At 47.7% G+C, this 69,416-nt stretch overlaps 2 protein-coding genes and 1 long non-coding RNA gene across 5 annotated transcripts; 1 reads left to right on the top strand and 2 right to left on the bottom strand.

Moving 5' to 3' along the window:
• Positions 1 to 19,148: 19,148 nt before the first annotated feature.
• PLPBP (pyridoxal phosphate binding protein) lies at positions 19,149 to 30,434 on the bottom strand. Its single transcript, XM_032618565.1, has 8 exons — positions 30,265 to 30,434; positions 28,187 to 28,294; positions 28,073 to 28,108; positions 27,498 to 27,573; positions 24,198 to 24,332; positions 22,400 to 22,542; positions 21,396 to 21,494; positions 19,149 to 20,537 (listed from the first exon to the last, which is right to left on the bottom strand). The coding sequence occupies exons 1-8, from the start codon at positions 30,361 to 30,363 to the stop codon at positions 20,403 to 20,405; spliced, it is 831 nt and encodes a 276-aa protein (XP_032474456.1). The 5' UTR covers positions 30,364 to 30,434; the 3' UTR covers positions 19,149 to 20,402.
• On the top strand, positions 29,746 to 30,965 carry LOC116746843. Its single transcript, XR_004347891.1, has 2 exons — positions 29,746 to 30,069; positions 30,371 to 30,965. It is a non-coding gene; the product is annotated as an uncharacterized LOC116746843 (long non-coding RNA).
• A 4,346-nt stretch (positions 30,966 to 35,311) lies between these two features.
• On the bottom strand, positions 35,312 to 53,049 carry ERLIN2 (ER lipid raft associated 2). 3 transcript variants are annotated; one of them, XR_004347874.1, is made up of 13 exons: positions 52,937 to 53,049; positions 51,585 to 51,706; positions 50,218 to 50,299; positions 49,096 to 49,142; positions 47,310 to 47,371; positions 47,003 to 47,128; positions 43,384 to 43,457; positions 43,157 to 43,215; positions 42,535 to 42,626; positions 41,706 to 41,795; positions 39,931 to 40,010; positions 39,128 to 39,520; positions 35,312 to 38,563 (listed from the first exon to the last, which is right to left on the bottom strand). XR_004347874.1 is itself a non-coding variant. In XM_032618497.1 (12 exons), exons 2-12 carry the CDS (start codon positions 51,689 to 51,691, stop codon positions 39,320 to 39,322), a joined length of 1,020 nt encoding a protein of 339 aa, XP_032474388.1. In that variant the 5' UTR covers positions 51,692 to 51,706; positions 52,937 to 53,049; the 3' UTR covers positions 35,312 to 39,319. The 3 variants fall into 3 exon arrangements, 2 of the variants coding, with proteins under 2 accessions (XP_032474388.1, XP_032474389.1); XM_032618497.1 differs by having other exon boundaries at positions 35,312 to 39,520; XM_032618498.1 differs by having other exon boundaries at positions 35,312 to 39,520; positions 47,310 to 47,430; positions 52,937 to 53,024.
• Positions 53,050 to 69,416: the final 16,367 nt, after the last annotated feature.

Raw genomic sequence — 69,416 nt, 5'->3', positions numbered from 1 at the left:
CAGCACTGACAAAGGACACAGCCCCTAACATCCTGGGGTATCTAATCTCGGGGGTCAAAATGAGGCCCTGCCTGCCTGCAAGTTGTGGCCTGAGAATAAGTGAGTGATGGGGGGCACTCGGATGGGGATGAAAACTGCCTTGGGTCTTAGATGGGCTGCAATGCAAGTTGGGAACCAGGCTGGGGACAGAGGGAACAGTGAAGTGTGGCCCAGTGTATCTGCTTCCCCAGTTTGCCCATGAAGGCGGCCTTTTCTGCCGCTTAATGCCACAGCACGTTTGCTGTGGAGACGCAGGCTGCCCGGGTTGAGGGATCCCTGGGCAGGGCTCTTGTTCCCCATCCTTCACTGGGCCACCAAAGTCGTCCCTCCGGTGACTGCCACCTTCTTTCTGTGCCTTTGGCCCTGCTGGGGTGTGTGGCACGTTTTCCAGCACCGTGGCCTTTCAACCGGGTCCCCACCCCCCCTTTTCTGGGAATGCTTCTTTCCCTTGCGTGGGCGGCAGACACTGAGCCCAGACGCTGGCTTCTCCTGGCTCCACAAGTCTCTCCCAGTTGCAGGCTCTGGTTCCTTCAATTTTCAAAGATAAATAAATAGTGATTGCAAATGGAAGAAGGGGACCGGCCTCCCCCAGCAGCAGCCCTCCTCAGGGCGGGCACAGGGGCTGGGCCTGCATTCCTAGGAAGGGTCCTCACAGAGCTGCGGCCCACAGGCCAGTCTGCCACCCAACCATCCTGTTCACAGGCCAGGGAAGTTCTCAAAGACAAGAGAAGAGGAGGCCTCTGGCCTGGGTCACACAGCTTCCCCGTCATTTCTTTTTTGCTAAACGAAGCCACTCTAAGTACGGAAAGGAATTCCACTGAAACACCGGCTCTCTGAGGCTGAATCAAGGCCAAATGACATTTAATGAGGCGATGCTTCCCCACAGGTGCGAATGAGGTGCATGGTGGAGACATGTACAAAACACTGTCCTGTCCTGCTGGTCGTCACTTTTGGTATCTATACCCGTCCAGGAAGGTGAGTGGAGCAGGGGTTACTTCCGCATTTTACAAACATGGGTGAGGGAACCAAATCGCTGAGAGATAAAGAGACAGGGCTGGGAACTTTTCCTCCGACTCCTTTTAAAATGCTCTTTTGTCTGAGCCACTCAAAACTTTTCGCATAAAAATCCTTCCTGGTTATCTGTCCTCAGAGGTGCAGGGTGGAATGAATAAGTGGCTACACGTTTTGAAGTTTGTTTGCAATAGAAGGATGACTCAGGCTTAATTCCCACCCTCACGACATCTGGTTAGGAAGCTTGACCCTGGCCCTGATCGCCTGTGATAAACTCTTCGTTGAATTATGGATAAGGTACCACGATATAGGGATGGGCTGAATTAATCCTGCCTGAAGCAAGGGAGGGGGGCTTCCCAAAAGCTTTAGTCCAATCTCGCACAGAAGTGTAACGGACCTGACTCTACTAGACCATAATTGTCCCCTTAAGGGCCTGGGGGGACTCACATCCGTTATGCTGTCTCTAAAGGAGTTGGCCTTTGCTGGGTGTTAGCTGCCAACGTCTGTCTCACCTCCAACTTCAAAGCTGATCCATTCCCCTTTGTCAAGGAGTGGCTGCGGCCTCTTACCCCACGATTGACCAGACCCTCCACTGGGGACAGCTGAGAGTAGAAAATGGGGCCATGGTTGGTGTCCCCTCCCTCTGATCCCAGAGCAGGGCAGAGTTAGCACAGGACAGCCTGCACAACAGGACAGCTAGCGTCTACTGAGCGCTTGTTGCCTGCTGGGCACTTGTGACTATGTTTTATAAGAATTAGCTCATTTTGTACTCACAACAGGGTGAGGATGGCTGTTTTAACAGACAAGAGGGGAAGAGGCACCTTAAGAGTAATTTGCCCAAGGATATACAGCTCAGAAGTGATGGAACCAGGATTTGAACCAGGAACTCCGGATTCCAGAGTCCGGTTTTAACTGCTGTGCTCTATAATTTCTAGGGGAGGAAAGGACTCTCAATAATCACCCCAAGAAATTCCCTCACTTCCCCTTAAGATTTTCTCATTTTGATTCCCTGGCCCTCTCTGAGCTGAACCTTTACAGACGTCCACCCCCAAACCATAGCTGGTGGTAGAAACAGGACCCCCAGCCCTAATTCTTCTAGCAGAGTCAAGGAAGGCAAAAGCTTTCCAAGGAGCTCCATTCCTCGGCTATAGAAGAAAATAGTCTCTCTCGAAAGACTATGAGAGACTATAAACACTTACAGAATCAGAGCCGGCAGTAGCTAACACCGCCCAGCTCCAGGCCCTGGTCTCTTCTCCTGGCTGTCAGGGTGCCCCCCATCCCGGGGATGTTCAAATTTAATTATCAGGTTTCCAGGCTCCCTCTGTGCCTTCTCGTCTTCCAGAGGCAGGATCCTAACACAGACCCAGGGTAACAGTGGATGAGCTCATGGCCCATAATTGGATCGATCATGCAGACGTGACAGCCCTCCAGAGCTCTTTTACATTAGAAGGACACGGAGGCACAGAACCTGTGAACCCCACCCCTTTCTCCCACCTCCCCCCACCCCCATGGGTCCTCTGAGCTCTGTCCTCTCCTCCCTGTGGGGACTATGCTAAGCTGCCTGTCCTTTTGGAACAGTCACACTGGGCGTTCAGGGCAGAGAAATGCCCATGCCTCAACCGGAAGGAATGAATAGGAATTGTGGGAAGCTACCGAGAAAAATATTTGGGCCTGCGAGGGCTTCCCTTTGGAGATCAGACTCCACCCCATACAGGGTACCTGTGTATACTTTAGACGCTCTCATAGGAGGGCGTCATAATCTCTGTCTCCATGAAAATATGACTTCGCCTTTAAGTGACATCTGCTCACATTCGCCCAGATGATGGATAACCTCCTGCACTAGGAGTGCCGTGCCTAAGAGCATGAGACTCTGAAGTTTCAAATCCTGGGCTCTCCATTTTATGGATCACGTAACTCTGGGCAACTCACTTAATTTACCCAGGTCTCAGTTTTCTCATCTGTGAAATGGGGATAAAAAAAGAATATTTACTTCAGAGGACTGTGATGATGATGTCAGTTATATGTCAACGGTGCCTGTGTGGTATACTATAAAAATATATTTGGTCTTTGTTCCTGACCCCCAGCTCCTAAAACCCTTTGCAATTCCTGAATGACAGGAGTATCTTCTGTTCTTCATCTGGAGCCTCTCTGGGACACACCGGAGTTTCTGCTCATGAGGGTGGTACTCTTAGCCTCAGGATGGGGGCTGGTCACCAGAAAGACCTAGTGATTCCAGGGTTGGCAGTCTCAGCCCCACCCACTGGCCTCTGGGAACAGGATGGGGGAACTGGAGATTCAACTTTATAAAAACTCTTGAACACTGAGATTCAGAGAGCTTCTGGGGTGCTGAACAGTCACAGTGCTGGAACGGTGGCACGCCCAGGATGGGCACGGACGCTCCACGCTCCTTCTCCCCATAGCCTGTCCTATGCATCACTTCCATTTGGCTGTTCCGTAGTTGTATCCTTTATAATGAACCAGCAAATGTGAATAAAGTGTTTTCCTGAGTTCTGTGAACCGTTCTAGCAAATTATCGAACTTGAAGAGGGGGTCATGGAAATCTCATTTAAAGCCAGGACAGTGACCCCGGACTCGTAAATGGCATCTGAAGTAGAGGCAGTCTTGTGAGACTGAGCCCTTAGCTTGCGTGGTCTGTGCCGGGCAGTCGGTGTCAAAATCAAATTAAATTATAGGACACCCAGGAGGTGCTGGAGAATTGGAGAGTTGATTGGAGTCAGAAAACACTCCGGCCTGACACAGTCACACACTCAGTAAACGTTAGTAGGGCCTGCTGCTGTTTTGTTATTGATCCCTGCTTAGTTTTGTCCTGTGTTATAGTTCACTGTTTACATGAGTCTTCCACTAGGATGGAAGATCCTAGAAGAGGCTATTATTTTCCTTATTTCTATGATTCCCAGCCAGTTTTAGTGCCCAACAAATAGAAGAGACATTTAATTAATTTGTTCAGCAAAGTGTTCCTGAGATCTTACTTATTTAAACAACATTTATTGGGCATCTACTATGTGCCCAATACTGTTTCGGGCACTGAAGATATAGCAGTCAGTGCGTAGAAGGTAAAGTTTGTGGTCTCATAGAGCTAACGTTATAGCAGAGGGAACCAGATAATATGTAAATAAATCAATAAATATGTATAATCTAGTGGGTGGGGATAAGACCAATGAAGCAAAATTAAACAGGGTAAGGGAACAAAGAATGACGGGAGGATGGAAGCAACCTAAGTGTCCATCAGCGGATGAATGGATAAAGAAGCTGTTGTGTACACACACAGACACACACAGACACACACAGACACACAGACACACACACACACACACACACACAATGGAATACTACTCAGCCATAAAAAAGAATAAAGTTTTGCCATTTGCAACAGCATAGATGGGCTTGGAGGGTAGTACACTAAGTGAAATTAGTCAGAGAAAGACAAATACTGTGTGATATCACTTATATGTGGAACCTACAAAATTAAACAAACTAGTGAATATAACAAAAAAGACGCAGACTCACAGATATAAAGAACAAACTAGTGGTTACCAGTGGGGAGAGGGAAGGGGGGAGGGACAATACAGGGGTAGGGGAGTAAGAGGTACAATTTTGTATAAAATAACCTACAAGGATATATTGTACAACATAGGGAATATAGCCACTATTTTATAATAACTCTAAATAGAGTATAATCTTTAAAAATCGTGACTCACTATATTGTACACCTGTAACTTATATAATATTGTACATCAATTATACTTCAATAAAAAACAAAAGAATGATGGGGAAGACCTCTCTGAGCATAGGCTCTTGGAGAAGAATTCTGAAGGAATGAGGGAACAGGCCCATGGATTTTGGGGGACAGAGCACTCCATGCCGAGGCCATGGCAAGTGGCAGCACCATGGGAGAGCGCCATCTGTGATCAGTCAAGGAAGAGTTAGGGACCAGCGTGGCTGCAGCACAGGGAGCGAGAGGGAGAGAAAGAGGGCGGTGTCCTCACAGTACCCCTGACCTCGTGTCCAGATCATGTTGGGTATTGAAGACCACAGGAAGGATGTGGATTTTATTCTGAATGAGAAGAGAAGCCTAGAGGGTTTGAAAAGAGAAGTGGTCCGATCTGAATTGGACTTCTACATCTCCTCTCTGCCTCCTGGGCGGATGATTCTGGCGGGAGGAGCACGGCGATTGGGAGACCATGTCCGAGGCCAGTGCGACAGTGCAGTGGACGAGGAGGTGAAAGAGGAGGTGGGGGGAGGCTGGGTCCTGGATGTGGGTGGAAAGCGAGTCCAGCGGGATCCCTGACACAGAGAGCGGGGTGAGAAAAATTTGTCCAGAATGACCCCTAGGTGTCTGGCTTAGGCTGTGGGAATGGAATCCCCACTTAGGAAGCTGGAGAAGACTCAGGAAGGATCAGATCTGGGGAGCGAATCAAGAGTTTGGCCCATCACTGTGCTCGGAGCTGGGGGTCCAGCTTGCTGCGTCATGGAGTTGACAGTCCAGCAGGAGAGGCCGGGATGGAACAAAGTAGGACACAGATGAGTCTATAATGACACACCGTGATGAGAGCCGTGAAGGGAAGGGGGCCGTTAGGGGGAATAATGGGGGTGGAAGGCCCTTAGTGTCCACTGGCGATCAGGACAGGCCTCTGAGGAGGTAATGGCTAAGCTGCCCAGAGGATAATCAGGCCTCGGCCAGGCCAGGAGGGAGGCTGGGAGACGACAGGCCTCTGTCACTGGAGGGAGTCGGGGGGAGGCTGGGAGGGGTGAGGGCGCGCCTTCTGCCGCTGCCTCTCCCTGGCCAGCCCCTGAAGCCCCGCGGGGAGCTGCCTGGCTGCTCAGAGCTCAGGACGGTTGCGTCTCTCTTGCTCCGGGTCTCCCAGGTGGATCAGGACCTAGGAGGCCTCTCATCAGGGCACGGAGGGAGGGGCTTTTCTGCTGGGCTGGGGCGGCCGTGCGCATCATGGCCTGGCTTCCCATCTGGCTCTGGGGCTCCTTGGGGTCTGTGATCTGTTCTCCTAGGACCTCCCCCCGTGACCCAGGGGCTGCTCCATCCTTTTTTCTTTTTTTGTCCCTGCCATCAGGAAACTTATATTCTTTTAAAAACAGAAGTTATACATATGCATGGCTTAAAGAAATAACAAGTATTATAAGGTTTTCTATGAAAACAGAAGGCAGCCCGCTACCTTTTCCCCCATTTCCGCTTTCTCAGAGGCAACTATTTTCAACTCTTTTAGCTGACTGTATTTTAGATTTATCTCCATTATCTCTAAGTAATCTTTTTTTTTTTGCTTTGAATTTTATTTATTTTTTTTATATAGCAGGTTCTTACTAGTTATCTATTATATACATATCAGTGTATACATGTTAATCCCAATCTCCCAATTCATCCCAGCACCACCAACCCCCTCTCCACTTTCCCCCCTTGATGTCCATGTGTTTGTTCTCTACATCTGTGTCTCTACTTCTGCCCTGCAAACCGATTCATCTGTACCATTTTTCTAGGCACCACATATATGCGTTAATATACGATGTTTCTTTTTCTGTTTCTGACTTAGTTCAGTCTGTATGACAGTCTCTAGATCCATCCATGTCTCTACAAATGCCCCAATTTCATTCCTTTTTATGGCTAAGTAATATTCCTTTGTATATATGTACCACATCTTCTTTATCCGTTCATCTGTCAGTGGACACTTAGGTTGCTTCCATGTCCTGGCTATTGTAAATAGAGCTTCAATGAACATTGTAGTACATGACTCTATTTGAGTTATGGTTTTCTCAGGGTATGTGCCCAGTAGTGGGGTTGCTGGGTCGTATGGTAGTTCTATTTTTAGTTTTTTAAGGAACCTCCATACTGTTCTCCATAGTGGCTGTATCAATTTACATTCCCACCAACAGTGCAAGAGGGTTCCCTTTTCTCCACACCCTCTCCAGCATTTGTTGTTTGTAGATTTTCTGATGATGTCCATTCTAACTGGTGTGAGGTGATACCTCATTGTAGCTTTGATTTGCATTTCTCTAATAATTAGTGATGTTGAGCAGCTTTTCATGTGCTTCTTGGCCATCTGTATGTCTTCTTTGGAGAAATGCCTATTTAGGTCTTCTGCCCGTTTTTGGATTGGGTTGTTTTTTTAAATATTGAGCTGCATGAGCTGTTTATATATTTTGGAGATTAATGTTTTGTCTGTTGATTCGTTTGCAAATATTTTCTCCCATTCTGAGGGTTGCCTTTTCGTCTTGTTTGTAGTTTCCTTTGCTTTGCAAAAGCTTCTAAGTTTCATTAGGTCCCATTTTTTAATTTTTGTTTTTATTTCCATTACTCTACGAGGTGGATCAAAAAAGATCTTGCTGTGATTTATGTCAAAGAGTGTTCTTCCTATATTTTCCTCTAAGAGTTTTATAGTGTCCAATCTTACATTTAGGTCTCTAATCCATTTTGAGTTTATTTTTGTGTATGGTGTTAGGGAATGTTTTTTTAAAATTTAATTTTATTAACTTTTTTATACAGCATGTTCTTATTAGTCATCAATTTTATACACATCAGTGTATACATGTCAATCCCAATCGCCCAATTTAGGGAGTGTTCTAATTTCATTCTTTTACATGTAGCTGTCCAGTTTTCCCAGCACCACTTATTGAAGAGGCTGTCTTTTCTCCATTGTACATCCTTGCCTCCTTTGTCATAGTTTAGTTGACCATAGGTGAATGGGTTTATCTCTGGGGTTTCTATCCTGTTCCACTGATCTATATTTCTGTTTTTGTGCCAGTATCATATTGTCTTGATTACTGTAACTTTGTAGTATAGTCCGAAGTTAGTGGGTCTGATTCTTCCAGCTCCGTTTTTTTCCCTTCAAGACTGCTTTGGCTATTCGGGGTCTTTTGTGTCTCCATACAAATTTTAAGATTTTTTGTTCTAGTTCTGTAAAAGATGCCACTGGTAATTTGATAGGGATTGCACTGAATCTGTAGATTGCTTTGGGTAGTATAGTTATTTTCACAGTATTGATTCTTCCAATCAAAGAACATGGTATATCTCTCCATCTGTTTGTGTCATCTTTGATTTCTTTCATCAGTGTCTTATAGTTTTCTGAGTACAGGTCTTTTGTCTCCCTAGGTAGGTTTATTCCTAGGTATTTTATTCTTTTTGTTGCAATGGTGAATGGGATTGTTTCCTTAATTTCTCTTTCTGATTTTTGGTGTTAGTGTATAGGAATGCAAGAGATTTTTGTTCATTAATTTTGTATCCTGCAACTTTACCAAATTCATTGATTAGCTCTAGTAGTTTTCTGGCGGCATCTTTAGGATTTTCTATGTATAGTATAATGTTATCTGCAAACAGTGACAGTTTTACTTCTTCTTTTCCAATTTGTATTTCTTTTATTTCTTTTTCTTCTCTGATTGCCGTGGCTAGGACTTCCAAAACTATGTTGAATAAGAGTGGCAAGAGTGGACACCCTTGTCTTGTTCCTGATCTTAGAGGAAATGCTTTCAGTTTTTCACCATTGAGAATGATGTTTGCTGTGGATTTGTCGTATATGGCCTTTATTAAGTTGAGGTAGGTTCCCTCTATGCCCACTTTCTGGAGAGTTTTTATCATAAATGGGTGTTGAATTTTGTCAAAAGCTTTTTCTGTATCTATTGAGATGATCATATGGTTTTTATTCTTCAGTTTGTTTATACGGTGTATCACATTGATTGATTTGTGTATATTGAAGAATCCTTGCATCCCTGGGATAAATCTCACTTGATCACGGTGTATGATCCTTTTAATGTGTTGTTGGATTCTGTTTGCTAGTATTTTGTTGAGGATTTTTGCATCTATATTCATCAGTGATATTGGTCTGTCATCTTTTTTTGTAGTATCTTTCTCTGGTTTTGGTATCAGGGTGATGGTGGTCTCACAGAATGAGTTTGTGAGTGTTCCTTCCTCTGCAATTTTTTGGAAGAGTTTGGGAAGGATGGGTGTTAGCTCTTCTCTGAATGTTTGATAGAATTCACCTGTGAAGCCATCTGGTCCTGGACTTTTGTTTGTTGGAAGATTTTTTTTTAAATTAATTATTTATTTATTTTTGGGTGCATTGGGTCTTCGCTGCAGCAGGGTCTGCTGTGGTGGGCAGGGTCTACTCTTCATTGCAGTGCACGGGCTTCTCATTGCGGTGGCTTCCCTTGTTTTGGAGCACGGGCTCTAGGCATGCAGGCTTCAGTAGTTGCAGCACACGGGCTCAGTAGTTGTGGCTCAAGGGCTCTAGAGCACAGGCTCAGTAGTTGTGGCACACAGGCTTAGTTGCTCCGCGGCATGTGGGATTTTCCAGGACCAGGGCTTGAACCTGTGTCCCCTGCATTGGCAGGCGGATATTTAACCACTGCGCCACCAGGAAGCCCTGGAAGATTTTTAATTAGTTTCAATTTCATTACTTGTGATTGGTCAGTTCGTATTTTCTGTTTCTTCCTGGTTCAGTCTTGGAAGGTTATGCCTTTTTTAGCATTTGTCCATTTCTTCCAGGTTGTCCATTTTATTGGCATAGAGTTGCTTGTAGTAGTCTCTTAGGATGCTTTGTATTTTTGCAGTGTCTGTTGTCACTTCTCCTTTCTCATTTCTAATTTTATTGATTTGAGTCCTCTCCCTCTTTTTCTTGATGAGCCTGGCTAAAGTTTTATCAATTTTGTTTATCTTCTCAGAGAAGCAGCTTTTAGTTTTATTGATCTTTGCTATTGTTTTCTTTGTTTCTATTTCATTTATTTTTGCTCTGATCTTTATGATTTCTTTCCTTCTACTAACTTTGGGTTTTGTTTCTTCTTCTTTCTCTAGTTCCTTTAGGTGTAAGGTTAGATTGTTTACTTGAGATTTTTCTTGTTTCTTGAGGTAGGCTTGTATTGATATAAACTTCCCTCTTAGAACTGCTTCTGCTGCATCCCATAGGTTTTGGATCGTCGTGTTTTTGTTATCTATTTGTCTCTAGGTATTTTTTGATTTCCTCTTTGATTTCTTCAGTTATCTCTTGGTTATTTAGTAATGTATTGTCTAGCCTCCATGTGTTTGTATTTTTTACATTTTTTTCCCTGTAATTGATTTCTTATCTCATAGCGTCATGGTTGGAAAAGATGCTTGATATGATTTCAATTTTCTTAAACTTACTGAGGCTTGATTTGTGACCCAAGATATGATCTATCCTGGAGAATGTTCCATGTGCACTTGAGAAGAAAGTGTAATCTGTTGTTTTTGGATGGAATGTCCTATAAATATCAATTAAATCTATCTGGTCTATTGTGTCATTTAAAGCTTGTGTTTCTTATTAATTTTCTGTTTGGATGATCTGTTCATTGGTGTAAGTGAGGTGTTAAAGTCCTCCACTATTATTGTGTTACTGTGGATTTCCTCTTTTATAGCTGTTAGCAGTTGCCTTATGTACTCAGGTGCTCCTGTGTTGGGTGCATATGTATTTATAACTGTTTTATCTTCTTCTCGGATTGATCCCTTGATCATTATGTAGTGTCCTTCCTTGTCTCTTGTAGCATTCTTTAGTTTAAAGTCTATTTTACCTGATATGAGTATTGCTACTCCAGCTTTCTTTTGATTTCCATTTGCATGGGATATCTTTTTCCATCCCCTCATTTTCAGTCTGCATGTGTCCGTAGGTCTGAAGTGGGTCTCTTGTAGACAGCATATATAAGGATCTTGTTTTTGTATCCGTTCAGCGAGCCTGTGTCTTTTGGTTGGAGCATTTAATCCATTCACGTTTAAGGTAATTATCGATATGTATGTTCCTATTACCACTTTCTTAATTGTTATGGGTTTGTTTTTGTATGTTCTTTTCTTCTCTTGTGTTTCCCACTTAGAGAAGTTCCTTTAGCATTTGTTGTAGAGCTGGTTTGGTGGTGCTGAATTCTCTTAGCTTTTGCTTGTCTGTAAAGCTTTTGATTTGTCCGTCAAATCTGAATGAGCCCGTAATCTTGGTTGTAGGTTCTTCCCTTTCATCACTTTAAGTATATCATGCCACTCCCTTCTGGCTTGTAGAGTTTCTGCTGAGAAATCAGCTGTTAACCTTATGGGAGTTCTCTTTTATGTTATTTGTTGTTTTTCTCTTGTGGCTTTCAATAATTTTTCTTTGTCTTTAATTGTTGTCAGTTTGATTACTATGTCTCAGTGTGTTTCTCCTTGGGTTTATCCTGCCTGGGGCTCTGCACTTCCTGGATTTGGGTGGCTATTTCCTTTCCCATGTTAGGGAAGTTTTCAACTATAATCTCTTCAAATATTTTCTCGGGTCCTTTCTCTCTCTCTTCTCCTTCTGGGACCCCTATAATGCAAATGTTGTTGCGTTTAATGTTGTCCCAGAGGTCTCTTATGCTGTCTTCATTTCTTTTCATTCTTTTTTCTTTATTCTGTTCTGCAGCAGTAAATTCCACCATTCTGTCTTCCAGGTCACTTATCCGTTCTTCTGCCTCAGTTATTCTGCTATTGATTCCTTCTAGTGTATTTTTCATTTCAGTTACTGTATTGCTCACCTGTTTGTTTGTTCTTTAATTCTTCTAGGTGTTTGTTCTTTAATTCTTCTAGGTGTTTGTTCTTTAATTCTTCTAGGTGTTTGTTCTTTAATTCTTCTAGGTGTTTGTTCTTTAATTCTTCTAGGTGTTTGTTAAACATTTCTTGCATCTTCTCAATCTTTGCCTCCATTCTTTTTCTGAGGTCGTGGATCATCTTCACCATCATTATTCTGAATGCTTTTTCTGGAAAGTTTCCTATCTCCACTTCATTTAGTTGTTTTTCTGGGGTTTTATCTTGTTCCTTCATCTGGTACATAGTCCTCTGCCTTTTCATTTTGTCTCTCTTTCTGTGAATGTGGTTGTCCTTTCATGGGCTGCAGAATTGTAGTTATTCTTGCTTCTGCTCTGCTCCATCCATAGCCTTTTGTTTCCAGAGGCAGCCGAGAGGATGGGGCCCAGTTGCAGGCCAGAACCCCTCTCCCTGAGCCCCACTGGGGTCAGAGTATTCAGGCCCTGGAGGAAGGAGAAGCAGCTCTGGCCAAAAGAAGAGTTTGTGTGTGTGTGTGTGTGTGTGTGTGTGTGTGTGTGTGTGTGTGTGGCAGGAGGGCTCGCTGGTCTTCTTCCTTTCTGTGCTGTAACAGGGGTGCTCACTGGAGCAGCCTGGCTGGGCCCCAGCTCTCCGGACGCCCCTCTCACTGCACCTGCCGCACCTGCCCCCGTTTGCTGTGGTGGATGAGTTGCATGGATGTCAGTCTCTGGTCTCCCTGTCTCAGCACCGAGGCTCACACATCTGTGCCCATCACACCCCAGGGAGGCCTGAAGCAGCACTGAAGAAAACAGAAGAGGAGCCAAAAGCTGCTGGAGGAGGTCGCGGGCATTATTCTGGGTGGCTGGAGAGGTGGAGGACGACCCAGACTAGCCTGGAGTGTTTGGGGTCACCCTGGGGCACTAGGCCAGGTGGAGGCTCTCCCTCTGCAAAGCATGAGGCATGGAGCCTGACGTCAAGGCAAACCTCACGCATCTGTCTAGAGCTGAGCCTGCTTCCAGCCCTCACCACTATTTACAAAAATTATTTTTATCAAAGGGATACACACATATGGTGAAAAAATGAAATAGCACGGAAGAGCTTATAATGAAAAGCAAGGGCCTCTTTCCAGTCCTGCTGCCAGAGGCAGCTGTTACCCAGTCCTGCTTTTAGTTCTCTGCTCTTTGTAGGAGCAGCTGGGGCAGGAGGCCTCGGACCTGGGAGAGCATCCTTGTGTGACCGTGGGTTTGCAAATCCAGCTTTCAGGAGCTTCCCCACCCAGTGTCTGTCCTTAGATTCCCACGTCTGATGCTCTGGGCCACTGTTGCCCTCTCCCCAAACTACTGCTCCCTTCCCATGGGTCACTCCCCACCGCTTGCAGCACATGGGAAGCCCCTCCAGTCACAGGGGAGCCTCAGAGAAACGTTACTCACACACAGCCTGGCAGAGTGGATTTCCAGTTTGCTGGAAAAGTCAGTCTTTGCGTGGAACCCCAATTTCCTGCGGCAGCTGTCCTCTTGGCGCCTGGCTGGCCCGTGGTGGGGCAGGGGCTGGGGGTTCTGGAGCTGGTCCTTTGCCGTTTGTCTTGTCACCTCCCTCTGCTTCTTTCCCCCTCTCTGTGCTTTTCTTTCTCCTTTCCTCTCCTGTCCTCTTGTACATCAAATCTCTCTTTCTCTCTGGAAGGCCAAGGTCAGGCTTCTTTGCGGGAGGTGGGCTTTATTCCCTAAGACCTGTCAGGCTGCCTTGGGGCCCTGCAAGGCCCATGGGAGGGGTGGAGGGGAGAAATGCAGTAGCAGGACCCTCGCTCTGGGCCTCCTGTCCAGGGGCTGCACTCAGAGAGCAAGGGTGTGTGGCTAGAGCCCTGACGCCCGGAGCGTGTGAGCCAGTGTCTAGTTTGGGTTTCACTCTGGGCTGATTTTGCTGTTTTTGTGCCCCAGTCTCCAGCTGGGCCTTTCCTTTCAAGCTAGGGGGACTGGAAGGGAGGCTTGGGTTTCCGTGCTCGGCCAGCCTGTGAAGGGGAAGCTGCCCTTTCCACTGCCCCCATCCAGCCTCCTATGTCAGCAGGACTTGGTGAGAGACCCACGAGGGAAGTGTGCCGGGCACTCCGAGCTTTAATTGCCTGTCGGAGGGTCCCCTTCCTCCTCGGCCTCAGAGGCTCGTGTTTCATTTCTGAAGGAAGGAGGCAGTTCTCCCGACCGTCCTTATCTGCTCCGTCCATCAGCGCTCTGCCCCGATGCTGCTCCGTGGAGATTGCAACAGACTGCAAAACCCAGCCGGCTGGGTCCAGTGCTGGTCCCTGATGCTTCCTGAGCGCCTACGATGTGCCAGGTTCGGTCACAAGGACACCGTGAGGCCCTATTTACAGATGAGGGAAACAAGGCACCAAGGGGGTTAGTCTTTGGCCCATGGGAATTTGGCTGGCGAGGACCAGATTTGGGATTCAGACACAGACAGACGGGTGTCAGTCTTGGAGCAAGCCTCGTGGCCATGCGTGTGCGTGCGCGTGCGTGTGCGTGCGTGTGCGTGCGCCCACAGCTCCCCGGCCCCAGTGTGGTTCCTCTGCACGTCTTCCCGCAGCTCCTCTCCCTGGGAGTATGTTCCCACACTCACTGCATAAAATCCTTTTGATGCCCGGGTTCCTTGCAGCGGACACAGTGAGAGCCCTGTTCCTGCTTGCCCACCCCTGCCAGAGGGAGGCTCTGGGCCTCAGTTCAGAGCGCCAAACGGCACAGTGGCTGCCAAAGCGGGCCTGGACCTCACAGGTGAGCGGAGCACGCCGGGGACGGCGCCCACCTCGGCTGGGCCATGTGCTCAGTGATGGAGACAGGCCCTCGACCCGTCACACAGGCACACACAGATGCTGTGAGGTCCGGCGAGGGGAAGAACGTGGCTCTCCTGTGGACCTTCTGGTCGCAAATCTGAAACGGGAAGCGGGCCATACCCGGGCAGAAGCCTCTTCCCACCAGAGGGGCTGCCCTCCACCATCCGCACGGGCCCCAAAGTCCTGGCACCCGCAGCAGCAGGCTCCTGCCTGTGGATGGCTACAGCAGTAACGCAAAGACACTCGAGAGTCCTCAGTCTCGGGGTCCTTCCCATCACCAGTGGTTCGTGGGGGAAAGGTGGGTGGGGGGATCCGAGGGAGAGATAGATGTAGGATGCAGGGAGGAGAAAAGGGAGAGAGCGAACTGGCTGGGCTCACCCAGAGGCCCCCCAATGGAGGAACACCCTCTCTTTCTGCGAGGGAGGAGGTGCCCCCTTTGGAAGCCAGCGGGAGGCAGGAAGCCAGCGCCGGAGGGTCGATCAATGTGGCTGGAGCTCCAGACACCAAACGGCTGCTGTCTGGGCACAAAGGTGTCTGTGGAGAGCCCTGGGGGATCGGCAGCAGCCCCGAGGGCCTGTGGCCCAGCTGGCCATTCCCTCCCCAGAGCCTGCCAGCCCAGCTGAGGAGTGCCGTTGGCAGGGCCCCCTCTGCAGATCTGGCTGTATCTTCCCCACACATTGAAACCATCAGGCCTGGCCCTCCGAGCAGCCTGCCTAGCCCCGTCAGCTAGAGACACTGAGCTTTCATCCAAACCAGACCTTCCCTCTTCCAGGTCCCCACTTGGGGGAAGGGGGGCAGAGAGCACAGCCCTGGAGCCAATTTCAGAACTTTTTAAACCTTTGTCCCCTATTTTGCTCTCTATTCTGAAATGTCCACGAGGCCACCTTCCACTCTGGGTCCCCCTCACTCCACCCTCGTCCTCTAAAGGGCATTTTTGTTGCTACTGCAGAAATAGGGAGTTTGGGGGACCCCGAAGTACGGAGCTGCTTCATCAAAGCAGCAAGGGCTCTTCTGTACCTCCAGTTCTGGAGAAGTCAAATCAAAGGCAAAGCCTGAATGCCTCTTGCTCGCGGCCAATAAAAACCTTGCTTCAGTGCCGGCTTCCTCTGCTGAAATCAGATATCCCAGCAATAAACAAGTCCGAAAGGCAGGGGAAAGCTCTTATTTTTTTCTTCTTATTAGTTTTTCTTCCTTATATATATATATAAAAAAAGCCCTCTCCTATAACAGGATGCCTGCCCCAGAAACTTGAGTGCAGAACTGTGCTCTCTCCCGCTCTGCACCCCGACTCCAGAATCCTAACCCCAGGCTCCTGCAGGCAAGGGCGGGGCTTTGAACACTTGAAGGCTTTGCTCAAAGGCAGGTCAAAGGGGGTTGGGGGGACAGGCCTTGCAGCCTGGGTAGCTGGCCGCCAGCTTATAGTGAGAGCTGGGTTCTCGGCCTTTGGCTGCTGGTGGCAGTCAGAAACGAGAAGTGGAGTTAGGACAAATTGGGCCCACTTTTTCCTAAGGTAATCCTTCTGAAGTCCCCTCAATGCAACGCAGGCTGTGCAAAGCCCAGCACCGTGGGGTTTTGTGTTGAGTGCACAGTTGAGAAATCCAGGCAAGGGGGGGTCATGTGGCATCAGAGGGGCTGGGAGGGCAGAGGACTTGGGGTTTTGCTTCCCCACCAGCTCTCTCCTGGGCACTCCCTCCCATGCCTGTCTGTCCCAGGGCGAGTGGTCCTCCACATATGGCCTGCTGAGGAGCGCCCTCTCCTAAGAGCTGACATCTCTCCCCCTACCCCCACCCCCAAATAGGTTTTTAAGTGACTTTGCTGTCAGAGATGCTATTCTGTTTGTTTTTCCTTCTGACACTATCTCTCTGGAGAGTTTCTGGTCAAGAGAATTATGTCGAGGCTGCAGATGGCAAGAGAATTGCGCCTAATGGGGAACAGACAGACAAGACACCTTTCATGTCCAGCCAAGTTTTTTCTTCCCCCCTCCTCCTTCTCTCTCTCTCTCCCAACTTCTCATCTTCCCTTTTTGGCTTCAAAGTTGGCCCTAGTTTGAGTTAGTTTCTTCGGTACAGCTGGTGAATAAGGTCACACATTGATTTTATTTTGGAGATTGGCAGCTGGGTCAAGCTTAGCTCTGAAGCTGGGGAGCGGCGTGCCTCTGCTGGTGCAGGGGTAGGGGAGCCCCAGCAGGAGCGCAGTAAGCCAGCTCACGGAAAGAACCTTCGAGAAGGCCGTCGGCACTCCAAGGATGCCTTCTGCTCCTTTGTGGTCTCAAATCAGGAGCTGGAGCTTGTGTTCATTTTAAATACGAGTGTTGCTGAAAACACCCCTCACCTCTGTCCCCACTGCGTGCCATGTCAGCTCACTGTGCTGCAGTTGATAGAAAAAAAGTGTTAGTTCTGAGGTCCCCTGGGACCTTGAGGTGCTTCTAGGAGAAACTCTACCTTGTGAATAGCTGCTCAGCCACACGCAGCCCGAGTATCTACAAACTGGGTGCAAGTTGGGTGCTGCTGGGTGTGGTGGGAGCAACGCGGGTGGGAAAGAAGGACCCTCTCTTTACCTCAAACAAGCTTCTTGAGGGGGGAGCAGATTAGTAAAACATCTCGTGGACGGCTGGATTCTTTCGCTCTTAGTCACGAGGCTGATGTAATAGCATTCAACTGATTTCATGGTAAAGACAGCCGCACTTCCCGGAGCAAATCAGTTCAACTGCACCACTGCACATCCATCCTCATAGAAGCCCTCCAGGGACTGGGGGCGAGGCCTTCCTCCTCCAGTGCTTTGGTGGGAAGCCCAGGGCCATTTCTTGTCTGAAGAACTAGGATGTCTTGGATTTTCAGAATGTCCCATTTGACCTCCTTCCTCCCGGCCCAGCCTTGGGGAACAGAATTCACTGCCCATCTAGCTCTGGGGGCAGGAGGACACAGTCCGCCACACCCTGAGCCCTGCAGCCTGCGGCACAGTTTGAATCTGTTTGGGGGGGAAAAAGGGTAAAAGAAGGGGAAGGCTGATTTCACTCAGGCTGTGTTTAATTCTCTCCTTCCTTCTCATCCCCTCTACTTGTGGTTTCAAAGTTTGCTCTGCATCAAGATGGGTCAGTTCTCAACAATGACTGCAGGCTGGAAAACATACATTTCTATCATGGTAAGAAGGTTCTTTTTTTTTTTTTAAAGAAGGTTCTCTTAAATGAAGCTTACAGGGAGTTCCCTGGCGATCCAGTGGTGGCCCGGGTTCGATCCCTGGTCAGGGAACTAAGATCCCGCAAGCTGTGTGGCACTGCCGAAAAAAAAAAAGCAAAAAAAAAAAAAAAAAAACTAAAACCAAAACCAAAACCAAAAACCAAAAAAACCCTAAACTAAATGAAGCTTATAAATCTAAGAATATGCCGCTTACTAACTATTAAAGCCTGAGACAACAGAAGAGACCAATGTGGTATGGTGTGGTGACCAAGCTCTGGAACAGGAATTAAAGGTCTTGAGTTTATTTCTTGTCCTGCCACCAACCCACTCTGACCTCAGGCAAGGAGCACACTGAACCTTCTCTGGGCCTCCGAGCCGTCTGCGAAGGGACACCGCCCAACAGCCTAAATCACCCTACCCGCTGCCGTGAGGGCAAAACGAGCGGATGTAGGGGATGGTGCTTTACGTGCCATGAATGATTAAAAAAGGGGGGAGAGGAGTACAGTTTGACTATTAAGAGGTTGCTTTGTTAAGAGGTGCAATGAATCTGGGAGGAAGTTCCAGAGGACAGAGCCTTGATGGATTACTGGGAGCCTCTGAGTGGCACCAAGCAGAGCAGGGCCCAGGAGGTTGACAGTATCGTCACAGAGACAGGCTGCCTGGGAGGGTCCGACCCAGGACAGCGTGCTGTTGTCACTCGGGAAACCCGCTGTGGATACTGTCACGGCTTTGATGCAAATCTGTAAGTACTCATGCCCGGCCCGTGTAACACAACTTTGCCGTTTTCTTTCCGCAAGAGGTCCTGGCCTGTGGTGGGCACACCGGACAGACATACTTTGGTTTCCTTTCCTGATCTGGGTTTGAGTCCGTCTCTCCGGGCTCCCCTGCTTCGTTGTTCTTGATTTCCAGGCACAAGCCAGAGGGCTCTCTTGCTCAGACCCGTTTCTCACCCAAAGGTTCCACAGTCACCCTCAGGACCCTCAGCCGAGTTTGAAAAGAAATGCTGTATCTGGAAGAACCTTGTGACTCTGCAAGAGTCAGTCATATCACTTGGGAGAATCGTGTCCTCCCTGCCTTCTGTTTCTGCCTTAAAAGAAGGGGTGACGGGTGGCAGCGTCTGACTGGAGAACCAGGAGGGCAGCCTGGAGGAGGTGGCGGATGCTGTGAGCAGTGGGCGGGGCGCACTCTTGGGCTCCCGGGCCCCCTACCCTGTACCCACTCCCAGGCAAATTTGAAAAAAAAAAAATAAGGGATGAGACTTCGGATGACAGCCTCTTCTAGAGTAGTCTGGGGACAGTGGCGCACCAAAGCTTGCCCCTCAGGTTAGCCAATGTCGCCACCTAGAGGCAGTTTTAAGATTTTCTTACAGCAAGAGGCAACCTCTTTATTTTGCAGTTCCTGAAATGCCAACATTTCACTTTCTTGCTCTTAGAAGTTCAGAATCCCTCTTTCATCCGCAGTCTGGCTTTGGCTGTATCTGTGACCCACAGGAAGCCCTTCTCCAAAGCTGTACGATGCCAGTGACGGGCACACTGGCTTCCTATTGGGTCCAATGCCCCCCTCCTGTTATACTCACTCACTACACCAGATGTAGAAAATAAATCTTTTAATCGCTTTGTAATTGGCATAGATGGCATAATTCAAACTCACATTTTTATTTAATAGACTGAAATATCACACTATAGCTTTGACTGAAACAGTACAGGAATCATAATGGTTTAAGTTTTACAAAATTTCATTTCGGCAGGAGCTTAATGGAAGTTGTTTCATAAAATTAAAGACTGGGGCTTGAATAAGCAAGAAAAACCCACCTAGAAAACAAACAACGACCCAGACTACAGTTGTCTGTTGTGACTATCCGAGAATTGTGCTTTCTGGGTTTTGAAGAGCTAGCTACTCCATTAACGTTAAGACTTGCAAAATTCTGCCTTATAAACATGGTTGGGAGGGGAGGCTATAAATATGCCTAAAAAGTGCTCCCAGGAACAGGAACCTCAAAGCCAGGCTTTGTTGAAACTGTGAGCCTGAACTGGCTTTGAGGGAATCTTTCATATCTGGGGAGCTATGAGATAAGAAATCATCGTAACGGGGACTGTGGTGGCGGAAAAATCGTATCATTTGGTGGTCATCACCATAGGCCCCAGGGCAAAAGCTCAAAATCCTGTCTCTGGAGGAGGATGTTAGAAAGGCCCAAGGACTGCTTATGTTAGTTGCCCTGTAATTTTCAGGGTCAGCCCCACACGGTGGCTGAGGACACAGCTCTCGTCAGCCACAATGTGGGTCTGGAGGACTAACTCAAGGCAGGTCCTGAAGTTACCTGTACTGCCATTCCAGAGTGGAGACCAACGATTACTGGCTGGGGTGGAGACTGGGGGCAGAAACCACACTGCTCCAGAGCAGCAGAGATGGCTACTCAGTGGGGTTTGTACGAAGTTGGTAACAGGGAACTTTCTATTGAAGTGGACGACAAGTGAGAATCCCTCTGACTTTGGTGATTATAGGCATCGACAGTCAGCAAGTTTTAACCTGGGAAAGGCATTCATGGGTTGGTTGGTGCCCCTGGGCAATGTTCGAGCCTGAACTCAACTCCTGACTAGTGCCCAGGTACCTGTTCTGCAGAAAAGTCTGGATTCCTCAAATCCAATCCAAAGTCACTGCTTGAAGTGAGCTTCCTGCGTCAGACACTAAGTCAGATGGTTTCCATCGACGCACATAATGGTCGGCGTGCTCTTTCCAGGTCCCGAGGAGGGTGTGGTCGTGCTGTGATGTGGGGCACGTGGAAGCGAAAGCCCAGGGTAGTGCGTAGTCAGTCTTCCTGGACCCGGCCCTTGGGCTGGGCCGCTGCTCAATGTGCCCGGGCCACCTCCGCCGCCGGGGCCTTCAGCTCTGCTGCAGCCTTGTCTGGGGCAGCTTTCTTGGAGTAATCTCGCTCTCCAAAAATGGTGCTTCCTATTCGGACATTCGTAGATCCCACTTCAATCTGTGGGAAAGGAGTACCGAGGGCTGAGTTTAAAGTAATGAAACACAGCAGACGCTGAAGCTGAGCCTCACCTGAGGGGCTTCTCGGAAGGACAACGATGACGCAGCTGCAGAGGACTATGGGGCAGTGGTCCACCAGGAGAGGGTGTTTAAGAAGTAAGTAAGGGGACTTCCCTGGTGGTCCAGCGGTTAGGACTCCGTGCTTCCACGGCAGGGGCCGGGTTCGATTCCTGCTCAGGGGACTGAGATGTTGCCAGCTAGGTGGCACGGCTTAGATCCTCCTGAGCGCAGGATCTAATTCCATTTTACTTATAAACACAAAGTATTTTTGCATTGCTTTAGTATATTCTATTTTCCACACGAGCTCCTACTGTATACCTGGAGGAAAGTTTATAGTGTGATTTTTGGAACACGTTATCAAGTTATCCACTGCCCCAGAAGATCACGTATGTGAGTTGTTAATACAGCACCCCTATCAGAACGTACTTAGAGCTGCTGCCATCATGGTGAATCTACACGTACGATGAGCCATCAGACTACTTCGTCATGACTTACTGTCATGTAACCACGCCCAAGCATGAACACAGTGAAATGCCTTTTTAAGAAGCTGTAGTTTAATTTCTTCTTATTTTCCTTTAGATTCCACTTAGGGAATTAATTTAAAAAATTATGTGTGGGGCTATAATTTCTATACACTTCATTTCAAAAAAGAAGCGGCTGGGGGTGCTAGTATAGGTGAGAGCCAGCACTCCTGGGCACCTAACGCTACAACGAGGCTTTTCTGTAGCAAAAACACATTCTTGCTGGGGGCCTTTGGACCCGAACTTGAGGCACGGAGGGCGCCGGGGAGGACACTCACCGCATGCTGGAAGTCCATGGACATGCCCATGCTCAGCTCCACCTGGTCAGCAGGAATGCTCAGCTTCCTGCACAGCTCCTCCCGGAGGGACAGTAACACCTGACAGAGAGACGAGTGTGACATCCATTTATCCCTGCCTTCTCCGAGGATGCCTGAAAGCCGCTGAATCTCAACATCTCTGACAGAGATTCTTTATTCCTCATGGTTTCAAGGCCTGTTAAAATTGCTGGAAGTGGACTTCCCTGGTGGCGCAGAGGTTAAGCAACCGCCTGCCAATGCAGGGGACACGGGTTCGATCCCTGCTCCGGGATCCCATGTGCCGTGGAGCAACTAAGCCTGTGCGCCACAACTATGGAGCCTGCTCTCCAGAGCCCGTGAGCCACAACTACTGAGCCCTTGTGCCACAACTACTGAGCCTGTGCTCTAGAGCCCACGAGCCACAACTGCTGAGCCCACGTGCCACAACTACTGAAGCCTGTGCGCCTAGAGCCCGTGCTCTGCAACAAGAGAAGCCATGGCAATGAGAAGCCCGCGCACCGCAACGAAGAGTAGCCCCTGCTCGCCACAACTAGGGAAAGCCCGCACGCAGCAATGAAGGCCCAATGCAGCCAAAAATAAATAAATAAAATAAAATATTTTAAAAAGATAGAAAAAAAATGTTTGAAAAAAATTGCCAGAAGTTACTGAAAGGTTTTTTTTTTTTTTTTTTTGGCAAATTCTCCTCCTTTTCAAGAAAGCTGTCAGTCGTTGGGGAGGAAGTCAGAGCTCATTTTCTCTAAAGACCATGTCAGGCAGGTTCACACTGAGCCGAGAAGGGTCTTTGGAGGTTTGGGGACCTGTTCTGTGTCCCGTATGAGGAGAGTTCCAGAAGACGGTAATAATATAACATGACAGGCAACGTCCGGGATGTCTGTGGAGTCGACGGCAGCAGCCAGCCCTGCTCCAGCACCTCACCAGATGCTTGCTTGGCAGGTGAGCAGCGCCCCACCCCGGGCCCCGAGTACCTGGAAGTCTGGGTTTGGTCCTCGACTAAGATCGTGCCCTAAGCTCCCGATGGTCATCAGCCCCACGAACTCCAGGCTGGGGCACTTGGCGCTTATGTGTTCCACCACGGCCACCATCTCTGCAGGGGGCAGGCCGTGTTTGCCTTCACAAAAAGAAACAGAAGACACATAGAACATACCAAGATGTTCCAGGAAGCCAGAGGAGAGCCCCCTTCTCATCCCTTCCTTATGGTGGAGGAGGTGGCTCTCAGACAAGAGGACTTCTTGGAAGAACTTGTCCTCAAGACCAAAGGAGTGACTTTACATTGAGGTCTCCGTGTGTGTTACTCCCCTTCTGACCTGGTTCTGAGTTTCTCAAGGGAAGAGCTCTAAACTGGATTCTCTTTATTCTATCTCAGCATCTGAGAACAGCTAGAGTAGAAGGAAAAGAAAGAACACTGCTTTTCTTGAGACACCAAGAAGATTCACATCGCCAAAATGCCAGATTAACCCGAGAATTATTTTTCCAAATCTGGTATTTCTACCGTTTTATTAATTTATTAGAATTGTAAAAAAATTAAAAATGAAGTATATATTACATAGTTTTGACTATAACTTGCAAAATGTAACTGAACTTGCTAATTAACAACCAGAGGAGGAATCCGCAGCAAATGATTATGTTATACAGTTATGAGGATGGATACTGTCCTTCTCTAACTTAACAGATGGAGACGCTAACAATCCACCAATCTTTAATTAGGGCAAATGACAGCCACTGATCAAGAAATGATGTAACAGACTTGATCTGGAGTCAATTTCAGATTTACCTATATTGATAATGTATTGTAGAATCTAGGTACATGTACATATAACGATAATTGTTAAAATTTACTGAACGCTTCTGTGCCAGGCACATGTGCCAAGTCCTTAGAGCTTGTCATTAAACGCAGTGACTGGATGAAGTAAGTACTCTTACTTTCCCCATTCTGAAGAGGGGGAGACTGAGGCACCGGGAAACCAAGTACCTTTCCCGAGGTCACACAACCAGGAAATGTGGAACTGGGATGTGGATCCAGGTAGCCTGACTCTAGGCCCCATGCTTGTTCCTTCAGCCTAAGCTCTGTAGGCAAATGACTGGTCTGTAAACACTTATTCTTAACAAAGAGCTAACAGGTAAGACGCTCAGGGCTCTATAGCAACAGCTTTACCTCCATTTCCACGTTCAAGCCTCACAACACCCTTGGGAGTACTGCCCTGCTTGCACTGCCAGATAAGGCAGTGAAGTGCAGAGAGGTTAGGTACATTACTTGAGGTTACAACGCTGCAAGTGGTGGAGCTCAGACTCCAGGTCTGTCTGATTTCAGAGCCCAGGTTCTTTTTACTATTTTACATTGCTAACCCAAGCCCCATAAACATGTTTACTGATTGGTACTCACAGTGATATTTCTTCCATTTTCTCCGAATGTAACATTAAATAGTTTTGTTAGGTCCTGAGAAGTATTATACATGTAAAACTGCAATCTCTTTCAGGAGGGATGGTGACCTCTGAGAATTTTCAGGATCAAAGTCACAATGCCCTTCTCGATTCCCCTTGCCCACCTCCTCAAAAATTAGGAAATAACAAACCATGATGTATTAAAGAATTACACGTGGACAGGTTTGGATGTCACTGTGCCGAGACCCTACATACAACAGTTTCCTTAAAGGCCTGTGACTTCTTTCTGTAACCTTAGGCATCAGATGCTTAGGCCTGCCATTCTTCCTGAGGTACCACCATCCTAAGGGGAGAAAAGTCTGCAGTCCAGGTCTGGTCACTTACTCTCCTCTCCACTGGTGTTAATCTGGACCATAACCTTTAACCTTTCGGGAGAACCTTTTTTCTGCCACGCACTGTTCACTTTGTCTGCCAGCTTCACAGAATCCACTGTTTCCAGCATGAAGAGATTGGGGACAGCTGTAACGAGAAAGAGGCCAGGTCATTCTTCACTCACCTGACCGCAGCAAGCAACACACCACAAAGCTTTTCTTGGTAGACAGGAAAATAATTTCCCAGGAAAACGACAGTTAAGTCTCAGTTCTGCTAAGACTTACGCGACAGTTTACTAGATATTAAGTTCGAATGTCAGCCCATTGCTGTCTAATCGGAAAATACGAATAAGGAAAGGGAGGTGATGACGTGCTACCATCAGGCGGCACACGTATCCATCCATAAGCTCCAAGAAGCTAATAGTTTATAAATTAGGAGTTTGGGAGTAACATATACACACTACTATATACAAAACAGATAACCAACAAGGACCTACTGTATAGCACAGGGAACTATACTCAACATTTTGCAATAACCTATATGGGAAAAGAATCTGAAAAAGAATCTATCTATCTATCTATCTTAATCACTTTGCTTTACATCTGAAACTAACACAACATTGAAACATTGAAAATCAACTATACTTAGGGACTTCCCTGGTGGTCCAGTGGTTAAGAATCCACCTTCCAATGCAGGGGACGTGAGTTCGATCCCTGGTTAGGGAACTGAGATACCACATGCCGTGGGGCAACTAAGCCCACACGCCGCAACTACTGAGCCCGTGCGCCACAACCAGAGAGCTCGTGTGCTGCAACTACAGAGCCCACGTGCTCTGGAGCCTGCACGTCACAACTACAGAGCTCACGTGCCACAACTAGAGAGCCTGCATGCCACAACTAGAGAGAAGCCCACACACTGCAACTAAGACCTGATGCAGCCAAAAATAAATAAATAAATATTAAAAAAAGAAAATAAACTATACTTCAATAAAAAAATAAGAATTAAAAAAACAATAAACAGTGAAAAAAAAAGAAGCTGATAATTGTAGAGATTCTGAATGGCAGGCTTGATCTGATTAAATCTCAGTTCAAACTGAGAGAAACAGGCCAAGATGACAATAAGGAAAGGTTAAAGAGTGAAAGCTAAAGTGCTCCCTGGGCCTGATATCTCCATGTCTTTAAACTTCCTGGGATGGGGATGCTCTTATTCAACAAGGACATCAGAATGACCACTGACAGCTAAGGGAGATACTTAACTGTCATCAAAACCAACTTCTTTCCCAAAGATGCATTTAGTCTTGCCTCAGATAAAAAACAACAAGACAGAAGCAACATCAGCAGCTTACGTTTATTAAACACTGAAATCCTCCAGGTAATATGCTAATCACCTTATCTGCATTCTTTTTTTAAAAATTGAAGTATAGTTGATTTACAATATTGTGTTAGTTTCAGGTATAGAGCAAAGTGATTCGTTACATATATTCTGATTTTTTTCCCATAAAAGTTATTATAAGATACTGAATATAGTTCCCTGTGCTACGCAGTAGGACCTTGTTGTTTATCTATTTTATACATAGTGGTGTGTATCTGTTAATCCCACACTCCTGATTTATCCCTCCCCCCACCCCTTTCCCCTTTGGTAACCATAAGTTTGTTTCCTGTCTGTGAGTCTGATGCTGTTTTGTAAATAAGTTCATTTTGTACCTTTTTTTTTTTTAGATTCCACATATAAGTGATAGCATATATCTGTCTTTCTCAGCCTTACTTCACTTAGTATGACAATCTCTAGGTCCATCTATGTTGCTGCAAATGGCAGAATTTCATTCATTTTTATGGTTGAGTAATATTCCATTGTGCATATGTACCGCATCTTCTTTATCCATTCATCTGTTGATGGACACTCAGGATGCTTCCATGTTTTGGCTATTGTAAACAGTGCTGCTATGAATACTGGGGTGCTTGTATCTTTTCGAATTAGAGTTTTCATCTTTTCTGGATATATGCACAGGAGTGGGATTGCTGGATCATATGTCAGTTCTATTTTTAGTTTAAGGCACCTCCATCCTGTTCTCCCTATTAGCTATATCCGTATTAGCTATATCAATTTACATTCCCAGAAAAGGAGGTTTCCCTTTTCTCCACACGCTCTCCAGCATTTATTATTTGTATAGTTTTTGATGATGGCCATTCTGAATACGTTTAAGACCATGATAGTTGTGATGGTTTCATAAGTGCAAACATATGTCAAAACTTATCAAATTAAATACATGCAATTTATTGTATGTCAATTATACTTCAATGAGGCTGTTTTAAAAAATAAATACAGGTTACTTTAGTTTTGACACCTTGAGAGAAATAAGTATTCAGTTATTCAGGAAGATCTCCACCTGTCATTTTCATGCAGTTAAGTCTTTCTATAGTTAATTCTTAATTTTACTTTATTTACTGTATGTTACTGTATATTGTATTTTATTATTATATACTTTACTTGTAGTATTGTACATTATTGCATTTTATTTACTGTAGCCTTTCATTTAAAGCGAAAAGGACAAAAGTGTCTCCTTTGCCAGCTGAAAAATTTTATGGGCTTTAATTCCTTATAATTTATTTCAAAGACCACAAAAAAATACCTAATGTGAGGTAGGGTAGGTTTCCAAGTATATATTACCCAGTCAATTGTGAGTTCATTCTTTTCTTACATGATGTTTTCCCTTATATTAAGAACGAAGATTTCCTAATGCCATCTGCGGCAACATGGATGCAACTAGAGATGATCACACTGAGTGAAGTAAGTCAGAAAGACAAATACCATATGATATCACTTATGTGTGGAATCTAAAATATGGCACAAATGAACCTATCTACAAAACAGAAACAGACTCACAGAGAACAGACTTGTGGTTGCCAAGGGGGGCGGGGGAGGGAGAGGGACAGACTGGGAGTTTGGGGTTAGTAGATGCAAACTATTATATGTAGAATGGATAAGCAACAAGGTCCTACTGTACAGCACAGGGAACTATGTTCAACATCCTGTAATAAACCGTAATGGAAAAGAATATAAAAAGAGAATGCGTACGTGCGTATAACTGAGTCACTTTGCTGCACAGCAGAGATGGGCACAACATTGTAAATCAGCTATATTTCAACTGAAAAAAAAAATTGAAAAAAGAACTAAGATTTCTTTCCCAAAAGAAACTCCAAAGCACAAATGGTGAATCAGGAATACTCTAAAATCTTCTCTCTTCCACAGAAGGTACTGTAAGTGATACAATGATGAAAACATTGTGTCTTCATATTTAGAGTTTTATCTTACCCATCAACTTATTGACATTTTGTTTCTGTAGATGGCCAATGAAGTGCCATTTGATCTCAGGACACGAAGACAGAATCTGAAGAGAAAGAGGTGACCGTGTTTGACTTAAGACTGTGCGGAGGCCTTGCCCGCCCACATACCTTGCACGCTGCCTTCTGACCTTTCCCCTCTATGCAATAAACCACTACTGTCATCTTCCGTCAGGCTCCTAAGGATACTTAGAGAAAACCTGAAGGCTTCTGTTCTATTTCTCTTCCTTGTTCCCATCAACTCTCTCCTTCTTTCAGATATTGCCCATTAAGAATGAACTCATTAAAGCTTTCAAATCTCAAAAGGATCCAAGATTACAGCAAGCTCCTAAAAATCACCATTTTCAAAAAGCCACAAAGGAGAAAACTATGATCTTAAGAAAGAAAGAAAATCTAGATGAGAAATGTTTAGGGCTCGAGGTGAACGCAGACATTTCTACCGCCAGCCCGACCTCCAGCTCTAAAACTCAACCACCGACGTGGGTCTAATTTTCAACTGAACAGCCAAGACTCAGATACAAACTAAAGAATTCAGATTCCACTTACTTTAGGATTTGATGCTTTTTCAAGCAGTTCCTGAACCTAGAGGGTAAAAACAGAACAAGTCAGAAGCCTGGCATACGTGACTCTTCCGAGGGCAGTGTGGAAAAGGGTTCTTACATAGTTCTCCCCGAAAGTGCGCTGCCCGTGACTGTAGGCCTCGATCACCATGTCTGCAGGTTTGGTTTTGCTGACCGCTACTAGCCGGGGCTGGATGGCTGGGAGTTCCTGCCAAGAGGAAAAGACCCAGAGGAATCAAAGGTTGGGAATATTATCCCAATAAGCCCTGTAGGACATCCTGTAGAAGAGACTGGCAGAGATCTTTAACTTGGCATTCTGGAAGATCCATTTTTCCAATACTGCAGGGAGATCAGTGTCAAATGATGTTGATCAAATGTCTTTTGTATGCGTGGCATCTAACTCTAATACGCTAGCTACCTTAACATCTAGCAGAAGACCTTTCTCTCTCAGGAGAGCTGGGCAGGTAAGTAAGAGCAGGATTTCCGTAGAGCCTGGTCTTTGACCGACAGTATCAGCATCACCTGGGTCCTGCTCCAGACCCACTGGATCTGAATCTCAGTCTGGAGTCTGCGAATCTCCCTTAAATCAAGCTCTCCGGATGAGCCTCTTGCATGCCAAGGTTGGAGGTTTAAGAATCACTTTGTCAAGAGAAGGCATTGCTCTCTGACTAGAAGGGAGGCCACTTCTGGCTTCTGAAACCCCGAGGTCAACAGTCTTGGAAACTCATCTGGGTCCTGGTGTAGTTATCAGTATTGCCCACAGGCACTCTCAAAAGCAGCCTGCTTAGGGCAACTCTGTAACTTACTGTACAATCGAATCAAGAACCAGCGGCAGAACTAAGGCAAGGACACAGAAGGCTCTGGCCTCAGGATTAGACCTATCTGACCCCCCGTCATGGCCATTACATAAAGAGCGGCTTCCCTGGACTCTGCTATAACCAAATCCACACAGGGAAGAGATTCACCTATCCCCATATGGCTCAGTTTTCATGTACCCCATCACCCTCTGGAATTTTTACAGAATCACAGAGTTCTCAAAGGGCCTGAAAAGTTACAATGATTAGCAAAGAGTTTCCCCTTCCGAGGGCTGCACTGCCAACCTTTTAAGACCATGTCATAACTCCTAGGATTGTGCGGATGAATTGACAGTTTCTAGAGAAAAAAGTGGAACAGGCAGCCCATCTGCCTGAAAGTTATGCTGGGAGCACCCCCTAGCGTGATTATTTATTAGGGGAATCTCTAGCTTTTTCTTGGAGAATCACAAAAAACTAATGCTGGAAGGGAGCTTAGAGCTTTCCATTGCCTGTACGTATGAGGAAACTGACAGCCCGAGCAGTTAAGTGACTTGTTCAACGTAACGTCTAAGTAACAGCCAAGTAAAGGCTACACTAATACAGGTCTTCTGTCTCCAGACCAGCATTCTCAGCTCTAACACCATAAATGCTTGATCAGAGAAAACTTTGACCTCTCTATTCAAGCCTGTCTTACTCCACACAATTCAGCTTGAACTTGCACTGAGGGGGGAAGATACTGACCTTTGGTTTAGTGAACTTCCAACAGGAGAGGAAATATATATAGGGGAAAAAAAAAATCTCCCCGTAAACTGCTTCGGATTGGAGGTCAATTCCCTCCTGCCCCAAACGCGCAAGTGCAGCTCTGGCGCCTCCCTCCCAAGTCGGGCCAATCCACCCTGTCCTGCGCCAGCGAGGGGGGTGGGTGGACTGACATTTACTGAGCATCTACTAGCTGAGACGCTGCCACACACGTGATCTCCGGCAGACCTGGCCGCCTTTGGCTGCTCTGGTAGTGGACGTCTTCTCCTGCAGCCTCCGGGCACAGGCCTGGCCCCTCTCCCACCCGCCAAGGCTGCTGACCCCTAACACGAAGCGGGATGGAGAATGATCGCGCTGCCTGGAGACTGGTCATTTTCCCGGGATACCGACACCTTCCGCTCCGACCAAGCCAACCTCCAGAAAACCTGACGTAAGCTGAGGAACCCCTTCGCTAGCCTTTTGGGGGCTCTGCAACCCGCGCCAATGCCAAGGCGGCGGGCAGGTCCCGCCCCTCCGGGAGACCCCTCTGCGTCACTGTGACGACCCATTTACACGCGGGTGTTCCCCCCCCCCCACCCCGCCTCAAAGCGGCCGCCCACCGTCACCACGCGGTCCCCTTCCTCACCCGCGGCCGCCGCGTCACCGCCTGCTGCACGCGCTCGTTCACCGCCCTCAGGGCGAAGCCGACCCCCAGCTCCGCGGACATGCTGCCAGCTCTCCACATCCCCCAGGGCCTAACGTCCAGCCCGGACCCCCGCTCCCCAGGCTGAGACCCCTTCCGGTCCCGCCCAGCTCACGTCTCCGTGTGCCCAATCACCGCTCACCACCGAGTCGTCTCAGCCAATCGTCAGCACGGGGCGGGACGGGGACGGAGCGGCCGGTGGCCCCGGCCCCGGCCCCTCGACGGCGCCATCTTGGGAAGGTCGCCGCGGAAGCCTGGCGTGGCTCCTGGGTGCGGAGGCGCTGCTAGCGTAGTTCCCGGGCCGTGGGGCGGGCCTTCTGCGTCCGGTGTCTCTGCCGCCCCCGCGGAACCGAAAGGACGCAGAAAACTTGGCCTATGCTCGAGGTCCTCTTCCCGGGGTCCTTTGCTCGCGGATCAGCAGGAGAAGCTGCTGGGGCGGGAGACATGCCTTTTATCTCAGATGATTCTCGGGAGGAACCGTTAAGAGATATAAAAGAAAACTGCAAAGAACATGGCAGGATTCCAATGTACGGTTATTTTCCTCTGGTCATCCTTTAGCCCAGTACTGCCCAGTGTAAGACACATATGTAATTTAAAGTTTTCTAATAGGCACATTAAAAAAATACATTTTATATAGCCCAATATATCCAGAGTAAGGTTTCAATATGTAACCAATAGAAAAACTTAATGAGATCTTTGAATTCTTATTGTATTGATACTTAATTTACAAAACCCGGTGTGTAGTTTGGACGACAAGCCTCAACTCGGACTGTCCACGCCGCAGTCCTCCCGGTGGCAGGTGCTGCCTTCTGGGAGGAGAGCACAGGCAGCTTTCGACAGTCCAGCCTGGGCTCTGCACACATTCAGCCCAATTCTTGCGTCTCCTATGTGTGTAGCTCTGGGCCATATGAAGATCACAAACAGGATGAGGGGCGCAGTAGGGAAGCCTAGTGGCGCAGTGGTTGGGAATTTGCCTGCCAATGCTAGGGGACACGGGTTCGAGCCCTGGTCTGGGAATATCCCACATGCCGCGGAGCAATTAGGCCCTTGTGCCACAACTACTGAGCCTGCGCGTCTGGAGCCTGTGCTCGGCAATTAGAGAGGCCGCAATAGTGAGAGCCCCGTGCATCGCGATGAAGACTGGCCCCCGCTTGCCGCAACTAGAGAAAGCCCTCGCACAGAAACGAAGACCCAACACAGCCAAACATAAATAAACTTAATTTAAAAAAAGATTAGCGCAGTAAAATACTAAGTTTAATAGTCGGATGGTGAAATGGTAGGTGCTGAGGCAAGTAGAGATGGATTTTGTTGTGGAAAACATTCTTGGCTGTACTGCTGTACTGTTGAAAGACTCAAGCATTAATTCAGCTTCATGAATGGGATGCTATTACGTTGGAGAAAGGGCTAAAGTTTGCTCTCCATGTTGTCTTGAGGTGACTGGGCTTACTTTGAGCCTTCTGGAAAGAAAGGGCAACATTCGTACTTTCTTCTCTCACCGTCTTCCCAGACCCTGGGAACTGAGTTAGAATTTCACATGTCTGCTCTGGGAAAATCACTTTGAGCAGAACCTAGGGTCTTTGTCATCAAGGACTTCTTTTGGGGAAGTTTCCATCTACCAGGAACACAAAACTGGGTTATCTGTAAACTAGGGTTGCAGTAATTGTGTTCAAGTAAAATGTCTCTGGACTTGATAATTTCTACTCCTGCCAAAGTGATAAAGATTAAAAAATGACTAGACTAGCCCTTCATGGTGTGAATATACTAATAGATGCTTGTGGTAGAGGTGCAAGGTTGGAAGGCGCTAGCCGGCAGTCAGTGGTGGAAGGAACAAAGGGATTACGGTGATGGGGATCATGGTGAAGGGCTGTATAGCGGAAGGATTGGGTGAGCATGACATACTTAAACGGATATGCTATATAGAAAACATTTTAAAGACCATAAATACTTAACAGAACTAAGGGATGTATAATCCAGGTGATAGCTCACTATGACAATAAGTAGAAGTAACTTCGTTAATAGGTCAGGTCATTTCTTTGAAGTACAAGGTCAACCTCCCCATCCCAATGGTGTATGTATGGCTCCCCAAAAAGTATCAGAAGAGTGATTTAAGCTTTCGAGTTAATAAGGATAGTGGTGGCAAGATTGGGTGGTGGTGGGCATAGGACTGACACAAGTTGAATCTTGGTTTCATCACTAAACTGTGATCTTGGACAAGTAACTGAACTTCTCAGTTTTTCATTTATAAAATGGAGTCCGTCAATATCTCCTTCGGACTTCAATCAAGGTAGCACGTGACACACACTCAGCAGAGTGCTCCCCAAAGCAAGTGTTCAGTGGACACTAGTCCCTCCATTAGTCAACATTTATTGAGACGTTTTCTCTGTAAAGGAACCAGGGGAGACCAAGATGAGTAGGACAGGATTTATTGGGGATTCACTTCTAAGATACTTTTCATCTCTAACATTCTATGACCTTATAAAAACGGAAATAAAGGCAAAAAGATCATGGGGACCCCAGTCTCATTATCATTTCCCATTTTCCAATTTTTTTTTAAACGTCTTAGCTGTACTTTTTTTTTTTTTTTTTTTTTTTCGGTGTGCGGGCCTCTCACTGTTGTGGCCTCTCCTGTTGCAGAGCACAGGCTCTGGACACGCAGGCTCAGCGGCCATGGCTCATGGGCCCAGCCGCTCCACGGCATGTGGGATCTTCCCGGACCGGGGCACAAACCCGTGTCCCCTGCATTGGCAGGCAGACTCTCAACCACTGCGCCACCAGGGAAGCCCTTAGCTGTACTTTTGAATGAATTTTATTCCACTTTTTCCTCCTTATTTTCTTTTCTAGTTTCTTCCTCTTCCTGGGACATCAACCATCTAATTTAACCTTTCATCCTTCCATACTACTTAATTCTTGAAAAATGCAAGTCTGAAATCACCTCATCCCTAGTAATTGTCTTTAAATTGCTCCAACAGTTTGCAAGGACAAAGAAGAAGAGAGATTAGAAAGCCAAATACCCAGAGGAACCGGTTTCATAAACAATTTTATAAAAATCTGGTATACTTACTCACCATAAATGCCATCAAACTTTAAAAATAGGGCTTCCTTGGTGGCGCAGTGGTTGGGAGTCCGCCTGCCGATGCAGGGGACACGGGTTCGTGCCCCGGTCCAGGAAGATCCCACATGCCGCGGAGCGGCTGGGCCCGTGAGCCATGGCCGCTGAGCCTGCGCGTCCGGAGCCTGTCCTCCGCAACGGGAGAGGCCACAACAGTGAGAGGCCCGCGTAACGCATAAAAAAAAAAAAAAAAAAAAAAAATATACACCTCTGTAGTCTAAGGCCCTGAATTATGAGAAAAACATTTATGGATTTAAAAATTATTTCCTTTAGGGAATCCCCTGGCTGTCCAGTGGTTAGGACTCTGCACTTTCACTGCCAAGGGCGTGGGTTTCATCCCTGTCGGGATTAAGATCCCACATGCTGCGCGGTGTGGCCAAAAAAAAGTTTCTTTTTGAGTTTACTGGGATTCTTTCAGGGGGATTTAAAAAAAAAAGATAAAATAATAAAAAATTACTGTTGCCTGGTTACTTGGCTCTGAAGAGAAATGGAAAAATAATGCCCATGTTCCAGTTTAAATGAATTCAGGCAGAGAAGCCATGTCAGCAATCCCTCAGCAAACATACTGTCACATTTGGCTTTTGAAATGTCAATATAGATTCTAGAACCCTAGACCTGGTGAGGACCTTTAGAGATCATTTGATACTTCATATAGAGAGGGTGACATTTAAACCATCCCAAACAGCACAGAATCTCCCCAAGACCATCAGAGAAGAAAATGTTATCTGTGATAATCCCTGGATTTATTTTCTATTTGCAGATAACCACTTCTCCCTATTTCAAATTTTAGCCAGTCTTAAAGTAAAATCTTTCAAAATGCTCCATTCTGCGAGCCCGTTTCCTCTTCTTTGGTCTCTGCGGAGCTAGACTATCTAGCTGGCCATGATGCAACTTTTTTTTTTTTTTGGCTGTGCCATGAGGCGGGCGGGATCTTGGTTCCCTGACCAGGGATCGAACCCGTGCCCGCTGCAGTGGAAGTGTGGAGTCTTAACCACTGGACCACCAGGCAAAACCCGCAACTTTTTAAAAAAATTGAAGTATAGTTGATGGACAATATTATACGTTACAGGTGCACAATATAGTGATTCACAATTTTTAAAGGTTATGCTCCATTTATGGCTATTTAAAAATATTGGCTATATTCCTTGTGTTGTACAATCATGCAAGTTTTATAAAAGTGAAGTTGCTAAACTCCCCTTCTGCCTTTTCTGGGGTCAACCCATGAGATTTAGCTTTTAACTACTTTTTTTCTTTTGGTTTTAACATTTTTTCTTTCTAGCCTCTACAAGTCTTTTAAAATTTTAATTGGAGCCCAGAAGTGGGCAATTAATTTCAACAGGGCCAAACTGGCTAATTTTCTACCTCTCTACTGCATTGCTGGAAGTACGAATTCTCAATACTGCGTTTGCTGAATTGCAGTGTTGTTCCTTTCTTCCTCTATGTGCTATCCTACCTGTAATCTTATTCCATGTTATCACATCTGTTTGATTTCCCACTTAGTTACCTGTGTGTTTTCTAGCCTGTTTTTCCAGATGACTGAAAATAAGTTATTTTTGAACACTTATGCACCGTGCTAACCCCTTCACATGCGTTTCATTTCACAATGCGTTTTCATTTCATCCGCTCAACCCATTTTATAGATGAAGAAACTGAGGCTCAGACAGGTTAAAGAATTTATTCAAGACCATACATCTAAGAAGTGGCAGAGAAGGGATTTGGATCTTGGCAGTCTAACTCTAGAAACTACATTCTTAATTTACCTATTCAATTGTAAATCCATAGTATTTGTGTTGGGCTCTCCAACCAACAGAGAAAGTTTGGGAGCACCATTGAAAAACCTGAGAAAGCATGGGCTAGGGTTGCCAGATTTAGCAAATAAAAATACAGTTGATCCTTGAACAATGCAGGTGTTAGAGGTACTGACCCCGGCTGGCATCGACGAAAATCTGCCTATAACTTTATAGCAGGCCCTCGTATCTGTGGTTCTGCCCCTGCGAAGGCAACCAACCACAGATTGAATAGTCCTGTAGTATGTGTTTATTGAAAAAAATCCGTGTAAAAGTGGACCCGTGTTGTTCACGGGACAACTGTTCAGGATGCTCAGTTAAACGTGAATTTCATATAAACAACGAAGACTTTTTTAGTATGTCTCATGCAATATTTGGGACATACTTATACTAAAAATTATTCGTTATTTATATGAAAATCACATTTAACTGGGCATCCTGTATTTTATTCGGCAACTCTAGGCTGGGCATATTTCCCAGACAGAGACTGCGACTTTCTTACCGAATTGATATCAAAATATATTTTGGGTCAGCAGAAAGTACCTCTGCTCTTTTGGAGCAGAATTGCAGCAGTGTATGGAGTATTTTACGATAAATCTCCGTAGCACCTACCAAGAATTATGCCATTTTCACAAATAAGCTGTTTATTATTTCTACATCGATAATGGGAATAGAAATTCATCTGAATATATTTTTGGGGCTCGACTTAACTCACTAGGCAGAAATGTTTTATCTCTTTATATCACCTAATCTAATATTAGCTATTGCTAAATTTCACTGTAATAAAAAAATACAAAGACTCATTTTATTTAGCAAGACTGAAAATAAAACGAAGACATCAAATCACACCTTTAGAGTTGTCTAAAACAGTTCTTCCATCTATCAGCCCAAGGCAATTAATCCAGCATATCATTTGTGGAGTGATTAATATAACAACACTCATTTCTCAGTTTCAAAGGGGGTCATTCAGTCCTCGGGGCTCTTTGCAAGTAGAGTTAGTTTTGACTGTTCAATCACCAGCTTGCACAGAAGCAGAAATAGAGAGGAATGGAAATACAAACACAAAATGATTGGCTATTACCTCTTTTAAAAGGAAACACCAGAAATAGTGGCTAGAACCCTACTGAATAGAACTAAAGAAGCAGTGGTTAAGTCCATAGAGGCAGAGTGACCCCTAGTCAGGATACAACTTATCCTCGATCAAACTTAAATAGGTAGTCAGTAAATATGAAGCTCTTACTTTCACTGTTTATAAATGGTGAAGTTATCTGTGTTGAAAGATAGAGACTCATAGAAACTGCAACAGATCATTTATAAAACATCTACTATTTTCGGATCGATATAGTCGGCCCTTTGTATCTGTGGATGTGGAACCCGCGGATACAGAGGCAGCTCTACTAGGCCATTTTATATAAGGGACTTGAGCATCCACGGATTTTGGTATGGGGTCGGGGGGAGTGTCCTGGAACCAGTCCCCTGCAGAGGCCGAGGGATGACTATATTGCTAAAATTCTTTCAGTGATTTTTTTCCCTCTCTCAACTTAATATGATCGCAGATCCCTCCGAATTTATTTTAGTCATATAAAAATTAACAAACTGTGGCTTCCTTTCAAATACTCTGTCCTGATATTAAAAAAGGTGATTAAAAACAGTACTGAATATAGATCACTTCTGCAAAGTTTAATGGGTGAGAAACATTCAACCAAGGTGATTTTTCCTTGGAAAGTCCTACAAAAACTGACTTTTATAAACAGTTCCTTATTTTGATAGAGGTTCCATTTATCAATAGCAGCCATGACTTTACTGCCTACAAAATTGCAGGCTGTCACAGTTTACATGTTTAGCATTCAAATGTTTTCAGATCTGGTTTTCTAGTAAGTGTTACAGAAACGAAGTCACACAGACAGACTGGTTAGTTGTCCCAAGCTAAGAAAACAACCCATTTCCATGATTTTCCTATTCAGGCAGGTTCAGACAACATTGGACTTAAACGAATGGGTACTACAACAGTTACATTTTTTGCTTAAAGAAGAAGTGACATTGACATTGAAGGGGGGCAGGTGTAGCAGGACGTCACCGAGGCTCCTTTGTGATCTAGCAAGGGACAAGCCATCACAGGATGCTAGTATTAGAGAATCTGAGCAAGCCTGCTACTCAGAGAGGCTGAGATGTCCTTGCTGCGTATTCCACTGGAGAGAAGTAGTGTTTTCTGAGGCTTAGGCAGCCGGTCTCAGAGCAGAGGAGCCGACAAATATGTAAATCAGGGATGCTGGATGTGACATGGTACTCCTAACAAGTGATTAATGGCACTGAAGTGGGAGAAGGGTGAGTGTATCTTAATGATGGATACCTTATGTTGGTCTTAGACTAACTGCCTTCTGCGAGGCCTTCTGAGCACGTTAAAATCCATCACTCCCAGGAACATTTGGCTGCCTGCACAAAGTGTGACCAGGAATGGGTGAGAATTCTAAGAATTGAGAATTCTAAGTCCCACAAATTAGAACAGAGAAGGGCAACATTTAAATTAAGAGGGATTAACCCTGTGTGTATTCCTAGGCCGGCTGAATGCTCCCGCAACTCCCGAAGAGCCTGGTGCTACTTAGAAGCAAGGTAGCCCGACTTTTGGGGCCATTCGGTTAATCAGAAGTCTGGGTGTGGGATCAAAAATGAGATGGAAATCTGTGCCAGAAAGTATCATTTGTAGTTTCACCGAGAAAAGAGGGGTACAGTGGGAGTTCTTCTTGGAGGGGGGCAGCTAATAACAAATCCTCAGCCAGGGCTTGTCGTGGACGATACCAACAGGCTTGCAAGTTCACTCCAGACAGCTGCCCTCCACTTAGCGACCTGGTACACACTCCTGCCCCCAACTCCAACTTCAGGACACAAGAAAACCTTTTTTTCATGCTTGTGTTCCCCCCACCCAAATCTCCCAATTAGTAATGAAAAAACATTTGAGTGGATTCTGATGCAGTCCTTCTGACCCAGGGACTAGGGCATGAACTCGTACCCACACAGCTGTCTCTGGAGATTTAACACTCGGTGTGACCCCTGGAGCCCTGGATTTAAAGACACCGGCCGCTTAGCGAACGGGCTCCCCCTTATCACTACATCAGACAGACCCCAGCACAAGTCACAGGCACTGAGATTGGGGAATCTTTTGGACGAGCCCTTCTTCCTCCCCCAGAGGAGGTCTTCAACCGTAGGATCCCCACAGCAATGAAAAGACACTTGATCTCAAGGAACGCGCACAGTTTGCCAAGCAGGTACCACAGTGGCTAACAGATAGCACGGTCCCACTTCAGCAGCTTTGAAGACACCTGAGTTCTTCATTCCTGTCTTCTTGATGCTGAGTGGAACCAACGAACAGGTTAAGAGGAGAAAAAAACCAAATCACAGAATAGGTGAAAAGTTTTAAAAAGAATTGTGTGGTGGCGGCCAAACCCTGACCCTGGAAATGTGGTCGGAAGCCACCACGCTTTCAGCCCTGGGGCAAGGAGGGTGGTGTGTAGAAAAGCCTGCAAAACCTATAGCACCAGCTCTTCCTTACCAGGGCTCCAGAGAGCGGGCCTCGGCAGTAACCCACGGGCTCACGGCCAGGAGCTCCGGGAAAGCCAACATCCACTGCAGCCGTTTCTCCACAGCTCTGCTGGCAAACTTACAAGCACGTATCTGCTCGGTAGCTGGGCCTCACCCACGGGCATCTCCCACCTTGGAGGCAGGTTGAGAACACTGGACTGCCTTTCCCCAAATAAGGGCAGTCCGATCGGAGGCGACACCCTGCATTTCTCCCACTCCTTATTAATAGCATCCCTAATTAAGCCAGCTTCAAAAGGGCGAAGATCAATGCCTGGAGCTCAAAGTTCTAGCCCATGGTTTCCAAATCTTAACAGAAGCCACGTAACCTACTTACCTGAAGAAAACCCCAATTCATCAGTCCCTACCCCCGCTTCCCAGGAAGGGGAATAGGTTTAAGTCCGTTTCTTCTTTTTTCACCACAGTACGTGGAAGAGAGTCAAAGAAGGTAGTGCGGAAGGGAGGGCTGGTTCATCATTAAAAAATAAAGATCTCTTTGAGGGTCACGTGCGGCTGGGGACAGAAACATTCAGTTCTCCTCCGCGTCTGCCTCCGAGGCCTCCTCTTCTAAGCCAAAGCTCGGCTTGTCAGCTAGCGCCTCCAGGTGCTTGCCCAGGCTGCCCGCAGAGTCCACGAACATGTCAGGGATGTCTTTGCCAAAGTAAATCTTGCTGTTGGAAGCGATGGCCTTGTACTTCATCAGCTGCAAATACTCAGGGGTCAGCTTCAGCTGGAAGAAAAATGAGGAAGGAAGACTCTGATGGGGCCAGATTAGGGAAAAGTCCGGGCGGCATCCCTTTACTTTCGCGAGGAGAGGGTCTCCGTGAGAACCACGCCCCCTGCGCCTCTTCCTGGTCTCAATGTTACGTTAGTAACCGCGAAACCCCTTCTCTGGGAGGGAGTAATCTCAGGTCCTCAAGGTGAGAACTGCGAGAGTTTCAGGAGTTTCTCTGTTTACCAGCAAAATCAAACTTCTCTCAGGGTCCAGCTAAGGGAAAGGGAAGGCGCTGGCCCACACGGCCCAGGAGTCCTCGCTCGCGACCACGAGGGGCTGGGGCAGGCGCCATGTTCTTACAACCCCCCGGCTACTCTCAAGCCGGGCACACGCCCTCTGGCGGCCAGGCGGCGCTGGGCCTTTACCTTATTTGCTTCGGCTATTTTCATGGCAGTGTAGCACTCGGCGTCCGCCTTGGCCTTCTCCCGGGCCAGAAACGCAGCATCTTAAGAGAAGAACGCAGTGAAGTGAAGGGCAGAGGCTATCAGATGGCTAGTCCCCGCCACTTTCCCCGACTGCCTCCGTGACCCTGGGCACAGTGCTCTGGCTTCTCTGTGCTCTGATTGCCTCATTTATGAAACTGGGGAAAAGGCATTTTCCTCCTGTTTCACAAGTGGTTGTGAAAATCGACCAAGATGAAAGAGTGCTCTGACAGCATCTCCCGCTGGTGGGGCCTAGCTAACTCTGAGTAAGTCTGCCGCTGTGCCCGACAGTGTCTTTTCTGACAGCATCGTGGAGACACATCCTCTTTCTAGCTGCTTACTCCTTCTGTGGCCTGTGAGGAGAGGGACGGGACCCGCCTCAACCTCCTGTCTCCAAGCTCTCCACCCCAGTGCTCTCCCCTCCTAGTACACAGCAAGACCAGGGGAAGCCCGAAGAAGGCTCTGGATACGGCCCGAGGTGGATCTGCCCTGAAATGGACTACCATAAACAAAACAGTTCAGCCCCTCTCCAACTTCAGCTCCCTTTTCATTTCCACCAATCATTTCAGAAAGGCTCCAATTAGCAGCGCTTAAGCTGGCACAGCTTGAAGGGCATGACATGCCATGGTCTAGACTAACACCTGTTTGGACTAAGACACATTTAAACTTCTACTTTGCAATCTGCTTCCTTAATCTGCTCAGACCAGCTTTTGGTCAAGCTGATGCAAAATTTTTGATATTTACTCCCTGGCCTTGGGAATGAGGCCAGCCTTGCATGAGCAACAGCTGTAGCAAAAGCCTGGGAAGCAAGCAGGGACTGGGGGTGGGTTCTTACTGCACAGCCTCAGCAAGGCCCTGGGTGGTGGAAGCCTGCAGGCTGGCTGGGGTGCATGCGGCCAACTCGACTGGCCTTAGCGCCTGGTGACCTGCGTTTATAACAAAAATGTGCTGTTCGGCTAAGAGCTCCCCAGTGAGGAGCCGCTGATCCGTAAAGGCCTAACTGGCTCCTCCACGGGCACCTGCAAAGCCCGAAAGGCCCCATCGTGAGTACTACTGGACACAGCACTGTGCAGCCTGAAGCTGGGCCCTGAGGTCTTGTTTTTGGCCTAGAATTTGCTTGATATAAAGGCACCACATGGAGGAGAAGGTGGGTGGTGGGAATGACGTGAGAGCTGAGGTGCAAGGGACTGAAGGTGAGTGAGATTCAGAGAAGCTGGCAAAGACAACACCTCTCTCCAGCTCGTGGTGTCGGTATTGAAAGGTGTCTTCTTCACACCCAGCTTAACATCCACAGGGACCCTGAGAGGCCAAAACGATGGTGTTCACGGGCTTCTGAGGAGGGGGGCGGGTAAGGCAGGGGGGAGAGAGCTGCTGTCTGGACCTAGCTTCTTGGTTTACTTCCAATGCCAGACTGTGAGCCCAACACAGCAGGGACCACGTGATCTCCCTTTTTCTTAAGCCTGGCAGAAGAGTCCTGATGGCACCCAACTAAAATCTGATGAATGACTGAATCTCTCTGAAGTGGAAAATTAATGCCAGCCTGGACCGAATCTCCCCAAAACTCAAGTCAGAGCACAGAGAACAAGGGATGTTCCAAAGAAACCGTAACATCTGAGCACAGAGATTACAGAGCAGAGGAAATGACTCTTCCCCCCCACCCCCCCCACCGGCCACAGAGCGGGGTTTGAGGAAAAGGCAGGCGGGAATCTCTCGCTCACCTTCGATTTCCGAAATCCTCTTCTCCGTCTCCTTCTCCATCACCTTCTGCCCATAGGTGATTTCTGCCACCTGAGCCACTTTCTCTGCCTCTGTATTAATGAAGTTGAGAAAGGCTTAGAGTCCCGATATTTCCAGAGTTTGGCTGCACTGCACCTTTCACCTGATCTGAGGCCCTGATGCAGGGCAGCGGGTGGGCTCGGGTGAAGGGCCACTGGCCCAGAGGCAGCCATGGCAGGCTCCCTCTCCCAAATCACAGGGTATTTCTCCCAAAGGAATGTTTTAAGGGTTGAGGTACAGGTTTCCTCCTGCCACTGCACTTTAGGAAGTGGCCAGGGCTGTGGCTGGTTGTCTGGTGCAGTGGTAAAGAAGCCAGGTTCAGGGGCAGAGTCCCTGGATTTGAACCCCGTTTCCATCACTTCTCTGCCACGTGACCGTGGGCAGCAATCTAGCCTCCGTGTGCTTCAGCTCAGTGAGAGGAGGTTAAGGATGCTGCCTTCCTCACCCGGCAGGGGTGGGTGTGTGAGGAGCGAGATGATTCACCCGCGAGCGTTTAGAAAAGCCCACGGCTCACAGTAAGGGCCCAATCGGTGTTATTATTATTGTGAATGAGGAATTAACTGGAAGGGCTCCTTTCGTTTAAGAGATGTGTGGAAACTCAGAACTCATGATCCCTGGCTGTGATCTGACCATTTCAGCTCTGTTTCCGGGGGATGCAGGCCGACCCCGCGTGTGGCAGGGCTTCGGAGGACCGAGCCCCAGGCTCCCTGAATCTCTCCACCCTCCCCAGCCTGTCTGCTCTGAAAAGGGACCCCACAAGCACAGTCAGACCAATGAGGGCCTTCTTCCGCTCTGTCTCGGCTTCCTTCTCCACCACCTTCTGCTTCTGGGCTGCAATCAGAAGCTTCGTCTTCTCGCTTTCCCTGAAGGGGGGAAAAATGCACAGCTGTGAGGCCGCTGGGGACCAGCTTCTGCGGAGATTCACTGTGCCCTGGAGAAGACAAGCTGCCCCCGCCCCGGGGGACGCAAGCTGTCATTCCTTCCTCTCTCCTGGCAGGCTCTTTAACGTCCCAGGTGGAAGCGGCTCTGTTGCAGGCAGTAACATGGCTTGCCTTCTCCTCCAAAACTCATTGGTAGGAAATAAAGCATAACTGACTTCAGTAAAAGGCACCTGCCTGCCCACGCAATCGCCGCTCCCCGTCTTCTTCAGCACGAGCCGCGAAACGCCACACGCCTCCCCCCGCCCCCGCCCCGGCCCTCTGAAGAGCATCCCTGCTCTGTCATTGCGGAGCCCAGGTGAGCGTCCTGACATGCCTGCCCCATCTTCCAGGGTGGTGCGCTGTAACAAATACTCAAGAGGGGATGCCTGGCCCGGCGTCGATCAACCCCGGGATGGGATGAACGGGAGGCAGGGGAGAGCGGTGGTTACAGCTGGGGCACCGGGCACACTCACATCAGCTCGTAGTTCCTGCGGATGGCTTCAGGTATGTTGGGCTTTGTCACCCGCACAGCCTGGAGAGGGATAAAAACAGCACCTGATGGGGAGGTGAGGGGCTGAGGCACCAGCTCCCACCAGTCCTTGATCTTCCTGCACAGACAGGACATCCTCTGGAAGAGGGGATGCACCTTCCTCGGGGGTCGGGGGGGCGATGGCAGGGCTCCCACCAGGGCGGTGCTTACTTGGATGACGAGCCCGGGGGCCATGGAGGTCAGGTCCTGTTGCAAAGCCAGTTTGAGATTTTCATCAATCTGATCTGGAATCAAGAGAGATAGAAAAAGGAGCTGTTACACTTTTCAGGCGGGGAGGAGGGAAGTATGGTGGTAGAGTGCAAGGCAAGACACCGGCTCGTGAATGCACCTGACAGGCAAAAGGTCTTCCCAAGGCAGAGTGCTCATGAGAGCTCGGATGTCTAAAGACGCCCCCGCAAGACTCTCACAGCGGGAGGCCCACTCGGTCCTCTACGTGAGCCAGACGTGGGCGTGTCCTTTCCCTGGAGCCTCAAGAAGATATCAGCCTCGCCCAGAAGGAAGCTAAGCTTTCAGGACAAACAACTCGAGCACATTTTTTGAGTCAGGCAACAGCCTTTCCCTAGAAACAGCAGCAACGGAAGGTGGCCGCCTGGCTTTCACGAAGAAGGAAGGTGGAATGGCCAAGTTAGGTATTTTGAAAAAGCCAAGCACATTAAATCTAGTAACTTTAGAGGTTTCTAAAAGAAAAACAGACTCTGATGTCAAGGAAAGCCCCAAGGAAGACTAATTCCATTAGGAACTCCATCAAATAACACAAGGAGAAGAATGACAATTTACAGCTCTGGAAACGAGCCCAAGTGGTCTGATGTGTTGTTTGCTTTGGTCCTGATTCTCTGTCTGAAACACGACACGTGAGTCACTTCACGGACAAGGGTTGGAAGAGCTGTAACCGACTGTCCCTCTAGCTGTGACCCTAGAACAGCGGCGCCCAGGCTGCCTGCTCTGACCTGGGCCTTCCCTTCTCTGCTCCCCGCCCATGAGATCCTCAGTAAGATCCTGGAAGAGCACCGAGAAGAGGACCCACGAAACCAGGCTGGGACATCTTCACGGAACCATCTCCCTACTGTCAGCTGCCATCTGCTTTAAGTGGCCATTCGTGATCCAGGAGCCTTTGAGGAACAGTAAGTCTAACTCCTTGCCTGTTATAGATGCTCAAACTGAGGCCCACAGAGGTCCAGTGATGTGCTCAAGCTAGTCAGGACCCAAAATAAAGAACCTGTTTAATTATTATGCTTTGGTTGTTAGAGTTGAGAACAGTACTTTCTTCAACTGTCATATCGCTAAGCAAGGGGTTTTAATACTTCTACATATCAGATACGTTCCCAGCAGCCTCTCAGCACTGAGAGAGAAATGCCCATAAGGGCAACACCTCCCACCTGACATGGGTCTAACAATTTGACGGCTAGAGATAAACATTACATTCCACATTTTCTATTTTAAATAGGAGACCGACCACACTTTAAGGGATATGCCCTATACCCTCCATAAGTTAACAACACAGTTGTTTATCAGATTAAATTCTGTCTGAGTCAAGGCAGAAAATTGTGACCCTGGGCTAGTAATTTTCTAGGAAAATCTGGAAGAAATGTTTTGCATGGGGTTTACTACCAAAGTAACACCAGTACTAAGTTGTTTATAGGTGATGGTTATGCTGACAGATGCAGATTAAGTTATTACGTGAACACAAAGAAGGTCTTCAGACAAACTTCTTAACAAGTACTGGATAACATTTTAATAAAACAGGCAAAGAGGATGCATCAGAGCAAGCAGTGATAAAAACTGCAGTCAAGCTGAAAGTCGGGGTTACGCGTCCTGAGAGGAGGGGACCAGAGAAAAACTTTCCAACTTCAAGGAACAGGATTAGAGATTTGAGTTTCTCCTTTGCAGATGCAAATGGATTCTAAACAAAACAGTGCTTGCTGGCAAGAATGATGTTAAAAGATATTTCAAAGCAAACACACTTCCCTAGCTCCTCTGTACAAGAAGTCTTACTTTACTAGGACGCCAAGTTCATCTGCAAGATAGTGAGAAGTTCTCTAATGCAGAATAATTTCACATTTTAATTCCCTCTACACGGAAATTAGAGCTCTTCTGTCTTTTGTTGTTTCAAATGCTTTGGAACGTTCATTTAATGGCACAAGTTCTAAAACAATGGCTAGAGAGAAAACTAAGATATTTTATGAAATTATATCAGTTTGAGGTTAAAAAAAAAATCAACAGCAGATTTACTGAACTGTTCTTAACAGCACACTGAATCCAAACCCCACAAGAGAATCCAAAGCCTATAAAGTGAATTTAGATTCATTTTCTTCTGCAGAAAAGTCAAAAGTGCTTCTGATGATTTCCCAAATCTGAAACACAGTGCAAAAGGCTGTTTGCTTAATTAAGACCACTGGTGTCGCCAACGATTCCGCCTCTGTCTACTCTATAGAATGTTCTCACTCAGGGTCCTTTTAATGAAGATTCCTGGGAAAAATCACTGTCCAGTCCTGATGTCAAGAATAGCTGTTACCACTGATTGCAAAGTTCATTTGCTTTTATTTTTTTAATACATTTATTTATTTTATTTTTGGCTGTGTTGGGTCTTCGTTGCTGCGCGCGGGCTTTCTCTAGTTGCGGTGAGCGGGGGCTACTCGTTTTTTTTTTTTTTTTTTTTGAAATACACGGGCCTCTCACTGTTGTGGCCATTCCCGTTGCGGAGCACAGGCTCCGGACGCGCAGGCTCAGCAGCCATGGCTCACGGGCCCAGCCACTCCGCGGCATGTGGGATCTTCCCGGACCGGGGCACGAACTCGTGTCCCCTGCATTGGCAGGCGGACTCTCAACCACTGCACCACCAGGGAAGCCCGGGGGCTACTCTTTGTTGTGGTGCGCGGGCTTCTCATTGCAGTGGCTTCTCTTGTTGCAGAGGATGGGCTCTGGGCGCGTGGGCTTCAGTAGTTGCGACGTAGCTGTGGCACGTGGGCTCAGGAGTTGTGGCTCGTGGGCTCTAGAGCGCAGGCTCAGTAGTTGTGGAGCACGGGCTTAGTTGCTCCGCGGCATATGGGATCTTCCCGGCCCAGGGCTCAAACCCGTGTCCCCTGCATTGGCAGGCGGATTCTTAACCACTGCGCCACCAGGGAAGTCCCACGTGGGTCCTTTCTGTTCTAAGCGTTTCCCTATTCCTCTCTACAGGTATAGGGTAAAAACAACAACCCAAACCCACAGAGGTTCTAGGAACTTAAGTAGCTATGGTCCTTGTCCCACTTCTAGAATTAAACGTGACCCTTGCTGTTCTCATCACTCGGTCCTGGTGCCCTTCATCCAGGGTGGCATGGATGAAGCCAGAAGCCAGGGGAGGGAGGTCTGAGCTTCAGCTCTGCTACTAGCCAGCTCTGGCACTTTCTCCCTTTGGGCCTTAGTACCCTTATCTTGAAAGGAGGATGCTGGGTAATCTCTAAGGTTCTTCTAGAACTGACCCCTCTTCATTACAAAAGGATGCTTAGGGACAGTGGGAACACACTTCCATCCCAGGCCTCTGATTCAGCGCAGGAGGGAGTCCTCTCATCCACTATTACTCCTGAGCCCAACGCTCAACCACTCTCACGAGCTTCTTCCACCGGCATCAGCATTTCCCAGGAGTGCCCTGTGTGACCGCCCGCTTCCCGGGCACTGGATCTTCAACACTGCCGGGCCTTTGGTACCCATCCCGCCCTGTGGGCAGCTCAGAAGTAGGCAGCGGGGAAGCAGGGCTGCTTGAGCAGGTGATCATCCCCAGAGGCTTTCTTACCGAAGAGCTCGATGTAGACCTCCTGAAGCGTGTGGACACTGCAGAACTGGTTCAGCTCGTGGTGGATCTTGTTGAAGATGAGCGCCTTGTCGTAGTCGGCAGTGTAGTTCTTCACTATATCATACACTGGGAGGAAGGAGAGATTCAGGATGAGGACGGGCGGGACTCACCACATCCCCGGACACAGCGGCTGTCCTTCCCGGGGCGCTGCTGCAGACACGGGGCAGGCGTGGGGCCGGTGGGGGGGCAGGGGGAGTGGGATGCAGGGGAGGGGCTGGGCTGGGGGAGGGGCACGGCAAGCACACACCTGCGTGTGGGACCAGGAAGTTCACCACCTCGATTCTGTCGAAGTAGATCATCACGCCACCGCTGTCGGAAGAGGGACGGACACAGCAGTCAAGGCTAAGCTCTGGAATATGGTGCCTCTCCTAGGGGGTGGCGGGAGGTGTGTGACTTGACAGGAAAAGAGGAGAGTTCACGGGGGGTGGGGTGGGGGGGTGCGGTGAGAGGTCAGAGGCAGGAGGCTCTCCAGGCAGGAGTCCTTCCGAGCTGCTAGCGAGAACGCAATCTCGTGAGAAATCACACCTCCTAAAAATACCTCCGCGAAGAAAAAAACGAAACTTTGGCGGTAAGACAAGAGTAGTTCATCTCCTTTTAATCTGCAGTGCCTTCTGATTAAAGCAATCAATTGAAAGGAAGAGACTAAAGAAGGTAACGCAGTTCTCAGAACTTAAAAATGTGGGGTTTTATGGTCACTGTTTCTCACTTTGTTTTCACCATCGCTTCAGTTCAGCCCTCCCCACCCCGACATTCATTAGAAAACAATTTCAAACATACAGAAAAGCTGAAAGAATAGTACAACTAACACTCATATATCAACACCTAAATTTAACAATTGTTAACACTGTACCTATTGATTGATCTACTTTTTTTTTTTTGCTGAACATTTCAAAGCAAGCTGCGGTCAGGATACCTTAGCCCTTAACACCTGTCAAGCATCAGTCACCTAAGAGTAATGACAGTCTCCTACAGAGTCACAATACCATTCCCAAACCTAAGGAAATTAGCAATAATTCCTTACCATCTAATACCCAGTCTTTCTCCAAATTTCCCCAGAAGTTCCTGTCATGGACTGAATTGTGTGCTCTCCAAAATCCATATGCTGAAACTCTAATCCCCAATGCGACTGTATTTGGAAGCAGGGCCTTTACACGGGTAATTAAGGTTAAATGAGGTTATAATGGTGGGGCCCTGATCTGACTGGACTGGTAAAGGAAAGAAGAAAAAGACACCAGAGATCTTTTTCTCTCTCCACACGTGCATAGAGGAAAGGCCACGTGAGGACACAGCAAAGCAGCCACTTGCAGGCCAGGAACCAACCTTGCTGCCACCTTGACCTTGGACTTTGAACTTCTAGAACCGTGAGAAGATAAGTGTCTGTTGTTTAAGCCACCCAGTCTGCGGCATTCTGTTACGGCAGCCCAAAATGACTAACGCAGTTTCTGTAACGTCTTTAATAGCTGTCATTTTGGAACCAAGTTCTAAGCAAGGTTCACCATTACATTTGCTTATATCTTTACGTCTCCTTTTTGACCCAAGGCCCCTCCAAATACAATGACTTTGTGATGAAATAGGGCCAGTCATTCTGTGGGATGTTCCAATTCTGTGTTTGTCCGAGTGTTTCCTTATGGTGTGGTTTACTTTGTTACTCTGTCCCTGTTCAGACCTTCCTGACTTTTCAACCGGGCCACCATATTGGTTTTCTCTTTGAATTTCCGGCCCCTGAGTTCTCCCCCTACCACCTTTCCAACATTCTCCATAGCTAGCTCTGCTAAAGTTACCTTACTCTAGCAAGTTGTTTGTGTGCTAAAAGCCTTTATCATGGCATTCAAGGCCCTTCCAAACCTGTCTCCCTTCTGTGATTTTCTCTACTGCACTCCACCACCTACTCAACTCAGAACATAGGGAGCTTGGGGCCAGAGAACTTGGTGAAACCACCAAGTGGTACGTCCCTTTTCACTGTCTCTTACTGTAGCCAGCCACATGGCCTTGCCTCTTATTTGGGCTTCACAGCTTTATTCTGGGCACCTTACCTTGTCCCACAAGGTACGTTCTTCACCTCATCTGTCTGGAGTGTGGTCTGGAATTAGGGGAGACATAAGATGCTGTAAGGTGAGCAGTGACAAACAACGTGAGTTCTTTTGGGAAACCCAAACAGCCTTTGCCTTGAGTACTTATTTGGGTTAAACTTGGCCTCTGTGAAATGTGAATACCCCCAATGAATGCTCCTCACTTACAGAGTGTGAGACTAAACCAAGCAAAGGTACCCACGCTGCTTCCCTGTAAATGAACCACCACAGGAACAAGCTGAGCGATGATGGTTTAGTGAAAAAGACCCTGGATTGGGAGTCCTAAGACCCGTGTTTACTTCCGTTTCTTCCATTTACTAGTCTTGAAGCAGCAGATTCTTTATTTAACCTCATAGCCTCTAAAACCTGCTCGGCCCATTCTCAGGATTACTGTGAGACTCAAATGAGATAACGTGCACAGAATGCACTTTGAAAACCATCAGGCACAGTGAATGGCAGAAGAAACCTACAGGGCAGATGCTGATGAGGCAACCCAGGATATTTTCCTGGGTTAGTTTAAAAGTCATTCTCTGAATCTTCTTATTCCTCTTAGCTGGACATACTTCAGAGATGACTAGTCTAACGTAGCCTGGCTTTGGGTCCGTCATAACTAATCCCACACCTATTTTAGATGTCATTTCCCTTCTCCAAGTCCACCCCCCCCAATTATGTTCACATCTCTGAAATTCAAAAAAGAACCAGCAAAATTACCATGTTTTATTTCCATCTATCTTGGTAGCCTGTGGTTTAAAACATACAGACGCACAAACATCCTATTTTTCCTTCTGCGTATTCAGAACAGATTCTTCTCTGGTTTTGTCTTGAAGTGAAGCCATAGTTCCCAGCTGGGAACGACGGGCCAAGGCAATGACCCCGTTCAGCTATTTCAACAATCAAGTAAAACTCCAGAAGTAAGTGGCTCATGGAGCCTCATACTTTATATTATATACAGGACTTATTCTTAAGTGATTCCTTGAAAAGGCATTATACTTATCCACTCATCCAATGGCTAAATCATTCCAAGTCATGCACTAATCACCACCCAAGTCTGCAGTCGTCCAACCCTGCCCCACAAGCCGAGTATACCTGCACAGACTTATAGGATGTGATGAATGGGAGCATGAGATGGAAGCCAGGGCCGCTGGTGGAAGTCAGCAGGGCACCGCCTCTGCAGAGGAGGGAGAGAGAGGCAGGCTTGGTTTAGCAAAGGGGTGTCTGTTACATCAATACTGTTTGGGCCCACTTTCTCTGCAGACCCATAAACATTTAATATAGAGTGACATGTGCCAGAGCCATGCCCACAGATCCCTGTCTTCCTCTCAGCTTGACCCTAATATTCTAGGAAGCCTGATGCTAAAACCTAAAACCGCTATTCATGCTTTTGCAGTGAGAAAAACGGGCACACAGACAAAGTGGAATAAAGACAGCAGAATCCTTGGCTATACTTGAGATAAGAGAGGAGAGCTGTTTTGTTGTATCTGTTGGGCTTGTGGCGATCCACAAGGGCAGTTAAATCCGGGAATATAGTGACCAATTAATGGTACTAGTGTTGGAGTCCAGTGACACAAAGAACCAAAAGGATAATTTTAAGTACACTTGATAAACCATCTAAATATTTTTTTGGTAGTACGGTTACTTTTCTAATCAAGTTATATGTAAATGGTAATAAAATTAAAAGCCATTTTGGGGGACATAGAAACAGATGGTGGGAAGAAATAATTAAAGGGAGAGGGGAACCCAATCAGACTTCTAGAGCTCGCTACTGGCATCCAGAGAAAAAGCATTACGGGGTACATATAAGAAGGGGCTCATAAAGACTTAAAGCACATAACTTGGTTATGGAGGTTACTCAAAGGAAAGCAACCCAAGATTTATATTAAATGCTTTTTTGCTTTATATTAAGTCACAGATATTTTTTTTTTTAAAAAAAGAGCAATAAAAATAAAGTGACATAATGGGTTATTGTAAGAACCACTATCCTAGAGCTTGCCTTGATGGATACAAGTCAACCTGCAGGCTCTTCCATTCTTCCTGAAATGTTAATTTTAAAGAGGAGGTCCACATTACATCTCCTCAGGTTGCCATCAAGAACCGGTACACGTCAGAGGTAAGATTGTGGCACCAAGACGCCCAGAGGCAAGTAGGAGAAAACAATGTTTCAGAGATGATCTTCAAGGAGCATGATTGCCTTTAGGTTTTCTCTCTAAATCTCTCTACACGTTTATCGATTATCATCCATGGCATCAGACTACTAGGTTTTATATTTACATTTATATATGTATTTACGTGTGTGTGTATTCCCCTCCCCACGGTCACTGACACAAAAGCTCAATCTAAAAGACTCCTATTCAACAAAATATAAACACAATTGGTCAGCAGAATCTGTTAAACATTGACTAGGAAAGCCAGTCATTGAACAGGAAGTTGCAAGCTACGCCGTGTTGCTGCCTTACCTGTAATACACCCCAATATGTCCCTCTTCTATCTTGTGCACAGCTGAGAAGAGAGATGCACACAAGAAACTGGCAGCCAGAGCCAAAACTGCTCCCAACTGAGCCATCAGTGAGCGTTCACCCTGGGGGAAAAGATACAGCAAGACGTGTGCGCTCTGACTTGCGGGACAAAAGCTCTGACAGCGAGAGCACCTCCCCAAGCTGAGCTCCAGAAAGTGGCTCACGTCCAGCCTGTAGTAGTATGAACACAAGGCTAGATCTACAACTCTCTTCCTCCTTGCTCTCACTTGGCACCACCATTCCTTAACTGGCTCCAGATACAGCCGTGGCCCAAGGGAGAACCAGTGCCAATTGGGCAGCGTTCAGGACACAGCCTTCCCTTCCTGTGAACACGAACGGGCTGTCACCGGAGCCACTCATATTAGTAAAAGGGAAGCGAGGCAGCTGCAGTACGTTGGCCCAAATTACAGAGGATGTCAGATGACAGGCAGTTGTGGCTGTGTAATTCTGGTCAGAGCCTCCCAGTCCTTAATTGCCTGCCACTTCAAAGGAAACCATTATTTACTCCTTTCAGAGGCTGGAGTGACACAGACAGCATGCGAGCCGAGTTCCATGGCGGGATTCTCTGGCCTTTCATCCACCTTCCCCGTTAATCCTTTGGCCCTAAACAATATATGTATCTAAGCAGCACTGAAGCCACACTCCCTCCCATATGCTTGACTAGCACTTTGCAACTGACAGGTTCCCCAAGCCCATGGTTAGAGGGGAAAGGGGGTTCCCCAGGCTGGGTAGACTCTGGGGCTCCTGGGTTCAACTGTATTCAGGCACCAGGACGCGAAAGAGTTGGTATCCAGAGACTCATTTCCTGAACACTGAATGATCTGGAAAAACTACGGTAACTGTCAGCGAGGTTCCCAATCGGGCGCGCCTGGGCCCACGCGTCCAGCGCGTGGATTTCTGCCTCCCGGGTCTAACTTAACTCGGTCGCAGACGTCTGCGAGGCGCTTATTTCACCGTGCGGCCTCCAGCTACCGATCTGCAGCTGCGTCCTATGTGCAAAAATCCTCTCCTCCCCGAAGTCACCCCCGCCCCACCTCGCGCTCCTTCCCTGCCCTCTTCTGAGAGAGGGTCGCGAGTCCCAGGAGCCCTGGTTCGGGTCTGGAGGCTCCAAGAGCCTCCGCTCCGTCCCGCCTAGAGGCTCGCGGGGAAGGGACGGGACAGAAAGGGGTTGCTTTCCCGCTCCCGAGGGAGAAAGGATGCTGTGCTGGGGGCCGGGGGGAACCGTCGATCAGCTCCTGCCGGGAGCCTCACCGAGGCCCAAGCGCGCACGCTAAGGGGCGGGGGCCGCGTACCAGGCTGTCCCTCCAGGCGCTCCGTACTCGTCCGAACCCCTGTGCAACCGCAGAAACCGCCACACCTCTCCGCACGCTACTTCCTTCCGGGCCCGTCGCTTCGATGACGCCATTAGTTCACGCGAGAAGACCACGCCCCTTCTCTCCCTAGTTCGCCTGTGCCGCTCCCGCGCCCCGAGCGTGGTGTGGGGGGAGGGGGGGTGGCCGCGGGTGGCCGCCAGGAGGCGCCCGCGACGCGGTCCGGGCGGTCAGGACCGCGGTCTGGGATTTCCGGGATGGGGGTGGTGCGGGCGCCTGGAGAGTGACCCCGGGGACGAGGCGAGTGGCGGCGGGTGCTCAGACCAACGTGTCACTTTCCGAGGATTTAACTTTGGAGTTTGCTCCGGATTCCCCTCCACGTTAGGTCAAGCCTGTTTTTTTCTGTTTTGTTTTGCTTTTTTTCGGAGCAGGTACCAGCGACTTGCAAGCCTTCTAGCCCTCTGTTCCGCTCTCCTGTAGCACCGCTGAATGAAACATCCTTTAAATGTGCAGATTAGCACCGTTACGTAACTAATCAACAGCCTCTACTTTGAATTGCCCTTTATGCTTTTCTACGAGCTTTGGCCTTTGAAGTCCCTACAGCACCGTAAAGTAGATTAAGAAGGAATTATCTCAATTTTAGTGAACAAAGTCTAGGTTCAGTGAGGTGCGAGGGTAGCAGTGGATGAAAGCCTGCTTTGCTCTTCCTTAACGTCGGGAGTTTAACTGCCTCGTAACTGATGCCGCTCCGCACAGGGGCTTGTGCTTGTCAGTGTCTCCCCGCTAGGCTGTAAGTTCCCTGAGGGTGGGGACTGCGTCTTCCTCAGCATCCCGGGCCCTTAGGTGCCCAGTAAAAACAGACCGCAGCACGGTGGCCGAAAACCAGCATCCAGACCTCGTGTCTCCCAGTCCGCAGCCTTCACTGGTCTGCAGCATCACACTAGGACATTTCTAATTCAGCCACTGAAGTTACTGTGTTCGCAGAAGAGAGTCCACTTAATTACAGCCTTCGGTACTTGGAAAGCGTTTACACAGGGAAGATGGCAAGCTGGTGGTGCTGGACAGACTGAGGACACTGGAAAAGGAAAGTGTAGGTTTTCCAGGCATGGAACTGGCCCATTTCCAACCCCCTCCCCATCTCCTGGGGGTTTGCTCTGGGTGAGTTTGTGTTGAGATAGTTCATTATATGTTAAGCCCACAAGTGGGCGCTGCTGGGGAGCTCTGTGCCCACCTCCATAAAAGAGGGTTTCTCCTCTCCCCACCCTGTCACTGCAAATCTCCCCCTCTCCCAACACACGCATCGTGCACACAAACTTGACCAATTTCCTGATTGATCCTATCAGAACCTGAGAGCTTTTTCTCCACGTGTTCAGTGATAGAACTGGGCCCGACACACTTAATAAAGGTTTAATAGTTCACACTTAGTAAATGTTTACTCAACAGTTGAGTGAATGAATAAGAGAAATGGAAATATTGGGGTTTATCAGCCCAAGGAATGGGGCTTAGCGTGCAGATAAAGGAATTAAATTAGCTGTCATTTAAGAATTTCCTGACTATTAAACTTTGAAATGAACTATGAATGGAAGTGGTGGGATTTCGTTCTCAGGAGGCTTTTTACCAGGTGTCTGTTGTTTAGTTATGGCTCTACCTACGGCCATAACTAAATGATAATCTAACATTTCTGAAAACTCTTTCCTTAAGAGACCCGTGATTGTCATGACTCAATATCCAAAATTACCCCGGAGGTAAGTCTGTGATGATTTGTTTAACCAAAGTCAAACAAATGTGTTTAAAAATCCATTAAAAAAAAAAACTTGCAGGACTTCCCTGGTGGTGCAGTGGTTAGGAATCCACCTGCCAATTCAGGGGACACGGGTTCGAGCCCTGGTCTGGGAAGATCCCACATGCCGCGGAGCAGCTAAGCCCGTGCGCCACAACTACTGAAGCCTGTGCACATAGAGCCCGTGCTCTGCAGCGAGAGAAGCCACGGCAATGAGAAGCCCGTGCACCGCAACGAAGAGTAGCCCTCGCTCACCGTAACTAGAGAAAGCCAGCGCGCAGCAACGAAGACCCAACACAGCCAAAAATAAAACAAATAAAATAAATAAATTTATAAAAAGCTTGCAGTAGAGAGTAGTGGTTAAGTGCAGATACCCCATGGTCAGATTGCATGGATTTAAATCCTGGGCCACCACCGGGGCCACCCAGCCTCTTATTAGCTGTGTGACCTTGGGAAAAAGACTTTATCTGTGCCTCAGTTTCTTCATCTGTAAAATGGGGATCATGGTATGAACTTTATAGGACTGTTGCGAGGATTAAATGACAAACCAAGAAAATGATGTACAACGTTTGGCACATTTTTTTTTTTTTTGCGGTACGCAGGCCTCTCACTGTTGTGGCCTCTTCCGTTGCGGAGCACAGGCTCCAGACGCGCAGGCTCAGCGGCCATGGCCCACGGGCCCAGCCGCTCCGCGGCATGTGGGATCCTCCCAGACCAGGGCACGAACCCGCATCCCCTGCATCGGCAGGTGGACTCTCAACCACTGCGCCACCAGGGAAGCCCAATCTTTGGCACATTTTAAGTGTTCAATAAGCTTTAGCTGTTGCTGTTTTAAATAGGGAATTCCATTAATGTGTTCTTGCCATTTTGTGGATTCCAGTTATTAATGTGACAGAAGGTGAGAGAACGATGAGCTGTAAGTTGCGTGGTTTTGAGTCGTAACCAGATGAAGGCTTATCAGAGGAAGAGATGTGAGACTCCAGAACGACACCCCCATAGATATTTACAATACAGATTTCATAAAGCATTACTGAATGTTTTCCATGTACCAGGCCCTGTGCCTTTCTCATTTTGTAGAATTTTCAGCTCAGCTCTTTGAGTTCAGCTCCATTTTAGGGAGGAAGTTGAAGCTTACAGAAGTTAAGGGATTGTCCAAGATCACAAAGCTTGTAAGTTGCTAAGGCAGAATTCAAATGACCCCAAGTCTCTTTCTTCATTATAGTAAATGAATTAGAGAATGATGATGCAACTTAAAACACATACACACACACACTTACCACATTTATTTCATATGTAACCTTTCAGGAATGTAGATCAGTGGTCAGAAGTTGCGAAACTTTAAATTGGGCTGGTTCATTTTGCAGTTGGAAGTTGAAACAGGATTTTAAAAAAATATTCCCGCCACAGCCATCCGCATCTCCCAATCTCTGGATGGCTGTTTAGTCCTCCAACAAACTAATTGTTGGTGAGGGTGTCACTCCAAGGCTGGAAGGGACCCCTTCTTTCACATTTAGAGCCCTTTTCATCAACAACCATGTTAGCCCCAAAGGAGTCAGGCGACTCTTAAAATCTCTGGCTTCAGTTCATTTGTATCACAAGAGTGGAAGATGGTGGAAAAAGTTTTTGTTTGATTTTGATTTTTCTTCTTTACTTAATGCCCTACACAGAGAATAGAGGTCATCTTTTAGGACGTTTGATCCCAGTAAGATTTTGGTGAGCTTGGGGGGGAAGAGAAGTGACGAACTGCATCCTTAATCATTGAGGGTTACTCAGAATTTTTCCAGCTGGCAAACCTAGGACTGGTGCCTTGTAACAGCACAAGCATATTTACTTGGGGCTAATGATGTTTCTTGAAGAGAGTTCTGTAAAGGGATCAAAGAGGGATCATGAAAACAAAATTGAGTTGGAAATCAGTTGGAAGTCCCCTAGAGATCATTTTGTGATTATATGTTTGTACAGCTTTGTTGAGGAATAATTGACATACAATAAAAAGCACATAAAGTGCACAAGTTGATAAGTTTTGCCATCCATATATATCTGTGACACCATGACCACAGTCGAGATAACGAACACATGCATCGTGCCCCCAAACTTCCTCATGCCCCTGTGTAATCTTTCCCTCCAAGTCCTCTCTGTGACCCCCACTCCCTAATTCCCAAGCAACAACTTGTCATTCTAGCTTACTTTGCATTTGTAGAATTTTATATAAATGGAATCATGCAGTATTTACTCTTTTGGGGGGAGGGGGTTGTCTGGCTTTTATTTTTTTACCCAGAATGATTATTTGGCGAGTCATCTATGTTGTTGAATAGAGTTCATTCCTTTTCATTGCTGTGTAATATTCCATTGTACAGCTGTACAACAATTTATTTCACCTACTCAGCTGTTGATGGACATGTACACCGTTGGCTGTGATCTTAATCCAACCCTTTTATTTCACTCATGGGAAAACAGAGGGCAAAGGGGAGGAAGTCTTCAGAGAGGGGGCTTGGTCAAGGTCCACACTGCCTTCGGGGAGTGATGAGGAAGCAGCCAGCTACCCTGGGAAGCTATGCCAGGGGGCCTGGTGGTGTGAGGTGTGGCTTGGTTTGGTTTGCCTGGGATGCCCCTTCACTTGAATCCATAACAATATTAGGAATTATAAAAAAGGTTGTATGGCATTTTGTCTGTGTGTATTTATCCACACATCTCTCTATATCATTGATAGACTCCTTTCTTCCATACCCGCCTGGTTTTCCTCCTCCATGTCAGAATGTTCCTTCTGTAGTCTCCATCATGAGTGCATCCTCACTGATTCCCCAGAACTCTCTCCTTGAACCCCTGCTCTTCCCTTCTCCTTCTGGAAGGTCTCTTGTGTTCTCAGTCTTCTAATTATGGGGTTGTTGATGACTCCCCCAAATGCATATTGATAGCCGTGAGTTACAGACTAGCACGCCATCTCATTAGATGTCGGATGGAGGGAAACCAATTGTATCTCAGCCTGAACTCGAGGTTTTCCTCCAACGTGCTCCTTCATTAAAGGTATCACCATGCACTCAACCAACAAAGCCAGACGTGCTGCCTCTATCTTAATCTGCCCCATCCATTTAGCTATGAAGTTCTGGTTACTCCTTGACCCCGTACCCTCTTCTCTGTGCATTGCCCTCGTTCCGGCTTCATCACTTCTCACTTGGATTGTTGTAAGAATCTAATGTTTGTGACCTTCTTAGTCCACCTTGTAGCTTAAATCAGTGCCCCATGTGTTCTTAAAAACCCAATCATAGGTTTCCTAGAGAAAAAAAATTCAAATCTCTTAATTATGTGATCCCCTACCTACCCCTCCAGCTTTTTTTTTTTTTTTTTTGTTGCGATACGCGGGCCTCTCACTGTTGTGGCCTCTCCCGCTGCGGAGCGCAGGCTCGGGCCCAGTGACTCCGCGGCATGTAGGAACTTCCCGGACCGGGGCACGAACCCGTATCCCCTGCATCGGGAGGCGGACTCCCAACCACTGTGCCACCAGGGAAGCCCACCCCTCCAGCTTTCATTCTGCTTTTTGGGTTTTAATAGACCAACTCTTACTCATCCTTCAAGACCCTTCTAAGTGCTTCTCCTCTCTGTTTCCATAGTATCCTGAGCCTTCTTCCTGTGTGGCAGTCACTCTAGCATACTGAAATAGGCTGGTTATATGTCAGTACTTCTCCTAAGAATGTATGCTTCTGGAGGGCAGGGGTTTCATTTTATATACCTTTGTGTCGCCCACCCCAGGGGTGCTAAATTATTCCTAGCACATAATCAGCACTCTATAAGTGTTTGTTGAATAACATAATAAATTACATTAGCTCATTTGATCCTCATAGTAATCCATGAGGATAGTTTCACTATCACCCCATTTTACAGATGAATGCATGCAGGTTAGAGGGTTAAGTCACTTCCTCAAGGTCGTGGGCAGATCCCTCTGATGGTCAATGCAACATACTTCCTCCCTCTATTTGTGAATTTGGAAAATGTCAGTGTATCAGGAGAGAAATTTAGTTCAATTCAACAAACATTTTATTGACCATCTACTAGCTGTACGTCACAATCCTAAGTGATGAAAGCACAGAAGAAGGGGGAGACCACTTACACCTGTTAAGGTTCCACAGCTGGGTTTCTTAACCTTTCCACTATGACATTTTAGGCTGGATAATTCTTCGTTTTTGTTTGTTTGTTGCTCTGCTGTTGCGGGCTGTCCTGTGCATTTTGTTGGATGTTTAGCAGCATCTCTGGCCTTTATCCCTTGATGCCAGCGGCAATCCTTTCCCCTCCCCTGCCAGTTGTCAGAACTAAATATATCTCCAGACGTTGCCAAATGTCCCCTGGTGTGTGTGTGTGTGTGTGTGTGTGTGTGTGTGTGTGTGTGGTGACAAAGTTGTCCCCAGCTGAGAACCACTGTTGTATAGAAAGACTTAAAAAAGGTGGGGGGGATTGAGAACGAGACAGCAAGCTTTCCAGGCATCCCAAAGTGTGATGGATGTTGTATCCAGGACGTGCTGTTCGGGCTGAGAGAACCAGGGGAGTAGAGAATGGGGTAGATGCTGTGAGTGTGGATGAATGAAAGCAGAGCCCAGAAGGGGTTCTGGAGGAAGATGGAAGATGGGGGGGAGGTTATTGCTGGTGGGTCCTGGAGAAGGTTTGTGGGTAAAAACCCCTGGCTGTGGAACAGGAGAGGCAGAAACATTTGTGTATATGTTTGGAATGTAGATCTCAGCTCATCCTCCTGAAATGACCTCCAATGACTTGTTCTTGAGAAGATCAGACATGGGGAGAGGCCGGGCTGTAAATCCTGGAGGGGAGAACTTTAACGCCACTTAGAAATCAGGCCTGAAACACCCATAATGTTTGTCAGTTCACATTTTAGTGTTCTTGAGTAAGTGTGTAGGGTGTGGGGGATGAAATACGGCAGGTATTTGATTTAAAAAGCCTGCCCAGATTTAATGTCCTGATAAAATGTATTAAATCTTTTAAGGTTTTAATGAATCTAGTATGCGTTTCATAAATCAAGGACTCTGCTAAGCCATCTCCTTGTTTAATAAGAGTAAACTGGAAAATTGCTCTGAGCAGAAGCAAAATACATTTATATCACATCGAAAAATAATAGATTTTTAAGCTGAGGGGGGTCTTTCTGGGCCTTTTAAGCTGTTTGCTTATTACATTGGTCCGACTCCTTCAAATATTAAACCTCAGGCAAACACGTGCTAAACCGTATCAAGATACGAACCCGCACGAAGGTAAAGATTATTTGGAAGAGAGCAGAAAACAAAGCCGGTATTTCCTGACCCAGAGACCTTGGACCAAGTTGGGTTTTGCACTGAAACCTGGCTTTGTGTAACTAGGCTTAAGGTGGTTGGTTAAAAATCATTAGTAACTGTTATTAAACCTCCCTTCTTAAATTCCCTCACTCCTCCACCCTCACCCCCTCAACATATTTGCTGGACTCAAGTGGTAAGTGTGGAACAAACACACTTCTTGGGTTTTACAGCTGTTGGGGGAATGGCTTGTGAAGGTCGCTGTTCAGATTATCTAGAGCAGGCATCAGAAGCCTCTTCCCCTTGTCTTCAGCCTAAACTCCCTAAGGTTTGCTTTTGTTCCTTTCCCTTCCTTTTTTTCCACCAGTGCCCCCAATGCCAGGGCTCCAGCTCCTGCAGGGGTGGGGAGAGGGCTCTTAGGGGAGTGGGTGTAACAGATGGGTCTCTCTGAGCTGGCTGGGGATGGGAAACCCCTGGTACCAGCTTCCTTTGTGGATGGGGCAGGTTCTGGGTGAGATGGTGCTTCAGGGCCTTGGGGGGAGGTGGTATTGGAAGAATGAAGTGGGGCTGGTGGGGCTGGAACATTCCAGCGCACAAAAGCTGGCAGGGCTTGTGAGCTCTGCAGGGGAGGGAGCCGGCCCCATAAGGCTCAGCGAGGAGAAGCCTGTCCAACCTCATTAGCTGTCACGGGCAACAATACTGATCTGGCAATAAAGGCGATTCCAAACCTGTTGGTCATTAATCACCCGCCTGACAGTTGCGAATGGAAGTGGAAAAACCTCTCCCCCCCTCTCCCCTCCCCCTCCTCCCCTGGCCCAGCTCTGGGGTTTCAAGTTACCTCTCGGTATATATGGGGTTCGCTGCTGGGGGCTAGTCTCTTCCCCCTTCACTTTTCAAGAGGCCGCGTTCAGCGTGGACAGGCCGCAGGTTGGCCAGAGCAGATTCCAGCACAGGGACCAGGGGGCGAGAAGGTGCCGGGAGGCGCACCCGAGGTCGGCCCCCTGGGATCCAGGCTGGGACTTGGCCAGCGCGAGCGTGGGGTTGGGGAGACTTGTCAGCGCCCCAGCCTCGTCTTTATACACCCTCCCCCCTCACTCTCTGCATCCCATCTCTCCCTCCTTCAGCTACCAAGTGCCAACATATTTCCCTTTCTGTTCCTCTCCTACTCTTCCCATCCCCTACCGGAACACCCCTCCCGCCCCCCCCATCTCTCCTGAGCAGATCTCAGCTCGGGAAAAGCTTTCATCTCAATCCTTTACTCCCTGCTCTGAATGTAAGCCCCGTATCCTTTCCCACAGGCACATGTATTGTCAGCCTCATCCCTAACCGTAGCATTTGGCGACAGGCGACTTTGGGTGACAGCGGTAGTTTGCGTGTGGGAGGTGCAGGCAGTGGGTAGAGTGGGAGGGCGGGCCGGTCTGCACTGGCGCCCCCTGAAGGCAGCTCGCGGGAAGTGCAGCTGGGTCTCCTGGTCCGCAGAGGCAAGGAGGGACCAGCGGAGAAAGGGGACGCACCAGTCCAGGCGAGATCTCGCTGGCTCTTCGTTACCGGCCTGCTCTTCAATGCACTTGAGCCATGTGACCTTTTAGAGCGAGAAGGTGCAACTTAACTTCTGCTCCATTTCAGAGGATGTGGAGGGAAGAGCGGCGCTTAGAATTAGCCAGGAATTTCGGAAATGGTAGCCTGACTGTAATTTGCATACTTCTTTTTGGCTCTTTGGATGGGCAGGCATAAGAGAGAGTCAACCGAATGCTAAAACCTAGCACGGGGAGAAATTGTAACATAAAATTTCGAGTGGTCTAAACGGATCCTCTAGTTTCCCCGAACTTTTCTGAATCCCGCGGGTACAGATTGACCGTAGCCTGGCCCGCGTTAGCTGGTGCTGTCTGTTCTCCCCATGGCAGAGAATAGGAGGGTCTGTCTCCAGCTGATCCATCCAGACTCCTCTGACCAAGATGAATTCCCATGACCGACTCATAGGAACAAAATGGAAAAGGACAGCTTTTTAGGTCTGTTTTGTCATTTTCTTTACATTCCTTTTTCTTTTACTTCCTTCTGTTTTTTTCTAATACTATGGTTGTTCTTACCTCTACCTACACGTTAGAAACACTTGGGGAGCTTTTAAAAAGTAGTGATGCCTAAGCCACATTCCCTGATACTCTTATCGATAAGATTGGTCTCGGGTAGGGGTCCCCACATGGCGATACCTTCAGGTGATTCAAATCTCGGGTGGGCTGAGAACTATGGGTGTAATATCTTTCCACCCATCGCGTCAATTCCCACCACGGTATCTTTGCTTTTGAGTTTTCTCTGCCTGGAATGCCCGCCTCTTTTCTGTCTGCCTGTCGACGGACCAGCTGTGCCACTCATGCCAATCGCTTCTACTGCACAGTCTTATTAAAAAGAGGGAAGAAGCAGAAGATGTGGTCCCGAGCTGGGGACATTTTTAGAACATAGTGTTTCTATTTAAAGACTAAATGGTCTGATACCTGATGTAGGTGCTATCGGAGCTCAGAAGAGAGAGAAGTCAGGGAGGGCTGGAGCAATTGCGGAAAGTTGTGTGGAGGAAGGGGCTGGGCTGAGTGTTGATGGGTGGTGGGGTTTGGGGAAGGGGGCAGGGAGGATAGAGGACTTCAGGCAGAGGGATGACATGAGCATATGAGTAGAGGCTGAAATGATTGGGGTATGTGCCGGGGACAAGAAGAAGATTCGCTCGGCTAGATAGAAAGCTTAGCCCTTCCCCCTCCTTCAGCCCTGCACGCATCCCTGCCACACTTCCTACAGCTTCACTATGGATTCCACACCGTCGTCAGTGGTTTTGTACTGTTCGGTCACTTTCTCTAGGTCTCACCATCAGATTTGTAAGCAACTGGAAACAGGGACTATACTTTATATAAGTTGGGACCTATCATTCAATTCAATTCAATTCAGTTCAATTCAACATATATTTACCGAGTGCCAGCTCTGTGTCAGTTCTAGGCTTTTGGGATTCAATCAAACAGACAAAGACACTGGCCCTTCTGAGCCTGGATTCTAGCCAGGGGATACAGACAACAATAAACACTATAAATAATATATCGATAAATTATATAGTCTAGTAAAAGTACCACAGATAAAAGAAAAAGGAGAACGGGGTAAGGGGTATCAGGAGTGAGTGTGTGTAGGTGAGTGTGCATGTGTGTCTGTGTGTGCATATAGAGTTATTGAATGGAAGATATTAAATACAAGGCATTATTATTATTTTTTAAAAATAATTTTATTTATTTATTTATTTTTGGTGGCACTGGGTCTTCAATGCTGCGTGCGGGCTTTCTCTATCTGAGGTGAGCGGGGGCTACTCTTCATTGAGGTGCACGGGTTTCTCACTGCGGTGGCTTCTCTTGTTGCGGAGCACGGGCTCTAGGCACGCGGGCTTCAGTAGTTGTGGCACACGGGCTCAGTAGTTGTGGCTCGTGGGCTCTAGAGAGGAGGCTCAGTAGTTGTGGCGCACTGGCTTAGTTGCTCCGCGGCATGTGGGATCTCCCTGGACCAGGGCTCGAACCTGTGTCCCCTGAATTGGCAGGCGGATTCTTAACCACTGTGCCACCAGGGAAATCCCCAAGGCATTATTAATAGAGGTATTAAATACAAGGCATTATTAATAGAGGTATTAAATACAAGGCGAAATGAGGTCTCATTGAGAAGGTGAGAACTGAAAAAAGACTTGAAGGAAATGAGGCATTTGCCCAAGTGGATCTCTGGGAGAAAAGATCTTTAGACAGAGAAAATATTTCTAGAACAAAGCTGCTACGTTGCAGCACGCCTGGCATTTTGAGGAGCGGCAAGGAGGCCACGTGGATGGAGCCCAGTGACAGAGGAGACAGTGGTGCAAGAGGAGGCCAGACAGGGAGCAGGGAGCTGGACCACGTTGGGTCTCAGAGCCACCCTATGGACTTTGGCCTCTACTCTTAGTAAGATGGGAGCCCTTGCAGAGTTTCAAGCAGATGAGTGACGTGATCTGAGTGATGGTTTTAAAAGACCTCTTGGGCTGCTGGATTGAGAACAGCCGATGGGGGTTGGGGGTAGAAGCCAGGAAGTCCATCATGAGATCAGGTTTTACAGACACAGCTGAGCTCACGCAAGTCGGTGAAAGAGGACCTTCAAAGCGTTCACATGGGAAGGGGGCACATTATTCCTGTGTGCGATTAAGAGCATCATTATAAGATGCCCATTATTTAGATTCTTGACCTGACTGAATAAGCCTGACCATCCAGCTTGGCTTCGAGAGACATTTCTGTCCCCTAATCAACACACAGCTTCGTCATTGCCAATAAAGTATGTGACGGGCTTTGACGACAGTTTTTAAAGAGTTCCAAAGAGTTTAGAGAAAGGTAAGAGAATAGAATAAATGTATGTCATTCCAAAGTAACCATTTTGAGTGGGACAGGGTTTATTTTGATGTCTAAGTCCTAAGTCTGTTAAAAAATTCTGTTACTTTATAGTATTTTGGGACAGGATTTATTTTGATGTCTAAGTCCTATGTCTGTTAAAAAATTCTGTTACTTTATAGTATTTTGGGACAGGATTTATTTTGATGTCTAAGTCCTATGTCTGTTAAAAAATTCTGTTACTTTATAGTATTTCTTCCATATTCCCCCTTCTCCTGAGCAGAGGCTTGGCTCTCAGCACACAGTACGCTCAGTCAGTACTTGGGGAATGGAGTTAAGCTTTGGGCATGCTGGTATGTGCTCGTTTGCAAGGCAGTATTAAAAATTCCATTTGAATTTCCAAATCCAGCTAATTTTAAGGGGGCAAACTATGTTTTTCCTCTTAAGAGAAGTGAGACATGAATATTTAAAAGAGGTTCTTTACCTTCCCCCGCTGAGAAGCAAAGGTGGCCAGTTTTTGTTCAGTTTCTTACAGGTCCATTTAAATGAACACGCAGCTAGGAGGGTAAGCGGGCTGTCACCTAGTCAGCAACATCGTTGAGTGGCTTCTCTGAGGGTTAGTCACCGAGAAAGGATACAAAAGAAATAAAAACCGTCAACTTTGCCCTCATGTATCTCCCAATCTGTCCAGGAAACCACGAACCATGAAGACAACGGGACATTTACAAAGACACAGACTGGTGGGCGATTCCAGGAAGGGAGATTCCTTATTGCCAAATGCATGTGTTTCATTGTAAACTCCTCAATGTAGCGTAACATTGGTGATCCTTGTTCCCACGATAATCCTCTGAAATAAAATCAGTGTTACAGCTGAAAAGAACCCTCGAGATTATCCATTTTATCCAGTCCCCTCCCTCTGTGAGCAGGAAATCGAGGCACAGGTATCTGAAGTGCTTCACCCCGGGCCACTCAGGGAGCAGGGGAGCTAGAACTAGGTCTCTGGGCTCCCAGTTCTTTCCTACAAGTTCAGAGTGGGGTCAGCCTCCAGGATCAAGGTCACAGGAGCATTTAGTGAGGCTGGGGGAAGCCTTATTTGGCAGGAGGAGAACGAACAGGGCAGCTAGGGGAAAAAGTCCATATACCCGTCTGTCGTTTCAAAGAGGAGGGACCGGGCTTCCCTGGTGGTGCAGTGGTTGAGAGTCCGCCTGCCGATGCAGGGGACACGGATTCGTGCCTGGTCCAGGACGATCCCACATGCCGCAGAGCGGCTGGGTCCGTGAGCCATGGCCGCTGAGCCTGCGCATCCGGAGCCTGTGTGGAGAGGCCACAGCAGTGAGAGGCGCGTACCGCAAAAAAAAAAAAAAAAAAAAAAAAAAAAAAAGAGGAGGGACCCAGGCAGGGCAGATGTGCTGGTTCATCTAAGGGGTTTGGAAGGTGGGGTCACAGCAGGGGGACCCCTAGGCCCAGAGTCACAAGAAAAAAAAAAAAACATTAGCTTTTGATTATTATTTTCTGAGGCTGACCCTCCCACAGCTAGGGTGGCTGGAGCAGGGCAGTCGGGGAGGTTAGGAATGCCTGACGGAGTGAAGGCCGGCCAGGTGGCCTCCGTGATGAACGGAATTCCTCAGCATGGGGCATTTCTGTCCCAACGCCTGGGCTGGAGCAAAGACCCCAGACCCAGGACACTCACAGGAGAGAGTCCCCTGCTCCTGTGACCCACTCCCTTCAGTCCCCAGGGGGGATCAGCTGGAAGTGAGCCCTGCAAAGCCACCTGGCTGGGGCCTTCCCGTTGTAGCAAAGCCTAAAAACCGAGTCGGGCCGGCCGTCCAGCTGGGTCTGTGCTCCAAATGGAAGAAAGCAACAGGCCCCACACCGATGATTCTCTGCAGCGTTCCGGCCGTGGTTCACAGGGCCCCAGGGAGTGAGACGGGGACTATGTGGGGAGCCCGTGTCTCCTTTGTGGTGAGCAGCCCTGTGGGCAAATGTCAGGGGACTTGCAGACACCAGGCCCTTGGGTCAAGCCTGCTTCTCCCTGTGGTTTCCTGGGCAGGGCATTTAGAGCAGTGCTTCTCAAACTTGACTGTGCGAGCCCTAGGGATCTAGTTCAAATGAGGACTTAGAGCTACAGGTCTGGGCTGGGGCCTGAGATTCGGCATTTCTAACAGGCTCGCGGCCCATGGCGATGCTTCTGGTCTTATGTCCACACTTGGAGGAACGAGGCTTTAAAGGGGAATTCAACTTTTCGAAACCCTCACCTGGAGAACGGCCTTCCCAGCTCTTTCTACCTGAGGGCTGCCATCTTTCAGACCGCTTTGCATATTCCCTGCCTTTTCTAGACATCTCCAGCCCCTCCTCTGAACCCACCTCTCCTCTGAATGCCGGTGGCACTGAGCGCCGTGCTGCTCACCCGGCCTCAGCATTGGTGTCCAGGCTGTCCTTCTCTATCCACTTGTTTCCCCAACTTGATTGCTAGCTACCTGGGTTTCCCCTCCCTCCCTCTGTCCCGGTAAGGCTGGGATTCCATGGATACGGATTCCTTGAATTGATCTCCTCTCCTGTGCCCTCTGACACCTTGCTCAGTGGGCCCCGAGAATCCTTGCTGGGCACCGTCTTTCTGTCCCTGTTGCCCGGGACTCTGTTTCTAGAACAATAGGCTGGATTCTGTTCCTCTCCTAAGAGAGGGTTGAGTTCCGCAATGCGGGGCAGAGTTCTCTCTTGGCAGCAGAGGGCTGGCCCAGTCAGGCGGCCAAGGGACCATTGATCTGAGTTCAGTGAAAAAGTGGCTTCTCAGGAGCCCTGGATCCAGGCCCACTTCTAGACAACTTCTTCTTTCAACGCGCTCTGATGTGCTTTAACTTCACAAACATGCCGGTTTCCCAGCTGCCCCTGAGAGACAGCGGTGGTGGTGGTGACCACAGCAGGGGTCAGATGGTGTGGCCAGTGCGGAGGGCGGGCTGGGGGGTTTCGCTGTGTCCGAGACCTTTCTGTTGGGGTTGATATTGCGGGTCTGCAGATACAGTTACACGGACTCTCTCTCCACCTCGTGGGACAACACGGTGACACGTGTTAAAATATAGACGTGTGCGTAGGGCAAATTCACACATAGACGTCTCACCTCTTTCTTCTGCCCTTTATACCTCCCTCTCTCTTTCACACACACACACACACACAAACACTTAACCAATTAAGTCCGTCGAGTGCTATTTGCGGATGATGGTGTGGAATTGTGCTGGAGTCGTGTCCGGCATCATTAAATGTCAGCATTAACAATACGGCACTTGGCAATCAAGGCCGCTCTGTGGCTGTTAGTCATTAATCACCATCTGACAGTCCTGAATTGGAAACGAGGAGCCTGTTCACATGTGCTCCGTGTGCCCAGTTACCCTCTCGGTAATCAGTCTCGGAAAACTTTTCTTCGACTCCCCACCTGTGAGGGCCTCTGTCCTGGTGAGGGGGCGGGGGTCTTTAGGCTGAGTCCCTCCCCCCTGCGCTGCGGAAAGAAGCCCAGGTCTAAAAAAATAGGGGAGAGAGGAGCATATTTTTTTTGGCCTACCCTTTCCCTCCTAGGGCTGTTTTATGTAGCCTTGTTTTTCTATTCTGGCCCAATGGCCAGGAAAATTCTTTTTCTCCCTGAAGAAATTCTGCAAGACAGCAGGGAGCTCGGTTCTGTTTCAGAAGCTGGTGGGGTAAGTTTGTCAAGTGCGTCCTCAGGTGTGGACCTGTGTCTGCTAGCTGGGGGACTTGACTAATTTCAGGGATCGCTTCCAGGAATGTGGGTCTGAACTTCCACTGGTCTTCTGGGTCCCTTTGCCGAACAGAGAGGAAGGACTATTTCTCCTTGGGGTCCAATCTCAGCACCTCTCTATAGCCATATTAATTCATTCATTTTTTCCAGAACTATCTCCTGAGGGCCCACTGGACTGGACACTGGGGCTGCAGTGATGGACACAGGCCCAGGTCCCTCCCTCGTGGTGGTGGCTTTGAGTGGGTGGGATGAGGGTCAGAGAGAGAAGCTGTGTTGCCCCAGGCTTGCTCTCTGAAGGGGAGTGCTCTTCCTCTGCATCCTTGGAACGTGTGCTGCCCAGCTGCCAGCTCTTCCAAGAGGCACAAGCATGTAGGAGAACGGTCATTTCCAGAAGCTTTCCTGACCTGGCTCCTTCACCCCTCTGATGTCTCATGCCCTGCAGACCCCGCCCTCTGCCTACCCGGGTGGAGGCTTTCCCGAACAGGTGAGCACTGATGTCTCCAGAGGGTTGACTTCTGCCTCCATCCTTTTCACGTGCACATTTTATAATGTTTTTACGGGACTTTGTTCTTTAACTCCAAGGAATGAGTTGAGTGGGGGATTTCAGCCACCCCTGTGAGTTGGTAGAGGGCACAGGCCACTGACAGCTCCGTCCCCAAGTGCGTCTCCTCTGCCTACCTCAAGAGTTTGCCACTCCAGCCAGAGTCCCCAGGGCGACCGCCTTGCCCCCAGGACCACCCCTCCTGCTCTGCACTGATGAGAAGGAAAGGCTTCTGGAACAGCTGGTCACTGGGCATCGCTGGAGGGCATGCCTTCTTTCTCTCTTCCCTGGTGGCTCTATCTTTTGTCCCTCCTCTGAGTTTCACCCCCGGGGTCTCTTCTCTCACCCAACTAAGGACTTCAGTTCAAAGATGTTGACAAATATTTTAGCCCTTTCGCAATTAAGTAGAATTCAGCAAACTTCCACTGACTGTCCACCACGTACCTGGCACTGTCCCAGGCACGCAGGGGACACGAAGATGAATAAAAGATCCATCTCACCTTTAGGGAATTTATGGGCCGGTGAAGGGCAACGAGGGGTCCTCACATAGAGAAAGACTAGACAGAAGAGAAAATAAGGGGCTCAAGGGATTCAGAGCGAGGGAAAACCACAAGTGGTCATGGTAAAAAGACCAGTGAACTTGTGAGGAGGAGTGAGAAGGAAGAACTTGATGGACTGGTCTCTTTGAACCACTTACTGATGGACTTGAACGTGGGGTTACAGGTTTGACCTTGGGTAGATAAGGCCTATGAGTTTCCAAGAGTT

The sequence above is a fragment of the Phocoena sinus genome, chromosome 21, assembly GCF_008692025.1.
Source record: "Phocoena sinus isolate mPhoSin1 chromosome 21, mPhoSin1.pri, whole genome shotgun sequence".
NCBI classification, from domain to species: Eukaryota; Metazoa; Chordata; class Mammalia; order Artiodactyla; family Phocoenidae; genus Phocoena; species Phocoena sinus.
This window is presented reverse-complemented; position numbering and strand designations above follow the sequence as displayed.

Coding starts and splice junctions, on each gene's coding strand:
- PLPBP (XM_032618565.1), bottom strand. CDS start 30,363: ATGTGGAGAGCTGGCAGCATGTCCGCGGAGCTGGGGGTCGGCTTCGCC. Junction 24,333..27,497: donor AAATGTCAATAAGTTGATGG/GTAAGATAAAAC, acceptor TTCTCGTTACAG/CTGTCCCCAATCTCTTCATG. Junction 20,538..21,395: donor CCATGGACTTCCAGCATGCG/GTGAGTGTCCTC, acceptor CCTTTCCCACAG/ATTGAAGTGGGATCTACGAA.
- ERLIN2 (XM_032618497.1), bottom strand. CDS start 51,691: ATGGCTCAGTTGGGAGCAGTTTTGGCTCTGGCTGCCAGTTTCTTGTGT. Junction 42,627..43,156: donor CGCAGGAACTACGAGCTGAT/GTGAGTGTGCCC, acceptor TCCCCCCTTCAG/GGAAAGCGAGAAGACGAAGC. Junction 39,521..39,930: donor AAATAGCCGAAGCAAATAAG/GTAAAGGCCCAG, acceptor TTTTTCTTCCAG/CTGAAGCTGACCCCTGAGTA.